Genomic DNA, 72,089 nt, shown 5'->3' with positions numbered 1-72,089 from the left:
GATGCCAGTGCATGTAATGAAAAAGGGGCCGGGGTGACCTGCTGACCTGCTGACCCTCCTCTGTACAGCGGGGTTGCAGAGTCTTATTTTACTATAAAATATAATGTTTATAACATAAATAATGCCGAAGATCTACATTACAAATGTTGGCTAACAGCATGCTCCTGTATCATTGTGCAACCAAGTTAACCCAACAACCTGACCCATAATCTTTCAAAGAAGAGCGCAACTGTGCACATTGTTCACTCACCAATGGGATACATTTTTTCTTATGGATATATGTTTGTTGAAGTGCTTTGGTGACAAGTACATACTTTGTCTAAGTGGTTTATTTCGTTCTTGTAACTTTTCATATTTTTTTCTTCTCTTAGTATGGACCAGATTTTTCCACGCCGCTCTGGCTATGTGAAGATCTTCTGTGTACCAGTTAAGAGTGGAAAGCTACAGCTTGAAGTAAATTTTTCTAGTGATAAGATCAAATTTGTTAAGGGAAGTGCCGCCATTGAAGTACCCTGGTTGTAGCTGGTGGATCTCTTTGGAAACAATTTGATAGATTTGATATCTTTTTTTATACCAGAAGAACATCAGGACTCACCAGTTCCCTTATATTGGAACATGCATATTCTATTTATCCTGTTTTCAAATACATGATTGGGTGATATTTTAAGCTGTGTAAAGTGTACTATTGTCATAATTTCCCCACAATATATAATTATTCCCTGGATTCCATTTTCCAGAGATGATAGTAAGGATTCCTAGCAAGGTTTTATCACTGTTTTTATACTTTTAATAGATTATTAATATTTTTTTAGCTACTTTTAAAATATACAGTTTTGTTTGACAAAGAACAGATTAATTGTCCAAATGTGGTGACCTATAAACAATTGTTTCATTTGTCTCCTTTTGCCGCACTGACCTACACAGCGGTGTATACTGGCTTAAGCCAAGTAGGGTGATAAGCATACCTGGGAACTCCTCTGGGTCGTGGGAGCGGAGTCTTGACACGCCCCACCCTGCCCATTTTTCTTTTAAAAGGGGGTGTTTCCCGCAGCCATCATGCCCCCGGTGTCAGCGGGAACTCCTATTGACGTCAGTGGGAACTCCCACCGACATCACGGGACCGCCCGCTGACGTCAGTGGGCAGTCCTGGCCGTGTCCCGCAAGGGAAGTCTCCGGGTAGCCAGAGACCAGAAGTTCCCAGGTATGGTGATAAGACATCTTGTGCTCCACTACCCAATAGACCAGTTGGGAAGATCAGAGATCTACTTTGTAACCAGCTTCTATGGGACCTTTCCCCAACGCTGTGTAACCTTTCAAAGAGGAATGCCATGATATGATACCATATTCCAATGCTATGCAGAGAGGATGGTGGATGTAGGTCATGAGTGGAGGCTACACCACTGCCCTGGGTGAGGACCCAACACACTTTCCCAATGCTGAAAAGCCTATGTGTTTATCCAAGGAACGCAACAACCAAAATGTATGGCCAACAATAAGCACTTTTATGATTTAGATTAACAAACAGATGTGCAGAGAAAGAAAGAGACAGTAATCCATGGAGTAATCCAGAGACAGAGAAACATACAGGGAAGCAGAAGACAATGAAGAAGAGAGATTGGGATAAAAAAATGGGTAGCAGGTGAGGGTCAGCATGGTTGGACTGTCATGAGTTGTGGCCTTAAATAACTTGCAATTATTATTGCACATAAATAAAATAATTGATGCTAAATAAAGTTTTTTCTTGATTCGTGTGTAATAATTTCTGTTTTATCTCGTTACACACCACCATTCTGGAGGGTATAATTCCACACTTTTTATCATTTATTCTCTTAACACATTACCATCTAACCACACAAGTTGCTTATTTGCACATTTTCAGTCAATAATGCAGGAAAACTCACCAGTTTATTCCCATCATTCAGATAGACTATATAATAAAAAGTGGACATCCCTCCTAATTATTTAGTTTAGGTGTTTTAGGCACATCCATTCCTGTTAGGTGTATAAAATCAAGCATGTAGACAGCCATCTCCATAGACAAACATTGGCAATAACACTGGCGTATCTACAGGGGTTCTTCTTGTCTCCTCATACTGATTCAAAATAGTTTAGAAAGGGACCTTCCGATATGAACAGCACCGGTCCGGAAGGGCCCTTTCTAAACTATTTTGAACCAGCACGTGGAAACAGAAATGTATCGTCATATGACCTCGCAGTGAAACCGAGGCTGTACGCACAATGTCAGCCAGAGGGAAAGCGGCAGGAGTGTTGAAGGGTAAGCAGGGGCAAGGGGAGGTGGGAAATAAATAAATATATGCACTCACTGGCCACTTTATTAGGTACACCTGTTAAAATAGCTTGTTAACACAAATAGCCAATCACATGGCAGCAACTTAGGCATGTAGATGTAGCCAAGACAACTTGCTGAAGTTCAAACCGAGCATCAGAATGGAGATTTATGTAACTTTGAACTAACATGGTTATTGGTGCCGGACAGGCTGAGTATTTCAGAAACTGCTGATCTACTGGGATTTTCACTCAAAACTATCTCTAGGGTTTACAGGGAATGGTCCGAAAAAGAGAAAATATCCAGTGAGCAGCAGTTGTTTGATGTCAGAGGTAAATGGGCAGACTGGTCCGAGGTGACAGAAAGGCAACAGTAACTCAAATGACCACTCTTTACAACCATGGTATGTAGAATACCATCTCTGAACGCACAACACGTCGAACCTTGAAGCAGATGGGCTACAGCAGCAGAAGACCACACCGGGTACCGCACCTGTCAGCTAAGAACAGGAAACTGAGCCAACAATTCGCACAGCCTCAGCAAAATTGGACAATGGAAGACTGGAAGAAAGTTGCCTGGTCTGATGAGTCTCTATTACAGCTGTGACATTCAGACTTTGGAGTAAACAACATGAAAGCATGGATCCACCCTGCCTTGTATCAACGACATTATGGTGTGGGGGACATTTTCTTAGCACAGTTTGGGCTCCTTAGTACCAATTGAGCATCACTGTCCATCCCTTTATGAATACAGTGTTCCCGTCTTCTGATGGCTACTTCCAGCAGGTTAATTTGCCATGTCACAAAGTTCACATCATCTCAAACTGTTTTTTTTTTAACATGACAATGTGTTCGCTGTACTCTAATGGCCTTCACAGTCACCAGACCTCAATCCAATAGAGCACCTTTGGGATGTGGTGGAACAGGAGATTTGCATCATGGATGTGCAGCCAACAAATCTGCAGCAACTGCGTGATGCCATCATGTCCATATGGATCAACATTTCTGAGGAATGTTTCCAGCACCTTGTAGAAGGCATGCCATGAAGAATGAAGACCGTTCTGAAGGCAATAGGGGATCCAACCTGGTACTAATAAAGTTGTTAGTGAGTGTATGTATGTATGTACTTGTGTGTGCGTGTGTGTGAGCATGGATGTGTGTGTGTGTGTGTGTGTTTGAGTTTGGATATGTATCTGTCTCCTCCATAACTGTGTCATACAGGAAATCTCTGGAAAGAGGGGTTAGGTGAACCACTTTCTAGGAGGCACAAGGGATTCTGGGATAACTAGTTAGGGGCTGCAATAGTCAGTCCAAGAAAATAGAGTGCAGTGAACAGAAGTGTTCTGGTTCAGGAGACTCAGAATGAAGCCAAGCAAGATGGCGTCCGGGAGAAGCTTGTGCGCGGAGAGTGGTTTCCCAAGAATATGCTTAAGTATCCCTTTTGTTTTGTATTATCAACTGTTTTGTGTATGTTATATGTTTTATAACCTGTACCAGCGACCTAATTAAATTTCAATATACATTTTCTATACACTGTCACACATTCCAAAAAAGAATAACCCTGCAAGAGGGTCCTAATTTCTTACAAAATGGAGTGTGTGTTATGTTACATAGTTACATAGTTACATAGTTATATAGGCTGAAAAAAGACATGCGTCCATCAAAAAGTGTATGTGTAAGTGTGTTTACATATGCTGGAAAGGGGGACTAGGGGCAATGATGAGCCAAATCCGTTTTTATGTCCATGGTTTTGGAATAGGATATCCCAGTCACACTAAACATCAATCACCCAGCAGTTACGTAAAGCACTACCTTTAATCAAGCATTCACATCCAATTAGTTTTGTGGTCATCCATAATGAAATCGATTAAATTTGAGCTTTGTCATACTGATGACAATCACATAGGACAATTTTAACTAGGGGAGATAATGCAGTTGACTGATTATTATTGGGGCTCCTGCACAGTGTGAATTCTACCAGTGCGGGCAAATAAATCTCTAAATCTTGATTGTTAGACATATTGTTTTGGTTTCTATCGTGATTGCTCTGTCTAGAACACAAACATAGAGCTTCATAATTATAACCTTTTTTTTTTTTTTTACCCTGGACGAGTTTTGTAAACACTTAACTTCATTAAAATATTTTGTGCACGGTACACTTTATGTAAATACGTCTATGATCTGGGAGTTCTTCTTTTGTTCTCCGAATGAAATCTGGCAGAGGTGGATGTCTAGGGACACTCCCTGTGTCATCTTGTCACTTGATCAAATAATATATTTTAAAAAAAAGAAAAAAGCACTAAAAACTTTGTATTTTTTGTAATGCCTTTTTACTACTTAATCTTTTATTAACCCCTTAAGGACTGCGCTTCGTTTTTCTTTTTGTACCCTTCGTGACCAAGACCGTTTTAACAATTTTGCAATGCTTGTGTTTAGCTGTGATTTCCTTCTCCCTCATTAAGTGTACCTACACAAGTTGTATATTGGGGGGGAGGGGTTAAAACAAAAGGGCTTTCTTCAGATACCTTTTTTGATCTTATCATCTTCCTTCTGCCCCATGTCCTATTTGGGACATCTTTGAATCTGGTCTATTCAGTTAACCCCATCAAACATACATTTTTGAAAACTAGACACCCCAATGTATTCTGAATTCTAGTATTTTAACCCTTTCCATGCATAAATTCTACCACAACCCTTTGTCAAAGTTTGTGGTAGTATTTTTTTTTTTTTTACATTTTTTCACACAAATTGTACTTCGGGTATGAATTTAAAGCTCCAGGTATATACATCACTATCAAACAACACCCCACTATGTGTTCTGCAACATCTCTAGAGTACAATGATACCACCCATGTATAGGTTTGTTGGGTGATTTGGGGAGCTAACAGGACACATTTGAGAGGAATGCATTTTTCAATTTAGAATTTTACTATCTGTTCATCTTGAATGTCCTATTTGGGGTATTTTTGAACAGGCCAATTCAATTTATGTCATCAAACCATATGTTTTTGAAAACTAGACAACCCAGAGTATTTGAAATGCTAGTACTTTAACTCTTTCCGCATCAAAATAATATTTTTTTATTTTTGAAAATGTTTTATATTTTGCAGAATATTCAGGGGGTTCTGGAGTCTTGGAAACATGTTTATTTTTTTAAAGGGTGCCACCATCTTGTGAGAGGCAAAATCTCTTGGAGTGGTCTTCAGCCACAGTATGTCCTGGGGTGGGTTTTCGGTGTGTCACTGTTTAAGCTTAGGAGGCAATCGTTGATCAAAGGTATTTTGGGCTTACTACAGGTTATGTGATATGCTGATGTTTTTATGAGGGAATGTTAATAATGCTGTGACCAACGCCCTCATCGCCATTAATGGCTCATGTCTTACTTTGAGGTGAGTGGGTGAAGATCTTGGGTCTTTTCAAGGCTCCAGGGCATAAGCGTTCAGTTGGTTGATAATGTGTAGCAGCTTTTCGTCAGAACTAGCAGAGGCTAAAGGATAGGCAAGAAGCTATCCTTAATCTAAGACCAAGGACTGACACACGATAGGGATACTATAAGAGAGAAACACATATATTGATCCATTTTCAACCTCACTTCAGGCATACTATTAAAATTACACATAAAATTACATGCTGAATTATACATGAATATCAACAACTGCACCACATACACAACTCATTTTACACAAACCTTCTAATCATCACCTCCCTATTCTCTCCTTTAAATCCAGGCTGCAGTTGACCCACACACCTTCACTTCCTTAAAACGCAGACAAAACAAAATGCAAATACAGTAATTATAGGCGAAGGTTATGCCAGAAGATTTGTATGTATTATTGTATATGTTTGGTTTCCAAGAACCATATTTTTATTCTAAGAAACGTAACAATATATTATTTTAATTACTCATCATACACGTTGTAAAATAGTGTCCAGATACACACTAACACAACTGGACACACACAAACACACCCTAACATACCAAGACACATACACAGACAACCACACTAACAAACACACATGTTAACATACCTAGACACACGGTAACATACACAAACTAGCATACTCAGACACACACAGTAACACACAATAACATACCCAAATGCACACAAAAATAAGCATACACATACCCTCCCCACACCAACATACCCAGACACAAATTTTAACATATCCAAACACACACACACACTGTCACACACGCTAACACACACACGGATATGCAGACACACACAACTCACCATGATAAAGCCTAAGCCTTTCCTTACCTCACAGTGTAAGCTGCCGCACCACTGTGGGTGACTCTGCTCAACCCCACCGCCTCCTTGAAATTAGGGGTATAAATATCCTGCTGTTTTTCCCTGTGGGGGCAATTGCCCTGTTCCCCCCTGGATCCACCCTTTTCATGGTGTGAAAAAAGATGAAAAGTTGCTCCAAAACTGGGAGCGTCACAGTGGATTTTTCCTCTTCTGGTCTTGCACTCCATACGGTGATGTGCGGTCCTTTTCTTCCCTCCACAGCCAAAGCCAAAGGAGGGGCAGATCTTCTGGAACCCTCTGAACCCCAGGGCCCCTAGGTATACAGGGACTTATGGGCATGCATGCACACACATTCACAAATATATATACGTCTACTAAATCTGTGTAGCTTCACACATACACATGGTAAGACCGTCCACACTTTTAGTACAGGTTAGATGAATGTAAGGAAGTTTTACTTTAACTATAACACAAGATCTAGCACTGTCATTAATATTTCAGGGATGAAAATATTAATATAAAAAGTATTTTCATGGGATTGGCTAAAAGGAACTAATAAACAATGTAAGGAAGAAATTGCAACATAAGCATTTTAAGCATTTATGTCCATATACACAAACTGTTTTACCAGGTGTTGAGCGTCTCTTGACAGGTTAATTGTTGTTTATATGCAAACATAGAATTGTCTGCATTATTCATCACTTCCTACTCTTTAGAAATAATAGGCAAGGCAATTATAGCTTCCCTCACTTGAATTTAAAATAAAGATGATGGTTTTTCTAAGTACCATAATCCCACCCCACTTTACTAATTACTGCCTGCATATTCTCAACAAGATACTGCGATCGCGAAGAAGAGTGCAGAGGAACTGTAGGGGAAAATTCTAAAATGTTACTTAACTGTGAATGTTACTTTATTTCTCTGTAGCACTCCTTAGCCTTGGGGTCTAGTCGGTAAACTATGAGTGATTGCGAGTTGGTTAAAAATGCCATCTTCACAGTAAATTAAAAAGAAGTGCAACTCACAAGTTCACCAAAGCTAACTCCCAAAAGAATAACAACTTGCAAACACTTGACTGCAGAAGAGTCCAGTTGATTCAAATTTGCAAAATAAAAATTGTTAGGAACTAAAAGAAAAACTCAATTTTGCTCCTAAACATCTTTATTTTGCAAATTTGAATCAACTTTCTAAAGAAAGAACCCAAAACCTGAACGTATTAATCTTCATAATGTTCCATATTTTGAATGAGGTTGAATGTGTAGGCTATCTGCTGGGTTTATTATATTATCTGTCCATTATATGGATCCCACAGTGTGTGAAGGAATTGGTAATCACTACAGGATAGCCTGACACAGTTTACATTTTCCTCTACATAAAGGAAAGAGTCTAAACTACTATAATTCAAATCTATTTATACCGTTTATTGTTTTTAATTATTATTATTATTATTATTATTATTATTATATTTAGAGTTTGATTTTGATACTTATAGAGAGTAGTGGGATCCCTTGTTTCAATGTTTTACCTTTTTTGCAAATGTGCAAAAACTTAAGGGTCAGATCAGTATTTGGGCAGAGAAGTTGGGGTAAGTCAACTAAAATAAGAATACCTGGGATTTACATATTTAATAAAATATCTCTTAAAGTTTTGCCCATATAGAATTATGAGCGAAGATGTGGACTCTTGGGCATCGCTGAATGTGAAGGAAATAACTATAATAATTACCCATGTATAGGCTTACAGTAAATGTACCCAAATGAGATCAAATAAAGTCAATCTGCAAGGTCTACCCAATCCCCCTAAACAACATATTCTCTAATGAGTCTTTAGAAACTTGGCCATGCATTATAATCTAATTGTATTACGGTACTTTTCATATTCAGATATTTATACATCAATGAAATATATCAGGTTTGCAATGGATTTTATAGCTTAGATAAAAGAGATAAAGAGATCTGAATAGGAAAAATTTTAAAGAGGCAGTGAGGTTTTAAAAAGACTCAGTTTTAGGTAATGAAAACATAATGGTCGTTAAACAATCAGTTAACCAAAAACAAAACTAGATATGATTCACATTGCTTTGAAATATTGTTTTACTTGGTTATTCATACAGCTTGAACTACTAGTCCAGTCCAGGAGTGATTCAAAGCAATGCACTGTAGTCTTCACAGTATTTAAAAGCTTTGGTTTCCCCCACTTGTTTGGTGAAGGTTTCCATGATTTCAGAAGAACGTACAATTTAGAACAATGCCAATAGTGCTAAATGGGGTGTTATGAAAGCTGAAAATGTAGAACATTACACCTCTAACTAATTGGCTTTCTATCCCAGACATTATAATTATATTTATAAGAAGCTAATGACTCAAGAGGTACTGTTTCAACATTCTATAGCAGGTCACACAACAGCTACTTATGGGAAATGTAGTATTCATTTCTGTCCTATTACAGTAGTAAATTATCCACGTTATGAGGCTGTCATTGGGTTGTTTGTTGCAACTCATTCAACTGTGTTTCCTCCCTAGGCATTATCAATTTGGCTTACTTTTACCCAACAATCTTCACACACCCACTGTTAATCACTATTTTGGACTTTGTATAATTCATCTACCATCAACACAAACTGAAGAAGATCCTTGTTACTGTTAATATCTAGATAGATCATCAAAAAGTAAGGTGCATTAGTATTTGTAAATTGACAAATGATTGTCCATGCAAGCTCCATGGCAATCCCTGGAAGTTAGTCGAGTTTAGGTGGATTTAGAGTTCAATAGTATTTGTGATGACTGCAAGCAGCAAAGAGTTGGAAGGAAGGTCTTGGCATGCAAGATTTTTTGGTCCAAAGACACAAAACGTTGATGATTCCTTCATCCATATTTTGCAAAGACCTGTTTGTAGTGCAGCATGTCTCCCCGAATACTTCCTTAATCCAGGAATGTAATGTGACCTATGTACATTCTTACAATGTTTTCAGTTGCTATGTCATCATTACCTCATGATCGAATTTTTCATGTCTGACTCATACATCCATAAATAATTTTCTGCTAGATGATTGAAGTAAACTTGTCTACTCATCTCTTGGCTGTTTTTCAGCTGTTTTCCTCTTTGTCTCTTATCATGGGCACCTTCATGATAGCATGTTCTCAAGCAACCTGAGTTTGTGACTTTGTATTCCCTCCAGTTCATTCTTTGGCTTCCCAAGTCAGTATATATGGCCTCCAACCTTTATGTGAGAAAACTCTACTAGTCTGCTACTTGTCATGGAAAATATTTTAGATGAAACCCATGAATCCATAATCCTCTGAATTAGGATTTTTATTTCTGAATTTTTAAAAATGCCAAGGATAATTAAACATGAATGTAGCATACTTTATTGTAAGGGTAGGCAACTCTCTCTCCAGGTTCAACTAAGAGACAGTCTTAGTCATGTCTCCATTATATCCATTACATGGACAAAAGTATTAGGACACTGAATATTTGAATTCAGGTGTTTCAATCTGACCCATTGCTACAGGTGTATAAAGTCAAGCACCTAGCCATGCAGTCTGCATTTACAAACATTTGTTAAAAAATGGGTGGTTCTGAAGAGCTTAGTGAATTCAAGCGGGATACTGTGATAGGAAGCATTCCAAAAATCTTGCAGAAAGCCTTCCTAGAAGGTTATAGCTGCAAAGGGGGACAAACTACACATTAGTGTCAATGTATTTAGAATGTGATGTTATAAACGTCCCTGTTGGTGTAATGGTCAGGAGTCCCAATACTTTTCTCCATTTAGTGTATGTGAAGCTCTCCTACACTCCAGGACACCTCTTCTACATATAAACATTTCAAACCTATATAACTAATTTTCAGCCTCATCTATTGTTATTCAATATGGTGTGCATAATGACAAATAAAATATCAATGACAAATACTTGGCATGGAGAGAATAAAGCTCATTATTTGAAGTCATCCTAAAGATGGCAGGAATGGGTGTTGGATTTGTCCTGACACCGAATCTGAATTATCCAGAGTCACTGTATTGATTACAGACTGATGGGAAGTAGATATAAGGTGAAAATAATAATAATACCTATGTTGGCTGAATGTGTTAATGTATGGTTGATGTAGGCATGCCTTTTCATGTGGAAACATAGTGTCAGGATTCAGCCCCAGCCCTGCAAGCTGCCAGGCGTGGCCGCCCCTTTTAAGAGGTCTGCCTGGAGTTGAACTCCTCTCCACAGCTTGGTGTCTTGATTATTTCTGTATGTATTTTATGTACCTTTGCCCTCTTTCCCTTATACATCTGAGGATCTCAGGTCTTCACTCCATCCCCTGTGTTCCTTGCTTTGTTCCCTGTCCTTTGTGGCATCCTGTAACATGTATGTATTGTCTGTCAATTTATATACTCCATGTTCTATGTATTTATGTTCAGCTGTGTTTGGTTATACCGAAATCTATGCCATCACCACACCTGACCTAACCAACAGGCTTTATTACCCTGCCTCCCTCACCTGAAGCCTATGTCATTCACACCTGACCTAATGACCAGGCCTATATCTGGACATTCCCCTGTTTGTAAGGTGCCTTTGCATTGAAGTTTGTGGACCATTTTGCTTTGGCCCTGCACCTGTACCGGTAGGGTTCTTGGTTTTCTGCCCTGCCAAGTGGGCTTCCAACCTTCAGCCCTGCCCAGTGGGCTTCCTACCTGTTGTGCACTTCCTGCCGTCTGCCCTGCCAATGGGCTTCCTGCCATACGTCCATTGGTAAGAGACTGTTTAACCTGTATTTGCTTGTCCTGCCATAATATACAATACATAGCATTACCTGGAATTCTGTCTGTGGTGTATTCCTCTGTGCCTGTCTGTCTTATCCTTCAGTTACCATGCATCGCTGTGTGCAGACAGAACCCCAGGTATCCCTCGCAATGAGGCTCCTACCCAACCTGATTACCCGGGCCCTGACACATAGTCAAGTTGGACATTAACATCATTGAAATATAGGTTACAATCCAACGATTTGTGCTTGTGGCACCTAAAATAATCAGTTGAACACCTGAGTAGACAGTGTGACAAGGCGACGGAGTACTGAATGGTCAGGACAGCCCACAATGGCAGCGTTCTGTCTAATTTGAACAGTCAAGGCACAGGATTCCTTACATTACATTACATTTATTTCTATAGGGTCAGCAGATTAGGTAGTGCACAGGATATTAAAATGAGGTGTTTCATGGATGTTTTAGTGTATTGGCGCACAGTTTAAGCAACAACATGAAAAAAATGGTGGATCTCTTTCGTGTTCTCTTAATAAATAAGTAAATAAATATGGAGATAAAAATGGATGCCGATAACAGGTTGAAAATGTAGGAAGAAGGGAGAAGACAAGAAAGACTGAAAGAAGGAGTAAAATTTATACAGGTATAAAAGGTCTATAGTGGGTCTAGAAGGAAAAAAGAGGATACTGAATGAGAAAAAAGATTGTGAATAAAGAGCTTAGGATAGATATGGGGAGATGGAAGAAAATAGGAAGATAGGAGAATGGAGGGTTTTTTGGTCTTATTCAAGTATCCCAGTGTATGCAAATGCAAAATTCTCACAAAAACCATAACTTATCACATGACTTGATGTTAACATCATGAACATTTCCCTTTACTAATGAGCAACCTTTCGAGACTCCCTGGCCTCTCCCTCTTTGTCTTGTCTACTATGTCATTTAGTTTGAGGGGAGAAAAAGCAGCATAGACGCTTGAAAGAACAGTAAGGAACCACCAATAAAAGCACTGGGATCCACCCAGATCATAAGCAATTAAAACCCAAGGAGAGGCTGTGTCCTTTTAAATGCTGGCTGCAGATTAGTGAAGACATCATTGAGACCAGTCAGACGCGTGGAAGTTCCAACACAGAGTGGAGATATGGCAGGCAAGTATCCCAGGGGCAGACAAGATCATCATGGGTAACATTGATAACATTATTAAGCTTTCCAGATTATTATTTTTAAGAGAACTGGACCACTGTAGAAACATTTAATATAGCATATAATGGTTTCAGCTTGAAACTTTTTTTTATCGTATCATATTGTGTTAATAGAGTATTTTACTATTAATTTCTCTTAAAAAAAGTATATTCATTTTTCTTTGAGCAGTCATGATTTGTTTAGACTTAATGACAGTGTACATGCCTAAAAAAAAATTAAAAGACTCACAAACATAGACAATGAGTGGTAGAACCCATTTTATGGCTGCCAATCAGAGGCTTAGAAGTCGCTTCTAAGAAACCTTTAATGTAGTGACTCATTCAAGTAATGTGTGGATTTAAAACTGTAAATATTGTGCTAACTAGAAACGTCACTTGCGTTACAAACCTTAGCGAATAATCGTGAATACACATATGAGTCAGGAATAATGTTACCTGGAAAGCATTGTTATAATTGTTTTCTAGAAAGAGAGTTTATCTCCAAAACTCATCCAGTCCCCCTCAAAAGCGCAGATCCTCTGTTCTTCTTCATGTGGGTACAGGTGGCTCTTTCTTACAGGTCTGACGGCCTAACAGTGGTTGACTGACCTGTCCGCATCTGAGAAGATCTTTAAACATAGGGCTCTTGTGGGCCAAGATTAAGAAACAATAATATAGACAATAGTTCTTACTTTCTATGTAGTAATAATATATGGGAAACAAGCACAATCAGTATACTAAATGGTGTATTAATGGGGTTTTTTATCGGCTAGCAATCTGGCTATCATATCTGTGTTTGGACAATGGCTGATTGTACTCTGTTCAAGCATTGGGTGAAATACCGCAGCATTAATCAATTATGTCTTAAGCTGATTTATAAATTATATGTTATATAATATTAGAGACCATTAGTGGACAGAAAATGGAAATGGGGCTACCAGTCCCACCACCCATTGAACAGGTCATTTCAACATACCCTTCTTTATGCTGTGGGTAATCTTGATCCTCATCTACCACCTATTTGCTTTTTTATGTACAATAATAACGCAGGTTACAAGACTTTAAATGTAGATATGAGGAGCAGTATACAGGATCACTCATCATAGTAAAACATTGCTCCATGTTTCTTAGGCTCTGTTAATATGTTTTACGAAAAAAGTCTGTTATGTCACTCGTTGGCCCAGTAGCCAATGTGTACTTTGCACCCACTCCAGATTTCCTCCAAGAGCACTCAACTGGAAGCAATGGTTTCATTATTTGATGATTGGACATGATATATTCAATGTGCAGCTGCCTTCAAGGATGCCCCCAATCTCCTAAATGGTCTTAAGTTTTGACACCAGCAAATAAACTGTACAATTATACAGTTTATTGTGGATATTTGTCTCTGATGAGCATCATTTCAATATAATAGACTTCATATTACCAGTTGTAAACAACCCTAGGATTAGTCTTGTGGTGGAGAGGCAGTAGGACCCAGTCACCAGATCAGAGCCAGGAGTCTTGTATGACTTTCTAATAAACTCTTTTTTCTCACAGCTCTTCAGGTTATAAATTTTGACCTTCAAATTAGTGACAATAGAGGCGCACACCATACCGATTCCTATCTCAACGGAGGTCTAATTGTGAGAAGGGGTAATCCATTTAACATGTCTCTGGTGTTCAACCGGCAAGTCACAGCTCAGGACAGGATGCAGTTCACTGCCAGGCTTGTAACATCGGATACAGGTAAACGCAACTTGACATAGAAAGCTGAACTATGGCTTCACCTGACCAAGTATTCCATACATTGCACCAACCTCAACAGACTGCCCTGTCCTACAAAATATTAAGCTGTTCCTCAAAGCATAATGATACCTGCTGCGATACAAAATTTTGTCTCACCCAAGTTATACCTCATTCTTGCACATCTTACTTAATCCATAACTATTCCATGTCTCATAAAAAATACCATTTCTTATATTGTCCTTTTTCCACCTCAAACACAATCCTGGCTCCCCATAATCCACAAAATAGCTGTGCGGGGCTGTATAATCAGTAGTTTCTAGAACACACTAACAGACATTACCAATCCGACACTAACATAGCCTACTGCTCTACCTTGACACAGCGGTGCAGACCCTATGCCCAACTCACATGATTATAGACACAGTTCTGTATCTGATAAACTTCACGGACTAGCACAACTCCTATCCTGGCCTTACCTTATAAATATCACCCATCTCTTATCATCATCTTAAAACCTGTTATTTCAACACACCTAAATTATACACGGTTCCTAAACCTACTTATTCCCACTGATTTATAAACACGCCCAATGGTGATGTCAAATTCATAAAAGTTTATAGCTCTAAAGATTAAAACTTTATGCAATGTTTTTGTTAACCCCAAATAATCTGTCTGTCCCGGATCATGTTCTGTGTCGCCAGGTAACTCTTTACTGGAGAACACCTTCTCAGATTCTTCTTCGCCCCAAACAAACAGCTGGGGAGCCCAACGAGGGGCAAGTGGTTCTGACTCCATGAAAATGACCTTCTTCACTCCATCCAATGCTGTAATCGGACGATATGCTCTTCAGGTGCAGACAAATGGAGGCATCACAAAGATAGGAGAATTTATACTTCTTTTCAATACCTGGAACTCAGGTAATTCTAACCTGTGTGGTTATCCTGACAATTGGTATCTAAAAACCACAGTGTATGAAAACTGAGAATCAATCAAATGTACATATAGCACCAGCGTAGAATTCATGCATGCACACACAGTATGGATCTCCTGTTATTCCAGCTAAGTGTGTAGGTACAAGGATCTTAAATTGTCCCAAAGACACCTGGATATGTAACGACCAAAAAGTGAAATGTGAGAAATAGGAAGAAAAGAGAAAATATATAAGTAAGGGTAAAGAAGATGTAAATGTCATACAGTCGTGTGCAAATATATTTGAAGACTTACAGTATCACCACAAGACGAAATCTATTTCAGTTTATGTGGCCGAACAATTCCAAGACCCCAGAGGATGTGTCATAGGATTAAGAATTTCATTATCAGTACATTAGGAACAATGTTGGAAAAATCAGGAGAACATTTATGTCCAAGGTAGATTTGGGAGCATCTCTAAATTTTTATCCAACTTTCTCCAATTGTTAATATGTTGTATTACTGATTGATCCAGAAGTCTGGTGGCATTAATCATGGTAAAGGTCCCAAAGTAAGCTAAATATAAATGTGCCCTTACTAAGGAGTGCAGGGAAATGATGTTACTAGACTGTACTGATAACAGACAGTTCTGTTTGGATTTCAGGTGATACCGTGTATCTGGCAGATCAGTCAGAGAGAGAAGAATATGTTTTGTCAGAATTTGGACTCATTTATATGGGGGAACCAGCGAGCCCAATACCTGTGCCTTGGAACTATGGACAGGTAAAAAAAAAGATTGAAATGGGTCGGTATTGTATGGCACAAGATGTGGCTATTCTCTAGAACACTGTTATTCATCCCAGACGCCATGAAAAGATGAGGTCCTTTGAATAGCTTTGTCCTGTCTAAAGAAAGGTTGCATTGCATTTATGGGTTCCACTTTGACCAAACTGTACCAAAAAATGGCCAAACATTTTTCTAAGAAATATGACATACCTAATTACTTGAAGTCCATAAGTTAATGGTATATTACACAGGATATCTGTTCTAAATGCACAATTAATGTTTTTTTTCTTCTTCTTCTTCTTCTTCTTAATACAGTTTCAAGACAACATACTTAACATTGCCCTTGCCCTGATGGACTCAACGCTGACTTACCGGCGTAACCCATCAGAGGATGTACGGAGGCGAAATGACCCTTTATACCTATGCAGAACGCTAAGTGCTATTGTGAGTGTCTACTGGTAATTTATCAGTGGTAAAGTATTGTTGTTGAATAAGATGAATATATGGTAAATCTATATATAAAATACATAATCTCACGCCAAATTTGGTTAGATGAAAATTGAGGAATTTAAAGTTTAAAAATAGCTGTATTTTGGAGGCAACACTTCATACATCAAACCAAAAACTTCCAAAATCAGTTTAAGTATTAATTACATTCAATTTGAATACTTATTTCCTCTTTTGGTATTTTGAGTGTATATAATGGGGTCAACATAATCGTTTTCCACAATGGGTGCTAAGTAACCAATGTTTTTACTGGTTCTGTGAAAAAGTCCATTGCCCAATCACTACTCAACACAGGTAGATACCATGGAGACTATTCTTATATGGTAAAAGACAACAATACAAATGAAATTGATCAAGGTGTGATAAAAGGCATTTTTTGTTAGCTTCTGCTATGTCACTAAACATTAAGCTTTATGAAGCTACGTTTGGGGAAAGGAAGGGCCCTTTCTAAACTATTTTGAACCGGGACAGGGAGACAGGAGCGTATCAGGAGTGTGTGTTAGAATGAATGTGTATGTGTGTGTTAGCGAGTATGAGTACGTTTGTGTAATTTGTGTAAGTGTGTTTACATATGTGTGCCAGAGTATATGTTGGAAGGGGGGGAGGGGGTACACGCAAGTTGTGAGGTTGTGGGGCCCCGGAGCAATTTTCGCACCAGGGCCCTGTGGTTTCCATTTACGCCTCTGACCTGAACCTTATGGATCAGTGATAAGACAGAATTATTATTATTTTTGTCTATATGACAGGGAAAGTCATCTGACCATGTGGCCATGTGCCACAAATATTGGACATTGCTGAAAAAAACTCATCACCTGGTAGTATGGGAATAAGTGTTTTATCACCACAGTCACTATTCCACTGTTACTATAATTTATAATGAGTACTAATAAGGGAACCAAGTAAAATCATTTGCCTATAAATACATGCAGGGCCGGCGCCAGCATTGCAAAATAACTAATTAATAAGGTGCTTGTAGTTGAAATTGCTACTATGAAGAGATGTGTTTCGACATGTTGCACTCTTTCAGCATCATACGAGGATGTTAATGATTAAATGAGAAGTCCCAGCAACATCTAATATGCAATATTTATACCCAATACCCATAGATTTATATTTTAAAGGAGAATATGTCCTGTTCTGAACTATTATTTGATAATATTGGTCCACTTGGTAAGTCAGAATTTTTAACTGGAGTGAGTTGGCACCATTCCAAACCATGGATGATAGCAAATAGTAATTATTCTGGCATATTCACTGATAGTTTCTTGGTCACCGTGGGCACTTAGTTGAACCAGATCCTACTCGAGTTTGGACAATGGTGAAACCATTCAGGCATTGATGATTTTCTGTTGTTGCTAAATCTAATGAAAAATGTATCCGATGTCTTTGGGCTTTTGGGTAAAGTACACCTTGATACACCTTGAAATCAAGTTGGCTGCCAAAGAGTTAGCTGAGCAATCCATCTCAAGGGGTTTAAAAACATGGCGCTTATGATTAACGGCAATGTCACAACTCAAGCTAAAATTATTTCTGTGTATATAGTGTTTATGGAAGCGATCGAGAGAGGGAGAATATCATATAAGTTAAAATATGATTAAGGTTGCTCAACAACAACAGTGCTTCCAGTTCTGACATGGCATCTTTTTATAGCTGAGCATATTGTGCAAATTAGTACACAATGGGGGTTATGCATAAAAAAGTAATGGTCATCAGGTGCAGATTTTGAAGAGCGGTCTTCTCAATTTAGCAGCCAGTGGAATGTTGCTGCTGAGTTGACATTTCATTGGTTTCTATGGTGATAAAATCATGCCCCCTAAAGTATGTTTTTTTGTTTTTACATTTAATGTTTTTATTTCTATATATATATATATATATATATATATATATATATATATATATATATATATATATATATATATATATATATATATATATATATATAGCTTTGTGTCAATCTTTGTCACCATTCAGGTTAACAGCAGAGATGATAATGGTGTAGTAATGGGGAATTGGAGTGGAGAGTATTCTGAAGGCACCAGCCCAAGCTCTTGGACTGGGAGCACCCAAATCCTCCGGAAGTGGTACCAAGAACACCAACCAGTTAAATATGGGCAGTGCTGGGTCTTTGCTGGTGTTTTGTGTACAGGTAATTATGTTCCTATGTGGCTCTGGCTGTCGTAACAAATAATAATAATATCTAAAGCACTTTGAGTTCCACTGGGAAAACGGCTCTATAATTACTAGCTGTTTTTAATATTACCGGTATTATTATTGGCCAAGCAGATTGTAGATTAGATAATGTCTCTTGATGATAGAATATTTCTAGTTCGCTCTGCCTAATAATGCATTTTGCTGTCTATCCTTAAAGTATTTCTATCCAACTTGCTGTAACTTTCTGTGCACCATGATTTTCCAAAAGGCATTCTTCGCCTTATAGCTCCTCGTTGTACTAGCCATTATCTACCAGTCCATCCATGCCTCACCTGTGCCATATTTACCTGTTTTTTAATCATATTTATTCAGTAGGCTAGAAGTGCCTATAATAAGCTGTGGGTCCGTCTATGTGTTATTGTTTTGGGGTTTTTTTTAGATTGATTTGCGACCAAATAAACATAAAACAAATGAAAAATAAATGCCTATGAGGCAATATAAATATAAAAGGCCAGATGGCTTCTTTTTGTCATTACAATCTGTATATCATCAATATATCTGCATTACCCATACTTAGTGGAAGTGTTCTTTTTTTACTTAAGTTAGCAGAGCCCTGGGTTTACCCTGTCGTGTGATTACCAACTACTCTTCTGCACATGATTCCAATAGCAACCTGAGTGTTGAAAGCTACTATAGTGTCTCAGGAGATCCTATAGACAAAGGAGGTGATAGTATCTGGTAAGTAACAGGACCTTTTTTCATCTAACCTGTTGTCAGCCTACTTAACTCTGTCAGTTGTATCCAACTACATTATCGTGCTTATTCACCTGTACTAATTAGGCATAGAAAAAAGGTATTCCTAAATATCTATTTTTTGTGTAAAAACAATATAAAAAGCCACAGTAATCGGCCAGGACTTGAATCAAAAGTAAATGTTCTAACCTTTCACTTAGGGATAGTACTTTTTGCAAGATATGCTATCTTATTTAATTATTATTACGTACCATAATTTATTATTATTATTTACAGACTGGACTAGCATACATTAAGACTAGTTGTGTGGATTTCTTGGCAACTGGGAGGCGTTACCATAGAAATAACATTGCTACATGAGACAACTCCATCACATTATTCCAGGCCTCATATCATTGTTTTCAATGACACTGTTTAAAGACATTGTGTGCCAGCCCTCAATGGTGTGTTTATGAAGATAGCTGGCCTAACCAGATTCCCTTCAGGACTTACCTTATGTTGCATGTCCTATTTTCTGAGTGCTGTGACATGACTCCATGTCCTGGAGGACCACCTCTGAAATGGCAGAGTAGATACATACAAACATAAAATTTGACAACAGATAAGAACCATTTGGCGCACCTAGTCTGCCCATTTGTTCCTGCCTCAAATATTATCCGCCCATTGGTCTTGTTTTATATTCTGGATAGCCTTATGTATATACCATACACGATTAAATACAGTTTTCATAAGTACTAAACTTATATTGCGTTGTTCAATTCAGGAACTTCCATTGCTGGAATGAAAGCTGGTTTCAGAGGAATGATCTTGGAACCACCTATAGTGGATGGCAGATCTGGGATTCAACTCCCCAGGAGATGAGTGACGGTAACAATTAAAACATACCTTGAAAGAATTGTAAATTAGATAAATGTCTGGTCCCATCCAGGCTGCGGAGCTGCATGTCTTTTGTTTCCCTGTCTTGCTGTGGTCCATTTCTGGATTTCCGTATGTTCTGTCCTGAACCTCTGATTCCTTGATTCCAGTCTTGCTCTTTGCTTCAGCTCTGTTTCCTTTATAAGGTGTGCCCCACCCGTTATGTTTGTCTCAGTCTGCAGTCTAAAGGTATGTCCTTCTTGGTTTTGTGTATAGATTCAATGTTCAGTTTATTAGTACTTCCATAGGCAGGGTTTAGCATTAGGACCCACTGAATATTGGAGTACTTTGGCGTAGTGGTGGGCTAAGCATACTGTGGCCATAAGATGTGACGGAATCTCCAATTGTTATCTTGTAGTCCTAGGCTAGTTCCTGTATTTATGTGTGTCAGTTTGTGATGTCCTGTATCCCCGGTAGAGGGGTGTCCTGTCCTAAAACCCTGGTAGAGGGGTGTCCTGTCCTATTCACGTCAGATCTTGAGTATTCCTTGTCTTGTTCCCTGTTGTGCCCTGTATTATGTATGTCCTGTCTGGGTATGCTTCTTGTTTAGTCTCCCTGTCCACTGCTCCTTGCTCTCCCCGTCCCTTGCTTGCTATGTTTCTGGTGTACCCTGCTTAGCTTCCCTGCTCCCAGCCTGCAGCATCCTGCACATGATTCTAGTGCTATGTTTCATGCCTGCTCCAGGGTGCCTGCAGGATATCTCCAAGTTCTGGTTAACATCAGCTGCTATGTCAGGGCGCTGGTATGTGGCTGCACAACCCTAGATGCCCACTCTGCACCAGGCCCTGTCCTACTCCGCTACTGCGCAATAACTCCTGAACTCGTCTGTATGGACCCAGTTCCTGACAGTAAAATATTTATAACGCACATGTAATAGGTGCTCTGTGCATCGCAATCTCAAACATCCAAACAATCAATTGTGCTTGTGACATAATAACCAATATTGGCAAGTATCTCTAGTGAAGCAATTGATAATTGATATATTTAATTGATACCTTTACAAAATGTTTTAATCCAGATAAAGGTCTGGGCAATTAATGGTGCCGATGCCTCTACCAGACTCATAAAGCCATTTAAGCATAATCATTGATCAATGTGTGTTTAATATGTATAATGCAAATCATCTAGCATTCGTAGTGTCTCTGCACTTATGGTAGGAAGGAAGCTGGGTGATGGGCCCCGTAAACTACTTTCACATGAAGTCCACGCTGTTGACACCTTTTAAAGTAGATAATGTGAGAGAAGAGGTAAATTTATGTAGAATTCAGGACAAAGTTCACAGACTACAGCAATGGCACTCACGCCAGTTTTTGAGCTACACTAATGGCCCATGATCAAGGAATTAAATGATTTCCAACAGAGATATTAATAAAACGTGATTCTTTAGTGATCCTTCAGATATAAGAACCTTGGTCTACAAGAGCTTGAAGAGCCTTCCACATAAAGTCAAAGTAGCAGGTGGAAAAGATGGTTCAAGAAGTGATAAAATTCCTGTGTGTACCTCATTTGGAAACAATTTAGGAAATAATTATAATTGGTCAACAAATTTATAGGTTAAGTTGTGTAAATTATTTACATATTTTACATACTTTCATCCACCTAACATGTATGTAATCTTTAGGTATCTTTCAGTTAGGACCTGCTTCTCAACGTGCTGTAAAAGAAGGAGATGTGGATAAATCATATGACACACGTTTCGTATATTCGGAGGTCAATGCTGATGTCAATGTATTAATCGAACACAATGATGGTAAAGTCACAAAAGCAAATACCTATACTGCGTCGGTTGGCCTACTTATCTGCACAAAAGCTGTCGGCAGAAATTCTTTGAACAATATTACACAAGATTACAAGTATGGAGAAGGTAAAGATATACCAGTAGACCGTTTCACTGATGAGCCCTTAAAATGCTTATCTATACATTAATATTTGATTATTATTCCTTTAGGTACAGCCCAGGAGAGAGAGGTTAATAACAAGGCTCTGCGCTTAACAAATGTAGCTCCAGGATTTATACCTTTGTCAGCTGCTGGATCGTCAGCTATAGCTCCGAGCAGTGAGCCTGAGGTGTCTGGGGAAATAAACATCAAAGGGACTCCCATTGTTGGTGATGATATTAATGCTATCCTGACTCTCAAGAACTTGACCTCTGAAAGCAAAAACATCACTGCTAATCTTAATGCCACTGCCATTGTGTACAACAGACTTGTACGAAGACCTGTCCTCTCAAACTCTGTGGTTATTCAGCTAGGTCCTAATGAAGGTATTGGAGCTCACCTAAAAGTAAAAGCTTGATTAAAAAAACATATTCCTTTATCCAGGGGGGTTCAGTCTTGTATAGACATTCATCTTTATATATGTTCTCAGTAACCTGCTCCATAGCGCTGTCGAAGCTTCAGAGAAACCCTTACAATATAGAATGGTGATATAACAATCTAACAACACATTAACACATACAAGATCCATCCAAGGAAAAGAAAACACCAGACTTTGACTTCCGAAACAAGTCTACTGTTAGTAAAGGGGTAAAGATCCCAGCATAATTTGGTCAAGACCTTGAATTCCCCTAATTTAAGAAAACTGAAAGCTGGTGGCTAATGTTCTTTTATCAAAGACACCTTCATTTAAGACAATGATACCTAAACTCTATCCATATGTACCAAGGGAAAGAGGTATAGTTAATTTTGCTGTCCAAGTGTCTGAATACCTGTTGTGGGTCTAGTTATATTTGTTCAGTTCTATTATGTTTTGTTTCATGTTTGTATAATATTCTGATAAGCAGCTTAAACTGCTCTTATGGAGGCATCACCCAAGAATCACTGCTAGGCTATGGCTATATGTGATGCTCATCTGTATTCCACATGGGCGACAGACAAGCAATATGATTACATATTAATGTTTGGTCAACGTAATCATTTGGTTTTTAATAGTTTTTACATTTTTTTCTTTGTTTTAGAGCAAACAGTTACGCTGCAGATTCTTTATTCTCATTATGAAAAGGCATTGACAACTGACAATATGATCTACGTGAGCAGCGTGTGTCAAGTTGAAGGCTGGGGGGAGCTGTTTGTGGAAGCCACCGTCATACTACAGAATCCACCTCTATATATAAAGGTTACAACATCACAAACCCATTTTATACTCTCGCATTTTTTAATGCTGCAGGATCAATTAGCGGGGACATCATAGATCCCCTGACCTGTCCTGTTTTATGGTTGCACCATGGTTGCGCTTAGGGTATAGGACACCAGAAACGCCAAGGGGATGGTCTTGATCGTAACATATAGCTTCATGTTGCATGTATAGTCTTGCCCACTTTGGAACGAAATCTACTTATTTAATAATTATTATAATTTTTTATGTTTTTTTTAAGTTATTTAGTCGTTATGTATATGTATGGTTTAATATGGTATTATTATATGAATGCATGTTGTATAATGTCAGATATTTTAGGCAATAATTTATAATGAACATTTAATAAAGTGTGACAAGTTGCCTTACCTCTGTACATTTAAATGTTTATTTTTTTTAATTTGTTTTAATAAAATTATTTATGTTTGGGCTGTAGGTATACCATTTTTTGTGTTTGTTTTTATATCTTAGGCTCTTGGACCAGCTGTGGTAGGTCATCCATTACCTGTGGAGGTCACATTCACCAACCCTTTGTCTGTTCCTGTTACTGACTGCGTGCTGACAGCAGAGGGCAGTGGTTTAACACAAGAAATGCTGGTGAAAAAGTGAGTTGAATGTCAATGGCACATAAACCAGGCAGTGTTGCTGTTTTCCTGTGTGTTTTTAATGTGATATTTAGTTCCACGTAAGTGGAAAAACATCTTTAAGGTTACAGAAAACATGGTTGATTAAAATGGAAGATTTGATTGTGAAATGCACTAATCATAAATCAGTCCATATGAAACACAGAGAGGTATTAAAGAAGTTAATTACTTCGCCATCTTAGCCTATGCAATCTGGAATGTCATAACACTCAACAGATAATTTTGCTTTATTTTTTCACAGCATTGGAGTTCTGGAGCCCAAAAAGGAGACTGTTGTTGGTTTGGACTTAACACCATTTGTGCCAGGAACAAAGCAGCTGTTGGTCAATCTCACCTGTGAAAGGTTTCATGATGTCAAAGGGTTTATTGACATCAATGTAGAGAAGAGCTCCTAGTTCCAGCTAGTTCCATGCAATACTTTTATGTAGTGGGGGTGTGGAGGTTTTATTTCTCCACTAGAGGGGGCAATTGTTTCAAAGAGTACTGCTGTAATAAAGTTACTTTCTTTGGAACCCATTGCGCTATTATCCTTGTTGACAAGTTTATGATCACCCTAAACCAGGGAGTCACAAGCACTGGTAAGTCGGGGGGGTGGGGGTGGGTATATGGGGGGGCATAAGGCTTTTCTGGAGGCAAAGTGACCCATGATATGCCTTTTACCCCCTATATGCCACTGTGCATGGGGGCAGATGTGCATAACTGGGGGGGGGGGTTGGCAAATAAAAGGAAATTAAAACAATTTTTTTTTCTCAATCATAGCTTTTATTAAATATGAAAAAATAGTTTACATGAAATAATATTTAAATATTTACTAGTAAAACCTTTTTTTCCTATAGGGTCATCTTATATTCAGGCTTTTTCTTTTTTTTCCTAAATTAATATTCAGATTTTGGGGGGTCATCTTATAATCGAGCAAACACGGTACTTAAATAACTCACTGTAGAAAAGTATCTAGCAGCTAAATTAGAGCGTTATAAGATTGCAATTTACTGACTCTAACATTAGGCCTATTGCAGATTACTGTGTTATACAACGTTCTCTACAGCCCAAAAGGAGAGATAGTGAGGCAGGGAGGCAGTCTGCCCCGGGTGCCCAGTGGGCCAGGGGCCGAGCAGATGTCACTTTTTCTGCCCATGTTCCTGCTTCCAATGGGCGGAAAAGAGAGTTTCCTCACACAATGTGCGGGTGCCACAGCAGTAACCTGCAGGTCATTCGCACGGCCCTTTAAACCCTGACAGCGAGCTTACAGATTTCCGCTTCCGTCAACCGCTGCGATGGAGCGTAGATAAGGTAGGCTAGATGGGGAAGGGACATGGGAGATTAGTAGACACTTTGTGTTGTGTGTCTTCGTCTTTGTCTACGTTTTGCCGCCATGTTTGTATGTTCGGTATTCGGGCTGAACAACAAATGCACAAGTCTAGTATTTATGTGTATATGGGCAGGTACACTACATGGACAGAAGTATTGGGACACCTGACCATTACACCAACAGGGACTTTTATGCCATCACTGAGTGTATGGGGCAGAGCACCTGGCTCAGCTGCCCTTCCATTAGAAATACATATGCTCCACCTTATTCCTTCTTGACTGCCATGTAAGATAATGGGGGATGTATGGAAATATTGTTGTCTGGGGTGCCACTTGATATTCTTTAGTGCCAAAAGAACAGCAATTGAACAGAAAAGAAAATATATGGTTTCTCTAGGTGGCAGTGTTGCATTAAAAACAAAAATATTAACATAACTCTCTCTAAAAGGATATAATACGCTATTATCTTAATTCAGCTATCTGGGTTTGCACACTGCATTATCTAAATAACGTCAGATAGAGCTGTCAGCAACTCAGTTTCACAGCATACTAGCCTCGCAATTTTTTTATGCTCACGTAGCGTGGTGCCAGACGTAGCCAGCCAGTGGCTACACACTGCAGCATTTGATCAGATGGATCAGATTCATCTGGGTAGTGGACAAATTTAATAAAAGCACTTTAACGGCCAAATGTTACCACAACAGCTGGGCTGAGAAACTACCAAGTGTCCTACTTTGGTTCTCAGCCTTTATGTTCCTTTTTTACTTCATTCTAATTAACATCTTTTTGGAATGCTAAAATACACAGCACAGCATTAACTGTCCATTTGGATTTCTACAAATTGTGAATGTACTGATCTTTGGCAAACTCTGCGATTTGTAGGAAGCCACGAAAACAAGGTCAGACCCCCCTCCAAAAAAGCGGATGAAAACAAAGCAAAACACTCCCACACTCATTCTCATTCTCACTTTCCCTCACACTTTCTTAATGTTTCCCTACCTTCTCTGCCAGTCATTTTAGCTTCTGCTTCCACATCTTCATGTTCTTCATATTCTCTCTTGTATATTCTCTCATCTACATTATATCTTTGTCCAATCAGGGGATAGGACAGCACCGAACGCACCGCCATTTTGTCAGAAATTCAACATAGGGCAAAATGGTGACATTCTCCCCCTCGATTGCCCAATTTAGGGAGAGGACACCACTGAAAGCACAGCTTAGGGAAAAAATGGCGGTGCTTCTGATGACACCCTCTCCCGAGATCTTCCAAGTGTCACCAAAAGCACCACCATTTTGCTCGATGGTGGACTTCTACCAAAATGACAATGCTTTCGGTGACGTCCTCTTTCTCCCGATCGGAGGATCAGAGGAAGGGATGTCACCAGAAGCGCTACCATTTGCCCTAAGATGAACTTCTGCCAAAATGGCACCAGGTTATGTCTGCAGACGAAGATAGAAGATAAGGGAGAGAAGTTGACAGAGAGAATGTATGCTATTTGTGCTATATATGTTAAGATCCTCTTGCCCCCTTAATGACAATGTTGACAATAATGTTTTTTTTTACTTGTAATATACTTTGGGATAAAGGAGGTTTTAACATTTTTGAGGTGTTGCTGTTTAGCTATAAGTTTCTTCTTTCTCATTTGGTGTACCCATGCACATTATATATTGTTTTTTTCAGGTCAAGTAGGGCTTTTTTATCATATAATCTAATTTATATAACAAAATATAAAATATGGTGATTTGTTTTTTAATGACAAAAGCCGCTAGATTCTAATATTTGTCCTGAGTTTATAAATACCCAATGTTTTTATGTTTCTTTTTGCTTTTTTTTCCACACAGATTTTACTTCAGGTATGAATTTACAGCTCCTGGTATATCCGCAATTCAGTTTCTGAACTTGGAATTTTACCATTTTGAAAATTCTGCCTCATGTCCTATTTGGGACATCTTTGACGCCGGCCACTTCAATTTACCCCGTAAAACCATATATGTTTGAAAACTAGACACCCTAGGGTAATTCAAATGCTAATATTTTAAGTCTTTCCATGCACCAATTCTACCACCAGCCTTTGTCACACTTTATGGTGGTCATTTCGTGCGTCTTTTTCCACACACATTTTAATTTAGGTATGAATTTACAGCTTCTGGTATGTCACTGCGGTTCAGCAACATCTCCTGAGAACAGTGATAACCCCCATGCATGGATTTGTTCTGTTGCTTTCAGGATAATAGGCCACATTTGGGAAGTGTGCATGTTTGTTGATCAGTTCGGTAGCGGCCATTTTTGGGGGGGGGGCACAAACATACCGACACAAACTGTTTTGGTTAAAAATTGGCCACAGATTTACAGATGTATGGGAAACTAAACACAAATACCATTAATTATTAACACAATAAAGTAATTGTCAGAATTGCCACCAAAAGTAATACAGTGCATACATTCCCCCCATTGTTATTCAATCATCCCCCTGACAATGACACCCCCCCTTCCCATAAATGTAACAATACCATTAACCACACCAATAAAACCAAACGGGAAAGAGGATACCGAGATGCACCTTTCCTACACACTGAGCCACAGACCAGCTCGAAACCACCAACACCAACCAAACCAGAAACACACTATTTCCTATTAACCAACCATTGTTCAGCCCCCACCTTACACTGACCAGACCCGCCACTGTGACACTGACGAGAAGAACCTTGTCACCCTACTAATAACAGGGACAGATGGTGGGAGATTCAGGTAAGAACAACTGATTTAAAGTGACAGTTACAAAATGGAGGGACCTATTCATACAGTCCCTTAACCAATGTCCCTTAACCCCATTGTCCTAAGCCCACCTCCTCACCCAGTCAAGGTCCCTTTCAGTTAGCTACACCGTTCCGTTGGCTAGATGACTGAGGAATCTTCAATTTCGTGCGCCCGGATTTCAAATACAATAACCCAAAACCGTAGCTGTCCTACCAAGTGTGCTGCTTGGTCCCACTGACTCCACCCAGTCCTCTGCAACTTGTCTCTCCAACCTGTAAGAAGAGGACATCCTAGGCAGACTCACCTGTACTTTTACATCCAGATCGCCCCTCTGCATCTCCCACTGGGTTCTACCAGCTGTCTCCCTTCTGGCCTCCGGACTTGATGAGCTGTGACTCCCACTCCTGCTACTCCTGCCTTATACCCCCATATATGCCATTCTGCCTCCCTAATAAGCCCCTTTGCCTCCCAGATATGCCTTATACACCCAGATATGCCCATGCTCATATTTTTGTTGGCCTGTGTTCCAGACTCCCTGGTGTCTAGTGGGGCAGCCGGTGGAGGTCTTTGCGATGCAGACCTCCGCTGCTGGTGGCCAATACTTCCGTTGGGGCTTCTATGACTAAGCGCCGGCATCACATGACCTTCCAGTGCTCCACCATAGAAGCCCTCAGAGGAAGTGCCGGCAGCAGCAGAGGCTGCCAGAGAGAGAGATCCGGGTCCCCTGCAGCACTGCAGGGGTCTGGATCTTAGTCTTATAATCAGACCTCTATTTGAGACAAGGGGCATTTTTCAGAGCATTTTATAATCGAGCACATACGTTAAATCTCCCTGCTGTTCCCATCTTTGTCCAGCAGGGGTCGCCCGGTTCCTCCACGTGCCGATCAACACTGCCACGTGTAATGGAGTACCTACTTCCAGCAGTGGCAGCTGTGCGACTTTCCTCCACTGCCTCCCTGCTACCACGTGCTCCTCCATCTCGGTGGTCCTCCACCATGATGGCTGGACTGCTGCCTGCTCCCGCCCTGACAGTGCCTTTTGTGACGACAAAGACCTGCTATTGACACCTCCTCACCGGCTTCCTGTCCTCCTGCTGCCACCTCCACCACCACTGATGGGCTCCTCTGCCATCCCCTGCTTTTCTTCCGTCCTCCCACTGGCTCCGTCTGTGGGCCCACACTGCGGACTCTGGGCTCAACCTCTGCGGTGGCCTGGTCCACCTTACCGGTCTTCAGGTAAGAAAAACTGATAAAAAGTGACAGTTACAAAAAGTCCCTTGACCAATGTCCCTTAACTCCGTTATCCTAAGCCCACCTCCTCACCCTTTCACTTAGCTACAAAACTCCAAGGTCTCACCAGTGCTCTCCACAATGGCACAAGACCTTCTGCTTTCTACTTCTAATGCCTCTCCCTATAAAAACACGCATTATTCTAGCATTTCCTGGTGCTTTATTGCATTGTCTACCTACCTTTAAGGCCTCTGAAATAATTACCCCTGAATCCCTTTCCTCAAATGTTAAGGTTAGGACAGCATCAAATATTTATACTCTTCCCTTGGGTTTTTATGCCCCAGGTTGCCACAGTTCCGACCATAGTTCATTGTGGACATTTCTAAAGCTACTGAGCTCAATCAATCAATTAAAAACAATGCTAAAATATTTCCCCTGGGTTAAAATGTATTCGATTTAATCATTCTATTCCCTTTAGGCCCAAAATATCAATGTTCTCAGCATCAATTAAAGGTGTACATCACAAGGGTACCCTACAAGAACAGAATAAACACTGCCTTCATTTTGGCCAGTTAGAAGATCACCGATCTCCTTTTACCTGCCCTGCTCCTTTGGACGTAAGCATCCAGGTGACAGACACCACAAATTGTGGTGAAGGACCCCAGTGTCCCTTGCTATAAAACAGTCTACCTTGCTATAAAACAGCTTCTATAGCGCTATTACAATGAGGGACAATACAAAATTAGCAATATATTGAAATAAACATGGACAAGAAGACATATAAGACATGATCTAAGTGGCCAGAAAGAGAAGAGGGTCCTGGTTTTGCAAGCTTAAACCTCGAGGGGGAATCGGATAGCGGAGGGAAGGTTTTTATAGAGACAGTCTGATGCCCCTGACACCCACTATAAAGAAGAATGGACGCGAGTACTTTAATATAAAATCTTCCAAAAAAGAAAAATATAATAAACCATTTACTTAACACCGAAGTGGCTGCGCCGCAGTAACATCTGTCCTCCTTCTACATGGTGCGATTATTCTTGTCACTGATTGGCTGCTTGAAGCAGAAGTCACCGGCAGAAACGTTTTTCCACTGAACTATTTTGGGAAGTGATGAGAATGCTTTAATACGTGGATGCTCTAATAAAGGAGCAGCAAAATCTGGTGCTGCTACATAGACAGGGTGTTATGCTGTTGTGAGTTTTGTGCTTGTCTTGTCCTCTTCTTTGCGACTAAATGTGTCCTATGACTCTAGCCTCACTTTGTTTCCTAACACAAATTACATTTTCAATGGCAAAGGAGTAGTACAAAGTACCTTTTTTTAAGGGTGTGGTTAATAGGTGACTGGGGGCGGAGTTTACTAAGACTTTTGCATGTGACTTTGTGACATATTGAGTATTATTTATGAAACTAAGTAAGGTTTTTTTTTTTAAAGAATGTTCTTATTTATGACGATTTAATGTATGAACACGTTCTGTTGCTTATACACCTTACTGTGTCTTCCAACACTGAGAAAAGTTTTAAAGAAGGACTGTCTATACTAAGTAGGGAAGGTTATTCATCTCTATGACTATTGTGGAACTTAGGTAAGGCGAATCCATCTGCCATTTCTCATTACTACTAGATAGTGAAAGACCCTGTAGCAGGGTTACCAGTTGTTATAGGGTTAAAACCTGAGTGTAACCACACAGTGGCGCAACAAATAATGGTGGGGACCCCCTGCAAGACTTACTGTAGGCCGCAAGCCTTTTCTACACACAAAGTACAATATTTACACACACAGTAACATACTAACATACTTACACAAACACCCACACACAAAAAAACTTACACACAGATGCTAACATACATTTTAATATTAGAAATACACAGTAACATTTTCAGATTCCACAATGATCCATAGGCTAGAAAAACCTCCAAAGAAAAAACCTTGTTTAATACGGTCACTTTAAGAATCTCTGACCTCACGTCGTTATGAAAGGGTGCTCCACCTGTGCCTCAGGGTGCGATTATTGTGTGTAGTGACTGACACACGCCTGAATCTGGTCCTGTGTAACCTGAACTTATATCCTCTGTTCGGAGACCTCTGAAAAGGTAATGTCACTATTATCTTAACTCCTGCCTGATTTGGGTTAGATCTGTGAATTATCTGAGCTCCTGTCTGATCTGAATTTGTCCTGTGGATAGAAATTTCCATTTTGGATCAAGCCCCATCGATGCAACTCTGGATACCAAGCTGTACCCTTTCACAAGTTCTATGGACTTTCTGCTATCTTCTCTGTAATGAGATTCTGAACTTACCCTGCCATTTCGGATCATTTGGAGATAATCAAATCAGCGCTTCTTCTGTTATTTCATTTGACTTTACCTACCTGCCATATTAATCTGAACCTGTGTGCTCTGAGAGACTGCCTTATATTTCAAACCTGTTTTTCACCGCTGACAATAAATACGAAAGGATTCATTCTTCTCATTATAGTGTTTTGGTGAATTTTATTTCCATCCAATATGGCTAACTAACCTGACGGTCAGCACACACATGACAAACATACTAATACACTTACTTACACACAAACAGGCCCAGAGGTATGCATGGTACAGGGTGGGAAGGGGTTTCTCACAATATGAAGGCCTCTGTTATGCCATGTTAACCATGTTCATTTGATAAGCTGTAGCAGCTGCTCATTACCCAACTATAGCTGCCAGTGGAGTCAGTAGTACATGGATGTAGCATGTGGACAACCAGAAGGTTGTAAAAATTCTTGAACTGCATAAGAATCTGTATTTGTTTTTGGCTGAATAAAAGTCTGTCTTCTTTATTATCCAGGGTTCCAGTTTCCTCTGCTGGTGATGGAGCAGGTGAAACATGGAAGGAGAGTAGGTGTGGGCAAAAGAAGACGAAAATAGAAAACTGACAGAGCTTCACGCAGGGACTCCAGGACAGAACCAGAAAGTTCCCAGGTATCGTCCAGCTACCACCAACCATAATAGGTCTCTGCGATGGAGGCCAGCATTTACATGTGAACCCCATAGAAAACATGGGGAGTTCCTATATTTTCTTCGTTTGATATTAGAAATACACTGTAACATACTTACACATTGATACATTTACTTACACACAGTAATATTACGTAGATAAAGTTAAATACTGACTTACGCACACAGTAGCAGGATTGATGCTTTTTTAAAACAATGCTGATAGGAATAACTTTTACTTTAATGCTAGACCGTCACACCTATATATTTATAGTGTATGATATCAAGCAAAAGTAATACCATGTGTTTGGTTTATAATGTATAGCTTTAGTGCGCATGTTGCAAATAGCTGCTAAAATGCTTTCATTCGCTTATGGTTCCGGCCCATCCCTGGTTTTGACAAATCACAATGAACGGGTTAAAGTCATTATGCATCTTTATTTAAGGACATCATTTCAGTACAACTGATCCACAGTTAGACATTGTGAGCAGGTAGGGAGTAACCTATTCTGGTTACTGTTCTTTGCTGATAATGTACAGTCACCAGTATTAGGTGCTGATTGGTCAATGAGTGGTGTATAGTGATTTTTTTTCTTTGTGGTTTGGGGTAAATTTTCAAATATAGTCTCTGCTGAGCTTATGAATGAAAGAAGGAGAAGATGTTGTTGATATAAGGGAATGTTCAGGTGACTCCTTTGGCGCTTTAGTTAAGTTACTTCTACAGGATTTCTACTACCTAAAAGTTGATGGAAAGGTCTACCCCTGTTCTTTCATGGTACATAAAGACCTTCAATAGAATAATTGTTAGTCATGATAAACATATAATTTAAATGTCATTGTGTCAAGGTCTGAAACATGAATTAATCATTCTAGAAGTGGTAGCAGCTTGCGGCCGGTGCCTCTGTTATCAGTGAGAACCTATCACCATAACTTTCTGAGATGCTTTGACGTTCTGTATTTTGTCAGAGTTGAAAGTCAATTGCAATGTTCTTAAACCAGATTTGAAAGGGGTAACTATAAAGTGTGTCGTGTATTTCTTCCCAGGCTTCAAGGGTGGCAATCTAAAAAACAAAAAAAAAAGGAATGTATAATGTTATACAGAGACACAGTGTTTGTCAATTTCATAATATGCCAAGGGCTCAAAGTAATATAGTATTACAGAAAAAAATATATTCTGTTAAGCTTTAAAAGTTTACTTATTTCCAGAATCAATTACATTCTTGAAAAGAAATATTGATATAACCGTATTGGTCCAAGGGAAAACGAAACCTTAGTCGAAGTTGATACTCTTTATTTAGTCAATATAGAAAAAAGCGTTCAGAGACCTCAGAGAAGGAATTCTTTCAGAAGAGGAGACCTCTAAGGCCCCTTTATGAAAGGTTTCATGTTTTTCATTTTTTGGGGCTCAATAAAAAGGTATCGCGTTCAATTATTGACTGTCCCCCGCTTTTTGAAACAACTCTATATATCGCTAGTAAAGCATTTTGTTAATTTTAAATTATTTTCTCTGGCTTTGATGAAGACCATATGTGGTCAAAATAGTGGGATCTACTCAATAAGTGTCTAATGCTTCTTAATTAATGCTTGTGAGTTGGCCTAAAATGAGGGATGAGGAGTCTAGTTGAGGCCTATTTCACCTCATCCCCTTTTTCTTTTTTATTATTAATGTAGTTACATTAAAAGAAAAAATCATTCCAAGGCATACAGAAATATGCATAGGGAGCCCTACACTTAGACCTTTTACTATGGGTACTATGTGCGCAACATATTATGAATGATTCACGCTCCTACACTCAGTGTTTTGAGCATTAATGCATATTAACACATTTTTGGACACGCATCATTAGGATTTCTTTGAAACCTTTTACACGGTGACATTTATTCAACAAAAAAACTGGTTTTGATTGAGACAAAGTTGAATGTGTGATCCCAGGCAAATCCTTTGTATGACGCTACAAATCCGTGCAATCATTTAGTCACATGAAACTCTTGCAATTGCTCTATAAAATGTGTGATTCTTTACCATCACCAAAAATCCATTTAATTTGACAAAATCCACAATATGTGATTCATTCCTAATAAAATGGTTAACAAAATGAACTGCATGGACGACAACATGTCAGATTATTTTATTGTATGGGAAAACAAAGTTTTCCAAGAGCTGTGTTATAAATCATAGGGATTAAAGTAGGCTAGAACACTGCATTCATAGGTGTGGTGCCACTTAGTGGGCCTTTTTAAAATGACTGGGCCTTTCTAGTATGACTGGTCCTTGAGATTTTTCCACAAACACTAATATGAAGTGTTTATGCCTAGACGTGACTAGACCTATCATATAAGCATTCTAGATGGCTGCCTAGGCCTTGTTGGCCTGGGTCAGGATATGACCCTAGTGGACTTTGAAGTGAGGACCTTTCCTGCAGGTGCATGCAGAAGTGGGGTGCTAGAGACATAGTTCTCTTAGGATGCTCTAATATCAGCCATTTGCTTAGGGGCAAGAGGTTGTACATTATTCCCGGAAAATAATGGTTACATAACTTATGTCTAACATGCTCTTACTGTACACCATTTCTCCCCAGATATTTAAAGTTAGGTAAACTATATTTTTTTGACCAGACTTACTTGTGCTGAAATTGTCCGCTAACTAGTCCACTTCCTTCCAATGTCAATACGCATGAATTCAGTGTCTCAGAAAATGTGTTGGAGAGCTCAACCTCTGCGTAGAAAGTCGTGTATATAACAGCCTGCGTAGGCATCTATGAAAAAAATGATTAAAAAGGAAGTAATAAACTTTATGTTGTATAGAGAGACCAAGGTCTTTCATCACAAGAGTATAAAGAATGCAGGTCACCTAAGAAGTAACTATATGCTGTCAGTAATAGTACGGAAGAACGCAGAGAATGTTTCAGTGCAGGTTCCAGCATAAAATAAGACAAAGTGTCTTGTTCATGTAATGAAATAAAATATTCTTCTGTAGCTTAAATCTGAAATATTAGTGTAGTCTGACAATACATACAGCTTCTGCATATTATTATTTGTTTTATGCAGCACCATCAAATTCCGTAGTGCTGTACAATGGGTGGACATAACAAGTAGTCTGTAACATAACAAATTGATTTACAGAGACAACAGGTGAGGAGGGCCCTGCTCAAACGAGCCTACAATCTAGAGGGATTTAGGGTGTATTACACAATAGGTAAAAGTGCCGTTGTTAGGGATGGACCAGCCACACTAGTAAAAGTATTCCAGGAGAGGGACTAGGAAAGGTGAGTTGAAGGAATAAAGGCACGGAGAAAGGCCGGGGGAGATCATTCCAGAAGATAGTGACAGCCCTTGAGAAATCTTGTAAGCGTGCATGAGAGCTAGAAATCAGAGGAGAGGACAGAAGGAGATTGTTGGATGAGCGGAGAGACCGGTTAGGAGTGTATTTAGAGATGAGTGATGAGATGTAGGTAGGGGAACCACTGTGAAGGGCTTTGAAAGTAAGAGTAAGGATTTTGAAATTAATCCTGAAGTGCACAGGCAGCCAGTGAAGCGATGTGAGTGGAAGATAATTCATGGTGGATTGTAGAGGGGTGAGACTGTTAAGAGGGAGACCAGCTAGGACAGAGTTACAATAATAAAGACATGGAAGAGAGCCTTAGTGGCATTCTGTGTTAGGAAGGGAGGGATGCGGGCAATGTTTTTAAGATGGAGACGGCAGTTTTTAGAGACAGACTGAATGTGGGAGTGAACAAAATGTCTGAGTCAAGATTGACACCAAGACAGCGGGCAGAGAGGAAGAGAGATCAGCAGACAATAGATAGATCTGGGTGTCATACAGGTGAAAGCCAAAGGATGTGATTAGTTTGGCAAGTGAGGAAGCCTTGGGGTACCCCCACTGAGAGGGGGAGGGGAAGTGTTACCGGAGACAGACGCTGAAGGTATGATCAGAGAGGTAGGAAGTGAACCAGGAGAGAGCAGTGCCATGGAGACCAAGAGCATGAAGAGTTTGAAGGAGAAGAGGGTGACCCACAGTGTCAAAAGCAGCAGAAAGGTCCAGTAGGATTAGCTTGGGGTAGTGGCCCTTGGATTTGGCAGTGAGTCATTAGTAACTTTAGTAAGGGCGGTCTCGGTAGAGTAAAAAGCAGAAATTAGAGTAGGTGAGCTGTGAAACAATAAAGAAAAAAATGGTGGTTCAAAGACTTCTTCTTAGCTCATTTATATGAAAGAATAAGAAAACCACAAAGCGCAACCTATAAATGCAAAAAAATATGATGGAGTGGATGGCGTGATATTTAACTCACACTTTTAAAGAGCACTAAAAAAGTGCTATATGTGTATCTCAAACGAAGAGTAAAACTCAAGAATGCATAATAGATTAATCTTCATAGAACGATTTAGTAGCGACAGATAAGTACAATGTGAATATTCTTACAAGACAGCAGGCATCAAAGTCCCAAAAGAAAGAGTAACACTAGACTGGGTTTCACAGGATTTTGTGAGAGAATAACTCAACATTTTGCACAAGGATACATTGACAACCATTTGAATTAAAAAATATATATATATATCTTACATTTAAAATTAAATAAATAAACATCTAGGGCAGAGAATGTTCACTTACAAATTTTAGCTATGGATTGTAAAGTTTGTGCATGGAGAGGTTTAGAAAGCTGTAAGATCTAAGTCTTTTTTATTTTTTTTTATTTTAAGTTGCACTACTACAGTTTAAAAACTAACTACATTTCAGTAACCTGGTCACGATACAGTGGCAATGCTCTTCCTACCTTCATACTTAGAGGCAGCTTTACCAAAGTAACATCTTTCTCCACCAAGATTCTTTCTTCAGAGCCTTCAACCTCACACAAGGCTGTCATACGGATCACGTTGTCTTCCTTCACGCATTTTCCATACTGGGTATACGTTAGCGGTATGGAAATGTTTATTTCTTGTGGATAAAACAGATCAATCAAACTTTATTTTGTTTTCCCCTCGAATAATTAATCAATTAATAACATTGTGTGCTAAGAGCACTTACCTTGCTGAGGACCCAGTTGAACGGATTTTGCTTCAGTCCAGATCTCGTGTTTAGGCCGTCCAGTATACAAAATACAGGAAGCAGTCATGTTTACAACAATGCTAATGGTATCAGCTTTCAGGTTTTTTAGAGTAAGCATGACCTCTATATCCTGTCCAACTGTGGGAACTTTTTCCACTTTAAAACGTCCAAACAGTATCTCGCCTTGCATTGTCCTATCGCCACCTCTTCTACGTAAACCAAGTAAGTTCCTCTCAAGTTCCTCAATGGGACCTTCATGTAACTTATGAACAGCCTTTTCAAATACCTCTCTCTCCTCTTTGGAACCTGTTGTAAAGAGAAATAATTCAAATATTCTATCAAGGAATTAAGCTTTTTTTTTTTTTTTTCCAGGGAAGATGACCACATTTTATTTTGTCCATTCAGGGGGACACTATGAAGCAGATAAGATTACACACACAGGTATATATATATATATGATTCATATATATACACACCATCACATACAGATAAAAATGCATTTTATATTATTATTATTATTATTATTATTATTATTATTAGGAAGCCCTGGGAACCACATTGATTTTAGATGTAATGATATATTTATATCATACATACAATCATTACAAACATGAACTGTTTCAGATACTTTCTCAATTAGCAGACATAAACAGATTGAGAGAATTAACCCCTCTATAACCAGACATGAGCAAATTTAGAGAATTATCCCCACTATTACAAGGCATTACAACACAGTCACACAGACGGACAAACCGTCGCGTAAACACATACCTGGTTTTGGCTGCAGCTTCCACTGAGATCGGTGTGGAGGAAAGACTCTCAGCCAATCAGGAGAATTGAGGGGTCTCTCCTGATTGGTTGAGACCAATTCTCATTCTGGGACAATGCGTTGGCTGCACAGGACCCATTGCGGGACTGTGCTGGGCAATCCAGGACATGTGGTCACCCTAGTTTCAGGTCTTCACAAACATGAGCAGTATAAAATATATCATATGAGACAAATAAGACGGTGATAGGATTACAAGGCACTAGAATAGCAAATGATTTGGCTCATCCTGTATTTTGGGGTCTCTGGTATTAAAATGTAACTGGGGTAGTAGCTCTGAGGCTTGAAGTAGGGCTATCCGAAATGCATTGCTTTTAAAGCAGCACCTCTGTTCTTTTGTGTTTTCCAGACCAGGTACACCATTATACCGATAATGTATTTGTATAAAGGTACATACATTTTTATTTTCTAATCTTATTTTCTTGTTTTTTTAAGTATATATTCTTTTTTTATATCTAGAAACATTTCCTGAAGTGATGGGGTTTTTTTTTTGGCACGTATACTTATTCAAGTGTTTTCTACTTGAATATACCTAACATATGTTTTTCTTTTTATTATCTCATTATGTTTAATTTTGTTTTTATAATTTTCTTAATCTAGTATTTGTATTTTTCACTTTATATTCTTGTTTCTGCACATATATATTTTAACGCTGACCACTTTTGTTGACAAGCAGAACCATACCGTTGATCGCTATGGTGACGGGATAACTATAGAAACTTGCACAAAAATCACATTTTATACATAGCCTCCAGAGGGTGAGAACCCAAATCATAACGATTACATATATTTTCATTCTTTGTTACTCAACACTATCCAATGTACCCTATAGGCACTTGTATCCTATTCATACATAGCAAGAAAATTAGTCCCTTTTAATCAACTATTGCAACACCTTTTTTAACGACCTTAATAAAAAGCCATATATGTTGTATACGGTACTTGCTCAATTATAAAATTTGGTTTCATTGCCAGAAAAAATCATCTAAAAAAAAAAAAAAAAAACAAAAACAAAAAACATGACTTCATCTTATAATCAAGGTCGTCTTGTGAGACCTCAGATCAGTGCTGATCATCTCTCAGCCACTGACTGATAGGCAGATGAATATACAAGATTTTGTACGGATGAGATATGGAGTAAATCACCACCTCACATTACTACCCCCAGCCCTACCAGATTTTAATAGTGCATATGAGTGGAATAGTGGAAGTAAGTGTGGAAATGAGTGAGTGCAGGTAATCTGTTAGGTGTTCAAATGATAAAACACTGTTTCGATGAAATCCAGAATTTGGAAGGGGTCAGCTTACTATCAGGATAGTCTTATAATCGAGCAAATTTATAAAATATAGAAGTATTTCCCAATGTCTTGACTTCTGTACATGACTCCTCCATAAATTATCACAGGGTGATAAATCAATGTCTGTAATCTATACTATGCATTTATTATTATGTGCCATGTTGAATAACCCTATTTGAACCAGTAAAAATAAAATCTATAATTATCAATGTAATCAACATTATTAAATGTGTGCTATGAATAATGCTAATAACAGGAAGATGGTAATACCTTCTGAATGTTTATATGTGTGTGTAACATCCACTCGATCATCTGTCCCAACAGCTTTTGTGCTAATGTATTTGCCGATTGCTCTTGTATCATTTGTAGTCCTTTTCTTGGTCCCATCACTGTACTGGATCCAGGAAGCAACATCGGCGTTTACAGAGGCAAACATGAATCCTACATCATAGTTCAGATCAGTATCTCCTTCTTTAATTGCATGAAGTGGTGCAGGACCACAACGATATATTCCTGGGGAACCCAACAAAAGGCTGTGAGTTAGAGGTGCTGTTCTGCCTACTCTACTGAACTTGGTTTGGGCCATGAGATCTAAGATTGTGGAGCTGCCATACCTTTACTGGTCTCCAGTGGAGTTGAATCCATTACTTGCCAGCCATTGTAGGGTGCGCCAATGTCACTGCGCCTAAACCAAGCTTCATTCCAGACGTGGAAATTCCTGAAAACAATAGTACAATGACACCATGGCATGCTTACCAGGTCATTGCAAATACTCCCAATCATTTATGCACAGTCAAAACAAATGCATCCCATTTAATATTAACCTCAATGCTCTTTTAGTGCAGCTGCCCTGTCCATGACTCTTAGAAATACCAGAATAATATTTCTGGAGCGTGTGCTGGAAATACCATTTGTCTCATTTGTATTCATTTATACAGTACTTACTAATCTGCATTTCTGCCTAACTGACGTTTAGCTAGAAGATACCCTTTTTTCTATATTTGAATAGTATTTGCATAAGATTGGGCCCATCCTTACTCACCATATTAGATCTTGTTCAGCCTGTTGACTGCTTGCATGGCTATCATAGTATAAATCTATACACAGGTTTCCATTCTTGTCCTGGGCCGAGTTGAAGTTTGTAATGACGCGATTTGGAATCCCCAGGCATCTGAGCACTGGAATGAAAAATCAAATTGAGATTGTTCTAGTTTGATTTTTATATTGCCTCATTCTAAAGTCATGTAAGACAGCAGTTCCATTTTACATATTTACTCGCACTCCTGAGTAGAAAAAATACATCCTGGGACGGGGCAGCAGGAGGACAAAGGAGCAGGGGCATCTGTACAATGGGCTGATCGATTTGATGAGTTTGGGCCACCAGTCACCATTTAACTTTTGGCTTAATAGACAACCCTCAATTAATTGCAATCGTGTCTTGTGTAGGTATCTGTAACCTGACCTTAATTCTTCATGGATACCGTTGGCGAGTCATATTGTGTCTGACCAAGGTGTACAGATTTATATTGTGGTATTTTGACTAGAAAATGTACCTGGAATATTAAGCTACTAATATAATAAGATAATAGAATACTGGCATTGTGTAATGTCTAATGTCTTTATGGCCTGTTACCTGTGCAGAGGACACCTCCGTACACCCAGCACTGTCCATATTTCACAGGTCTAAATCCCTTATAGTACCATTGTTTCAAGATAGGAGTACTTCCATTCCAGCTCGTTGGGCTAACGCCATCATCATAATCCCCACTCCAGTTCTCCACAAGAACACCATTTTCATCTTTACTATTTACCTGGCAGACAAAAATAGGTAATTGCTACTATATCTTAACTTAAATAAGTCTATAAATATTGCTGTTACTCATACTCGGTATGTAAAATCAATGCTCTAATGTCAAAATTGTATTATGATGACCTGAGTCTACCATATATTTAAATGTTGGAAATCACTATTTCACAATAAAAACATTAGCTAGTTGGTCTATGTGCATTTATAAATCACTCAAATATATATATTGACACCAACCCACAGAGCTTGGATATTGTGGTCTGTGCCACCAGAGGGTTGTTATTGACAGAACGGCAGGACGCGCTGAGGCAGGTCCACGCCGCTCCAGCCCAAAAGACAGAACCGGTTGGGTGGATAAGAGATTTCCCTCCAACAGCTCACAAAGTAGCCATGTTTAATAAAGATATTATATATATATATATAATATTTATTTATATCGTATGTGCACTGGGGTCCCACAAGACCCCCTGCAACGTTTGTGTTGGAAAGCACTGCAGCTGGCTGGCATTCATATACACCGGCAAGGCTGAATGCATCTTCTGCAAGGCAATGATCTATAGGGGTCTGCTGAATTCCTTCATATGTTAGCAAGGAGAAAAACTGTTATGTGCATTAAATGGTATATGATAGCTGAAGTATCAATTCACAAATATCACAAATAGATAACTGTAGTCAGTATATGACAAATTGCTTCACAAACAATGACCTATATAATAACGATCATTAATAAGAAGCAAATTTAATTGTAGATATCCATATTAATCAGTGACTGCTATATTCTCTTAACAAATGCCAAAGCCGAGTGACTTGCCTTGTTTAATTATAGTTCCCAGTAGCCTGTCACTCTACAAACCAATATTTAATTATATTGCAATTTTATTTGAATTGTATTGCGATTATATTTTTGCATAAGCATGATCGCAACTGTTACCTTTCAATACATTCAAGAGACTGTTTGTTTTTTCCTTTTGAAACTTGCTTTTTTAAGATATATTTAATGTATTATTACAACTCTAAAAGGTCAGCTAGGACAATCCTGTTTCTGTGTAGATCAGCACTTTTCACTGAAAAAAGTACAATATGGATCTAAAATATTTTTATAGTAGGCAATTTGGACAGTACTTAAAAGTTAATTAAAATAATATACACTTAATATAATGATATGTTGTGTATATTGGAATGATCTGCGTAAGATATAGACTGCAGTGAAAATTGAAGGTTAGCAGATGCTTGAACCATTGCATCTGACTCCATCAATCATACCATGGTCAAAACCAGACAAAGAGTCTTGACAGTTCTTAAATATATACCAGTGTCAAAACCACTTAGACGGCCACGTGTCTTGGCCATGTACGTGTTCTTCATATATTTCCAGCCAAATAATTTGCTTGTTGGCTACTTGAGTTAGAAAATGGTATACCTAATACTGCTGCCAGGGGTCCTATAGGACAACAGGAGCCATAACAAGAGGTTTATATGGTCCCACAACCTATGGTTATCTTTAATTTCATATTTAAGTGGTAAAGTGAGAAAAACACCGACAGTAATATGGAATATGCGATACGTCACTCACCGTGGCATTAAGGACTCTGCACACATAGAGTGGATCACTCCGTTGTGAGACGTCAGATGCTGGGTCTTTTTGATAATTAATGCTGTGATCCAAGATGGCAAAGCAGATGTCCAGAATATTTGCATCAAACTAAAGGCAAACAGATAAAACAAAGCACTTTGATAAAACATTCCACATTTTCCAGCACGGACACATTAATAGAAGCTTAATGAACTATGGTGGTCTTGTAATTATTATTGATTGATTTATAGAGTGCCATCATATTCTTTAGTTCTGTTCAATCTGCAGAAAACATAACATAATAATTTGCACCTACAGAAACAAAATGCTAGGAAGGACAACTTACAATTTAGAAAATTGCAGAATTTTGCAATATGTAGCCTTGTGTTAACCACAATGCGAAAAGTAACATTTTAGCTACTACACTAACACTAGTAATAAAAGCATCTTACTTTTTCAAGTAGCTATTATGTGTATATATGTGTGTGTGTGTGTGTGTATATGTGTGTATAGATATATATCTCTTATATCATGACAAACGCAAAGATAAAATATTGCGTTCTAATTAATTCTAAAGTAATGCTGCTCCAAGTCCCTTTTTTATTATAAAATCCTCACCCAACTGTCTCATTATACTGTTCTGCCATGTTTATTGTAATTTCTATTCATTCATTGGTTATATATATTGGTTTTTATTATGAGAGTTGAGAGAGCTGAGGCACAAGCACCATCTTGGTTCTGTCTAGCACTTCTTCACGTTTCATGAGCTATGGCAGTAGTAATTGTAGGTGAAGATCAAGTTCTATCATTTTACCTTATATCACCTTTTCCTAGAATCTAACCTGATGTAAATGTGAGGATTTCCCAACTTCTGATGCAGCCCTACCTTCTAAAGACGCGTATGGTAATGTAAAAGCTGGAAGTTTCACTTCTGAATTAGATTTTCTGAACTGGAATAGTTTAAACGCAGGTGTAACTTTGGTCGAATATGACGATGCTTAACAATCGGTTCATAAGAACAATTACTTTTCGTCAACTTCATATGAGCCATTGCATGATGTCATTTGGGTGTGCACGGCTTGATCATCAATTCATGGCTTATTCAGATGATTTACGTTATGTGCTGGTATGGCAGCGGTAAAAACTGTAGTATCTCATGTTAAGGCTATTTGATAAAAGCCATTTCAGGCTGTTTTGTGTCCGTTATGGTCGTCATCTTGTTTGTCTCACACAACATGATCTTATACCCTTACCGAGGGTTTTAATCTACTTAAAGTGATATTATGATCCTAAGCCGACTGTTCTATCTTTCTCAAAGTATTCCAAAATCACTAAAAGCACGTATGCATTTTATAGTTTAGTTATAATTACAATTAAGACTGGTATCAATACTGTATTTACAGATCTCTGAATCTATAACAGAGCAAGGATATAACTTTAGTCCTAGGATCTGTAACAATGGCATTTTACTATTCATTGAAGAATTCTTTACATGCAAATAAATGGCGACAACAAGTAATGGGTGGGGGAGAAAAACTAGATGATTAGATGTTTCATCTATACATTTATTTCCTCCAGGGTACATTATGCAATCACATGTCATCTCTTTGATGTATAAAGATAGCGCATTACCATGCAATGACTCCATGTTACATCTATTTGGAAACGCTTATCCAAATGCTACTTAAAGGAAAGCTGGCACTTTACCTTTTTAATTAAGTATTACAGATGAAATCTGCCTGAGATTTTTTTTGTTTGTTTCCGTATCAGTATAATTGTTTTGAAAATATTTAGTTTAGTTTAAAACTTTATATCGTTATAGCTGAGATTGATGGCAGCCTTTAGAAGAGCAGGGGTTAGCCTGCATAAAAACAATGAGCAACAGTAGTGGATGGATAGCTAAACGTGGATGAATTTTTTGGTAGAATCTGCTTCTTAGCATTCACCTGCCGTACTCTTATAGAAGCCTCAGAGGTTGACTATCGCCATCACTGTTAATAGATTAAAAACTGGGAATAAAATGCAACATAGCTCACCTGATTATACTCCCAGTTCCTAGACGTGATGTCATCGTAGCTTCCCACAAATATGACACCATATTCATTTAAAACGTATTCCTGTCTTTCATCCTCCTCAGACAGGAAAACATCATCCTCTGTAATAAAACAGCAAAAACACAATGCAATAAATGACACTGATGCTCAACATGACATTTCATGAGAAAATAAACAACCGGCCATTTAGGATTTAATTTAGGATTATAATTAAATTAGGATTATAATTTCTCAGTAAACTGGGTAATACTCAACATATTCATTATAAATGGCCACCGACAGTAAGCTTCTGACAGCCCTGCATAATACTGAATCAATGTAAAGAGCGTTCTCTAGTTACTTATATTATAAGTAATGTGCTGTGCAGAACCAACTCATCTCATATTGCCAGAAAAATTAATTAATACGCAATGACATGAGGCAACTAAAATATTTAGCACCAAGTCTAGAATTCCCTGAAGATGGCCTAGCTCAATCCATAAGCAGAATCCTGGTTTAGTGAATACAGCTCAACTTTGCACTCATTGTCTTGGCCAGGAGTAGGGTTAGGCACTGTTGGAGAATAGTCGATGACAGGTGTAGCCCAAGAGGTTGTCTTAGTGTCTTTTACACCATAAAAATCTATTGATGACTTTGAAGACTGTACCTTGGACCCATGGATTAAAGATTAGATAGAGTCCACCAATCTTCTGAGGAGCCCCCTGGTCAGAGCGGTTGGAAAGGACCGATACGCTCAGAATATAACGTCCAATCACAGAATTGGAGGGGCTGTTTATGGTCACAGTCAGGGACTTCGCAGAGCTGGATGTAAGGACTGCACTCCATGTCTCCGTCTCCTGAGCTCTAAACAATGGGAAGGACACTTTTGTTTTGGTTTCCTCTGAAGGAGATGGACCTGGAACAATGAACACAAAGAAAACAATATAACAAAGATAGTACAAATTCTTTGTCTCTGACAAATGTACAATGTTGCTGTACTCGGCTAGTATGAAAGTTACTTTAGTGTAACTGTCAATTTTCTGTTTTACTTACCTTACTTCTCTTTAAATAGTTAAACAATGGTACATGAACATATAACTAAAATATGATTTATGTTCATTTGACCTACTTCCCCACCTGGAGATTATTGTTCTCTTATCAATGGAAGAGGATTCTATATTTTGTGTGTCTATATGCCAAATATGTGCCTGAAAGATAAACAGTCACACCTAGCTGACAAGATCTAGAAGAGGTTGAAGCACCGTGGTTCTCTAACGCACAGGGAATTTGCTTGACATTTCTGTCCTTGACTGATCCTTTGGGTGGGAACCGTGTGATTCTAAGGGTTGTATTTCTGGTTGTATGCTGAACCTCCTACCTGTCTCACAGGTGAATTGAATGTTTTCTCCTGGCTCGGGAGCTCGGCTGAAATTCAGGGTGATCACAAAAGGTTGCCCCCTCCTTAGGATGAGATCAGTGCTGTCAAAGACATTGGTGTGGTGGGCTTTTTTGTTAGCAGAGAGATGCCAATCGCAGCTTATGACCTGTAAACCTGTGAGGTTGAATACGAACAACAAAAAATTACTTGCAAAGAAAACATTCATAACCAGTAAAATTCTGTATATAAATTGCTATAGATAGATTATGCATCATATAATAATCTACACTAGCGAATAGGTCATGTTATTTCCGAGATGTTATAGTGCGTAAATGCACCCTTATGATGCCGATGTTCTATCTAGTTTTATCTTTAAGTGCTAATAAATATGGTAGCATAACAAACGCTATATTTGTCCTTTAACAATCAATATCATTTGTGTGGGAAAAGGGAATTGTGGTTGGCAAAATATGTTGAAAATAGCAAAAAATAAAAAGCACTAGTACAAAAACACTCCTGGTTTTGGAAGAGTTAATATTCTATTTCGGTCTCTTTCACTGTGTTCTCCATCTGAAACTAGTTTTATTTCAAGAGATCATGGTTACCTCCTAGTATGAAATTGTTTTTAGAACCATCCTTATTAAAACATTTTGGTTGCTAACGTTACAATACAATCTTTGTGATGGGCCATTAAAGAGTTAATAATTCAAGATCCTCGTGGTCAGCTCAATGCACGCATTCCCAGGTATGATTATGAACGGTAAGCTGGTGTTGCCGGTTTCTTGATTATGGAAAATAAGCTGCTATACACATAAATGAAAGGTTCGTTCATCTCTGAATTTATATGACCAAGTAAATATGCTCAGCAAAATTATGCCTCATGAAATACATGATTTACAAAACTAAAATTCCTTATGTAACTGTAATAATGATATTCTGTATGTAACCACATAAACGTAAAACTTCAACTGAACCTTGCTCAGAGGAGCTTACTATCTATTCTGCGAACGCGCTGAACCCAAACACGGATCCTATACACCTATCTGTTCCCATTCAGGCAGGATACAGAAGCATGTTAACACTGGGTATCTCATCTTTTTAATTAAGGCACTGCCCATATATTAGGTGCATTGATTCATTAAATTAATAACTAGTTGTTCTCCTCGGTGGATATTGATTTGTCATCATGTTCGGCAAACTTCAAACGCCTTGACTGATACAAGTAAGTAGTTCAAGAATTGCAAGGGCATGATTTCGGAATGCGGTTATACTTCATCAATCTAGAGTTAAGTTAATTAGAACGGACAGTCTTACCTATTGATTAAAATAAACATGTGGGTACACTATGGCCTAGTTTTGATCGTCAAGCCCTACAGTCAAGGGACCGTGGATCAGCCCAGATGGGAAGGCTGGCATCTTCTGACCTAAGTTAACCTGAGTGCCCCCCAGCACCTACCCCCTCCTTAATTAACACATATACTCACTTTAACACACACTTAATTACACTCTAACATACACTCACGTGCACACACTCATACTATCAAACACACTTGCTTTAACACACACTTCCCTTGTCTGAATCTTATGTTTAGAGGTACTTGCACACTCTGTGAGCAAGCTGTGCTATTACTACAGGCTCATATAACATACGTGACTCTACTAGGTTTCTGCCTTTCCAGGAACTAGGCCACATTGGGAGATGGCTTTTTGAAGCTATTGATCACCAGCGCCCCTGGGCTTGCCCGTGTCTGCCAAGCAATATAGCTTAAATTTTAATGGTAAATTTTGCGTGTGTTACTGTTATTTTATGTTTTTTATATTTTAATTCATGTTGTTGATAATCTTCCCTCTCCACTATTGCAGTATCATTTCTCTAAATGAAATGTAATATAATATAATGATTGCTCATTTTGAAACAACTCAACTTATTTCAGAGATTCACAACTGCAGCATCCCTTTTACCGTTCAGACGTGATGAAAGCATTCCCTTTAGATGATACCGTTCAATGCGATAACGGTAATATTGTGGTGTGGGTGATAGTGGGAAAGAGGACAAGGTAAATGAAATCTAAAATCTTAAGGATTGAATACATTTCAGTATATACATAAAATGGTATAACAATATGGGTAATCCTATAAAAATCAATATCTTTGTTAGTTCATACAGCAATTAATATTGATGAAACTGGATGTTGTGCACTTTATGAACAAACAACGATATTTGTTGGGTTTTGCCCATGTTTTTATGATTTTGTTCAAAATACTGAAATTATTCAATTCTTATGATTTTATATTTGTATGACCCTGTGCTGTTTCTCACTCTAGCGCCCACAATGTTAGCATTATTGCTCTGTATCTTCTGTTATGCGTTGGGGACACACTTGTTGGTGTTATATAAAGCTTCTTAACCTTTTATTCTACTATCCTACTGTTTCTCTACTCAGACTCACACCACACATTAAACTGTACAATGCACTGTATGTGCTTTCAGCTGCTCATATGCCTCATTGAATATTATATGCACAGTCATTTCTAAAAGACACTTGGGAATCAGATCTTAAGTCAGAAACCTAATTTATACAATATTATATTAATTTTATATCCAACCATACTACCTGGCTCTACGCAGTTTGCACCTTTAAAGGAACCTTTATAAACTTGGTAAAAGCCATTAATCCCATATCCTACATTTGTTATTTACAGCTCCTTTACACATTTAGCTGTGTAGCCTTCCGGAATAGGCACCTGCAGAGGTTTGGTAAAGCCAGAACCATGCAGGTAGATCATTGTAATCGCCCACTATTCATTCATTGAACCCTATATAATTCAAAATAACCCACGTACACTCTTCATTTCAGCCCCAGTCATTTTTTAATATTCCTCCCTAACTATGCCTCTTATGTCTCCTCTGGGACCTCAAAAGTCGTGCTTTCCTGTAAAATAATAGAGAGGCTTCCTATGATTTTGGAGGAGATCCCACACTCTACCGACAATAAATACCAAATCACAGGGTGCAATATTCACAACTTAATGAATTCATAGTGATATGCATATAATACAAAAAGAGAAAATAACCAAACAGGTAGTCATAGGCATCATTGGAGTTTGAGGTTCCCCATCTGCAGGCAGTCCTTCTCCTTTTATAAAAATTGCTACACAGCAGATCCCAAGTCCCATGAGCTCACCTGGCATAACCCCATTTACACATATCGTACAATACACCGACAATGCCCTGCATTAACCCCAATACCTAGAACTCAACTTCCAGTGCACTCACCAGCCATTGCCTCTTCTCGTATCCTCTTAGTGATTCAGATTCAACATATTAACCTAATGACAGTAACATATAGCCCAGCTGTGTTACGTTCCTCCAATTAAAACCTGGGTGCGGCTTTTAGAAACGCCTCCAACATTACCCTGTACACAATAATGTATTAATTAATAAAAAGCTCAAATGTTGCTTAAAATGTATAAACCTCGATTTATCCCCGGAATTTAACCTTTACAAAATCCCATGGGTATCTTTTAATACTAACAGTATTTGCTGTTAAATAACACTCCCAGTGGAAACATGTGGGCATGAGCTGGCCCCTGAAATTAGAGAGATTATAAATCAGGCAAAGGAAGACAGATTGCTGTCACAAGAAGTAGAGAATAATAAATATTCAAAAAGCTCTCAATGAGAGAGACGGGGGAAACAGAGGAGTAGGTACTCACTGGATACAAATGTATCGCCCTCAATCATGAGTATGAAGAAAGCAGAAAAGGGCGTTTTTCATTAAACAGTCATATTATGTGTAGGCAAATGTAATTATTGCATTTAGGTTTTCTTGTACTTAGTGCTGCAGGTATGTTCATGGCCAACACTCCTTGATTATCTGTTGTCAAACACAACATGGTTTGGAAATTTCTCCTGTTGAATTTATATTTATGGCACATTGCTTGATGGCATTTAAACTAATTTAATAACGTGATTTTCAAGGGGTGAGGGAGAATTGTCTGTGACTTTACCTTCTGCTGATTCAAATCAGATCTTGTGCACAATGTAAAAGGAGAAGAGATGGGGCAGAACATGGGCAGAAAAACCCCTGACACCACCACCACTCATAAGACTTTTTATGACACTACCATTTGAAACATCAAAAATATAAATTTTAATTTGGAAAACTATGTATCCTGTTTTGATCATACAACCAGCAAATATTCATGTTGAAAGAATTTTGACCTAATTTGTTTACATTAAGATATGACTCAAAGACAATAAATAATATAAAACATGTTATTTCTCAAAGTTTCTCGAAGTTTTAACTAATCCCAATCTATGCTTTTAATTGCATGATAGATATGATGTAATCAAAGTAATTATCCATCAGTAAAAATACAGTCATCAGTTCTGAGCATTATAGTAAGGCTATCGCAACCTAAAAGGCTGGATGAAAAGAGTGAATATAATGAAAAACAATATAAGTACTGTTTTGTGGTATTATATAAACTTTCTTTGAAAGGGCCAAAAGTAGTAATTTATTTCTTCTTTTTTGATTGAAGCCTACTTGTGCTTGTCTGTTAGTTGTGTGATAGAATTGCATAAGTGCACTAAAAGGTACTCCCACAGTGAAAACCGGATTCCCAGTCTTCCTTCTCTGGGGCCACGCTCCCAAAAAGGAGGATATGTGGCCCATTCCTTGCCTCCCAGGCCAAAGCTAAAGGAGAGCCAAACCTTCTAGGGTCACTGCAGAAAAGAGGACTCACTGAAGTCTTCAAGGAAGGTCATGGCCAAAAGGCACAGCCCACCCCTCCACTAAAAAAGCTGATTCTGCAGTGACCTGCCCCCACTGTGGCATTTTCAGAGAATCAACTGACCGTTTTGAGAGATAACGCGTGCAATGTGATATATGAACAAACAAAATGCTGTATCCAACCCTAGCTCATGGCTGATGTTATTAAAAAAAACCCTCACCACTATGGTGCCTTAACGCCAAATGACCAAGCTTTCCCTGTCTCACAGGAACTCACTTGATCTTGGCTAGTAAGTCAAGAAGCCATTTACTGAACAGAATGCAGGATTTCTTTAGATTTTAGTCTTTACACATACTGTACATGAAGCAAAGAAGTCTGTTATGCTTATGGTGAGTCCTCCACTCTATAGAGCAAAGCAGCAATATCAAATATTTGTAGTAGAGACTTAAATACACAACTAACTCCTTTGAGTAGGTGCATTAACTGGTTTGTTTTAAAACACTCAATATTATCTGATTCATTTTTTAAAAATGATGGTTGGTAGTGGCCATTTGCACAGCAGCCAACTAGAAGGTATCAGAGAAACTTTGTCTTAAATTGATTATATGTCCATCTTACAATTCAGGGTATAATCATTGGAGGCCATAATGAATAATCCACATTAAGGTTTATTAATATAATCGTCTTTTGTTTTATCAGAGAGCAGTTTTATTTCCAAAGAAGTATAAGTCTTGCTTTCCCTGGAGATAAATACAGATGTTTAAGTGTATGCACCTTACAGTCCAAATTAAAACAAATCTATTTTTAGTTTTTTTTCTTACACTATTTTGTTTTTTCAATATACGTAATAGGTTTACTTTTCACAGCCATGTGTTATATTAGGATTTAGACAGAAATAACTCTACTCGAATTCACAGTCAGAGCCCTGCAGTATTTAACCTGATTATGATAGTTTAATTATATACCAGCAAACCACATCAAAGATTGTAATTGAAGGGAGTGAAATCATATCTCAAGATGTTCTCTTTATTAAAACATTGTATAATGTTATGATTCTCATAAACAGGCATGCGGTAAAAAGAATATCTCTAGCTAAATCCCTTTATCTTCTTGTGATCAGCAGATGATAACATCTTACTTAAGGAAAGAATTAATAAAAATAGCAGGAGGGTGGATGACATAAAGGAAATAAAAAAATAAGATGAGCGAGCGAGGGAGGGTGGAGACAAATTAAATTACAAGACTTACAAGAGGAAACGCAAACCAAAATGGTAAAGACTGAAAAGGAGACAAAGGGAAGAACCAGAAGAGGATTGGTGGGTTTAACTGGGATTTTATCAACAAGAATGGGGGCCCTATGAAAGCCTCCATAAATGGAGCCCCCAGTGACGATTTCATATGCCGGTTATGATGCTTTTGCCAATATTTTAAATATATCTTATCAGGCTGAGTTAAGGTGATTGAGAAGATGATTCCGTCTTCTGTCTATGCTTTAACTGAGGGCCTATATTTTTGATTTGTGGTTTTATATGATTGCTGCCTGGCAGGTTCGGATTCAACATAGAGCAAACTAGGCCTAAACACAGATGGGACCATCTCAAAGGTATCTTTACGTTCTTGTGCCTATGCCATGATTTTCCAACTTTGGACATATTGGGCTAATTTTAAGCAGTTGTCCCTGATAAAACACTAGGTTATATTTATATTTCATTTATATTTCTTTATTATAGATTTATTTTGTCTCGTGAAATACAGTACATACATCCTGTTCCTTCACCCTGTAAAAATGGTTAAATCATCTAAAAAGGGCTTTGATGCGAGTCTAAAGATTCCTCTTGCATGAAGAAAATAGTGATCCACCATCAGGTTGTGTTGGATTTTCCAGTTTTAATAATTTTCCAGCAAAGGATTAAGTGGCCACACAACTTGTGCTATACAGATTGTAGGTGGGGTTAATACACCTTTTATAGGAAAATTATATTTTTTACAGTCATAATTGCATTTAGTATTTTGAAACAATAAATGCATAAATATGATCATTAGCTTTTGTTTCATAAATTTATAGGATAGAAGGTCTATAAAAACTGTTAAAAACCTGTTAAAATACTAGTACAATTAGTATGTTCGTGAAAAAATTTGTTAGTAATAATGCTTGTTAACGATGATAAAAATGTCAACGAAGTAAAATTTTAATCCATATTTGTGATTTATGTTGACATTAGTTTATGACAGTTTGGTAGAAAAGCAGCTTCCCCTGGACCCTATGAACATATATGCAGGGGCATACCTAAAGTATTTGGCACCCGGGGCAGATCCTGTATATAGCGCCCCCCGCAAAAAATTGTTTGCAAGAATATTTCTTTCTCAAATTTGTAAACTTAGAAATTTGCAACACTAAATAATTATAAATTAAATATTTTTTAATTAATAACATTTACTGAACAGATACTACACAGTGTAACTCCCATCACTTTATACTGAGCCAGACATTGATGGTGGTACAGCGTAACCCCTTTCACTATACACTAAGCCAGGGCCTCTGCCCCTAAAACAGCCTGACTGTGCCACTACTGCTCCTTTAGCAACCTGTCTGTGCCACCACTTCCCCTAAAACAGCCTGTCTGTGCCACCACTGCCCCTAAAACAGCCTGTCTGTGCCACCACTGCCCCTCAAAAAGCCTACCTGTGCCAACTGTGACCCTGAAACAGCCTACCTATGCCAACTCTGCTTGGGGTGTCTAGTTTAAAAGTTACTTGAATTAGCTGGCTTCAAAAATGGCCCAATTAGGACATAGGGGAAGAAGGACCTAAATTGCGCATGTCCCAAATGTGGCCTTTTAGCCCCCAAATACTTGACAAACCCATGCATGGGTAGTATCACTGTACTCAGGAGCAGGGCCGTATTAACGTAGGGGTTGATGGAAATCAAGAGACTTTCCCGGTTGGCTGGCCGGTTCGGGGGGCGGTTGAAAGCCGGAGCTGCGTGATTCAATGGGGCCGATTCGACGGCCACCTAAAATTAAAGCATTTGGCTTGTAAATGCCATGACACTTAATGCTTCAATGAGGCTCTTTGTCCCGCCCCCTCAGAGATGTGACGTAACGCTGGACCACACGGAGTTCAACGGAGTTCCTCGTGTGGCAGTCAGTCCCGTGGAGGAGAGCAAAGAGCAGGCAGGAAAGTCCGGAATAAAGTAAAGTAACCAAAACAACGATGTTGATAATGACATGATACTAAAGGGGGGGCTGGGTGGCATAAGTATACAAGGTAGTAGAGGCAACAATACACAAGAGGGGGCTGGCTGGGGCATCGCATAAGTCAATACTAGGGGGTGGTGGCTGAGGGTATAAATACACATTGTGGGGCTAACTGGAGGGCACATATATATACGTAGGGGCTAGTGGCATCAATACACAATGGGGAAAGCTGGCACCATCTCATCTCATAAATCAGGCAAGTTGGGGGGCATAAATACACATAGTGCTGAGTGTGTTGAAAATATATATATTTTTTTTATTGTTGTAGCTTAGCCTGTCCGGATGTGGGTGGCAGAGCCTGTCCTGGTGTGTGTATTTGGGTGTCGGTGTGGCAGACCCTGTCCTGGTGTGTGTGTGTGTGGGTATGGCAGAGCCTGTCCTAGTATGCGTATGTCTGGTTTTCAGTGTGGCAGAGCATGTCCTGGTGTATGTGTTTGGGTGTCAGTATGGCAGAACCTGTCCTGGTGTGCGTTTGGATGTTGGTGTGCAAAGCCTGTCCTGCTGTGTGTTGGTGCAGCAGAGCTTGTCCTGGTGTGTTTGGGTGTCGGTGTGGCAGAGCCTGTCCTGGCGTGTGTGTTTGGGTGTCGGTGTGGCAGAGCCTGTCCTGGCGTGTGTGTGAGTCTGGGTGTCGGTGTGGCAGAGCCTGTCCTGGTGTGTGTGTCTGGGTGTCGGCGTGGCAGAGCCTGTCCTGGCGTGTGTGTGTCTGGGTGTTGGTGTGGGAGAGCCTGTCCTGGTGTGTGTGTGTTTGGGTGTCGGTGCGGCACAGCCTGTCCTGGTGTGTGTTTGGGTGTCGATGTGGCAGAGCCTGTCCTGGTGTGTTTGGGTGTCGGTGCGGAACAGCCTGTCCATGTGTGTGTGTCTGTGTGGCAGAGCCTGTCCTGGTGTGTGTGTGTGTGTTTGGGTGTCGGTGTGGCAGAGCCTGTCCTGGTGTGTATTTGGTCATCTGTTTCCTGGCACTTTACTTACTGTAGGAATAAATTTAACTATTTATTTCCATAAAAAGCTCCACCCAAAACCTCAGCACCAGGCCCATGATGATCTTAGTATGGCCCTGCTCAGGAGATGTTGCTGAACACATACTAATGTGTTGTTTGGCAGTGACATATACCATGGGCAGTAAATTCATACTTAAATTACAATTTCTGTGATAAGAGACCCCAAAAAAATTACTACCACAAACTTTGACAAAGGCTTGTGGTAAAATGTGTGCATTTGAAATACCCTGGTGTCTAGTTGTTAAAAATATATGGTTTAACACACATATTAAAGTATTTGCAAATGAAAGGCTGTCAGGGACACTAAATCGTCCCTTTAATGTGTAGGCATACACCATAAGCAAATTACAATACAGCTACATACCACAACGAACAATACAGCAAAAAGAAAATGGAAAGCACAACACGTGTGGGATCCTCCAATATTTTGTTACCGGACTATTACCTTTCATCTTTTCATTTTGTAAACAACAATTTTGCAGCAACTAAATTATTACCCTTCGGCAAGATGAGTGCTTTCAGTTATTGAGAGTTCATGAAGTATTACGTGTAATTAGGTCGCTCAGAAATTATAAATGGGGCTGGGCACATGAGCTTTGATTGACATAAGGCAGGTACGCCCTCACATAAATTATGTTCATTTTATTCCATTAATTAATCTATGTGAATACAAAGTTGGAAGCATAACATTGTCCAAAATGTCTTGGTATATGCTGAAGGGGATATACCAAGACATTTTGGACAATGCAATGCTTTCAACCTGGTGGGAATAGTTTGGGGAAGGCCATTTTCTATTCCAGCATGACAATACCTGGGAACTCTCCGGTTCTCTAGCTATCCAAGTCAACACCCGAATGCTCCGGGTTACTTGAGCGGGTCTTGAGACGCCCCACTCCATACCCATTTCGCCTTTAAGTGTGGGTGTTTCCTGCAATGTCAGTGGGTGTTCCTGGCCGCATCCCGCAAGGGTAGGCTCCAGGTCGTCGAGCCCAGAAGTTGCCAGGATATGTGCATGACTGTGCCCCAGTGCACAAAGCAAGGTCCATAAAGACATGGTTGGATGAGTTTGGTGTGGAAGAACTTGACCAGCCCGCATAGAGCCCTGACCTCAAACCCATCAAACACTTTTGGGATGAACTGGAATGGAGATTGCGATGCAGGCTTTCTCATCTATCAGTGCCTGACCTCACACATGCACACACATGAGGTTAGAACTTTTAGGGATTGGCAAACAAGATCATCATGAAGACAGCATCAACAAAATAGCGAGGGCTTTATACAAAAGAGAATAGTCAGCATAAGTTTGTCATAGCAGCATAAGACGTGGCTTAGTTTTATGGTTACTGTAACTAAGGGCTATAACAGATCAAACATATAGAAAATCACACCCAGGTCTCGGAAAAAATGTTAAACAAGCTTTACAAAAGAGATAATGTGCCTTTAAATGGAAAAGGCACTTCCTCTCATCACCTCACACACTGTAGCATATGGTATAAGTACACTAGTAATCCCATGCTACTACTTACTGCAGTAACCGTACAGTGGGCTCAACTGGGGAGGTGAGGTAGGTATGCCTATGGTTGCATTTTAAAGAAATAAGCACAGCATTTCCCAACCTATTATGGGTTTTTTTGTAACCCAAAGAAAAAACTGACATCATATATATTTTGCTCAGTATGTTAGTGTGATGGCACATTATGATTTCTGTGTCTAATGTGCAGCTACTTTTCACCCCAATAGATAAATTGGTTTACTAGTCACTGCTTAACCCATTTATATGGTGTTCATTCCTACCAGACTCAACACACTAGTTACAGCTCTGGTGTGTTGAGTCTGGTGTGTTCATTCCTACCAGACTCAACACACCAGAGCTGTAACTAGGTCTTTTTGGGCTTTGGGCAGAGACAGAGGCCCCATCGTGTGTTTCTGTCAGATCTGCTTCTGAAAGCGGAGGGGGCACGAGCAATGCAACCGGCCAGTTGAAGCACTTTGCACTGGGAATCTGCCCATCTTCCTTCATGGAAGTTTTCGCCCTGCCACACACTCTCCCATTAACTCCTCCAGGGCATTTAAACAATAGACAAAGGGACGGGGCCAAAACATTTTGTGGGGCCCAAATTATTAAAATAAAAAAAAGTTTCCACTGCTTAGCTCTGGGTGCTGTTGGACACTCTTTCTTACCTGTTTTTAGAATGATCACGTGGAATCTTGGCTTTAACTGTTCTGGCATACCTTCCACATTAGTAGGGATAGGCTGTACATTTCCTAAGGTACAAAGCCTGTGATTAATGATTCTGGAATAAATCAGGTAGCAAGTTGAATTCAATTCGCATACATCAAAGGGAGTTCACTTCTCTTGCCTCTCACTTCTCTTGCCTCTTGCAGAGTCCTTAGCTTCAGTGCAGTTCACACACTGTGCAACCTGATGCACTACTACTGCAGAGTCGCGTGTCACACGTTACGTGAGCCTGGGTGACATCCACCTGACTTAGCCCCAAATGCCCCCCCCCGTATGGTTGAGGCATAGATTCTGCAGAATCCTCCCATGCTTTTAAAGGGACCACTTAGCATTTATATGCATTAAAGTATATGTGATGGCTGAAGTGTCCTTTTAAGAGAACCCCCACTTTAAATACTTAGCAATGCTCACTTCCTCCAGCATGCCTTCTCATTTTCCAGCTCCAATAACTAAAGAAAGCCAGCAAAATGGACCACTATGTGCATTGAGTGATTGTTTGAAGGATTGAAAACAAGGGTTAGTTAGATTGAAAACAACAGATGGAAAGTATGTAGAAGAGGATAAAGGTCTAGTTGATGGCCTCAATTAATATTTTTATTTCCTTTTTACAGATAAAAATGTAGGAACGGGACCTGAGTTAGGAAAAAAGACCAAATAGCCGTTTGATACACATGAGTTTAGTCTTACATCAGTAGTGGGGAAATAAATAGAAACTGCTAAAGTACAAGATTGTCGAATATCTAAAATCACATGGATTTTAAAATATCGAGATGGGAATGCATCGTCACCTGACCCCGTACGTCATGTGACCCCACAGAGAAACCAAGGCTGCTCACACAGAGAGGGAGTATGTGTGTGTAATTGTGTGTGTAATTGTGTGTATGTATGTATAATTGTGTGAGCATGGATGTGCAAGTGGGGTGAGATGGTATGTGTTTTAGTGAGTATGAGTAAGTGTGTGTACATATGTTGGAAGGGGGGCAAGGGGCAAAGAAGGCACAGACAAGTTGTCTGGGGGCTGCGATGACACAGACCTGCTGTTAAAGTTGGGGGACCACGGGGCAATTTTCACACACGGGCCCTGTTTCTAGTTAGACTTATTTTCCTTACAACAGCAGCGTTTATGAAAGATTGTATGGGTGCAAGACTGGTATGAGGGTATGAGGGATGTTAGGAAGCGGTAAACACTGGCTATGTTTTTAAGATGCATGTGTCAGTCTTTACTACAGAGTGTATATAAGGGGTAACTAATAGATCAGAGTCAAGGTTGACGCCAAGGCAGTATGGGGGATAAAAAAAATGATTGCACCTTTTGATATTGGAACTGTTGAAGGGATGTTATTGTTGGAAGGAGGGAAGATACATTCAGTTCAGTTTTCGACAGATTGAGTTTTAGGAATTATGCAGACATCCGGTTAGAAACGGGTAGAAGGTAGTTAGTAACATTTCATTCAGTCTGGTGTAGAGACATTTGCCTTTCTCTTTTATTCAGCTTTTGATGTTCATTCTGCATTTTACTGCCTCCTTCACACCCTTCCTGTTACACATTAATTTTACACATCCTCGTATTTCTTTTAGTGTCATTATTTTTCCCATACTCTTCTTTCTCAGACAGTAATATTCCCCATCTCCACCCTACTTGTGTCCTTCTTTCATCCTATAGCAGTAGCATGGTACAACACACTTCGTTTAATTCTAGTGTGAAGTGCATTGTTTTTTTTTATTTCCTACAACTACAGAGTCTTTTACCTACTACAACACAGAACCACTCTGCAGTTTATGCAAATATTAGCTATGAGCGTTAAACTTATTGATTCAACTTTGGTAATGGAACATAGGAAACTGTTCAAAAAACATGTCTTATAGTTCTTAATGTTTGTGTAACACTTTAGGTTTTCCATATTGTTGTATAGTACAACTGGTCTTTGCTTATATTACAGAGGGTATGTATATAAATTTTACATATTCAGCCTTGTAGAATTGTCTATTACAACAATATGTTCCTAACCAACGCTCAGTTCATTACAAATATTTCGTATCTTATATATGTATCTTTTTTTTTTTTTTTTATAAACTTCTATAAAATATCTTAAAACAAAAAAAACATGTCTTATAGTTCTTAATGTTTGTGTAACAGTTTAGGTTTTTACTGAAAAACATTCTTAGAAAAAAAAATGTATTACCATATTGTGCACTGGCAGGCTATATATATATATATATATATATATATATATATATATATATATATATATATATATATAATACACTGTGTCTTAGTTGCTAACATCCCTTTCAGAATATTTATATGAACAATATGTAGCTAATTATGGGAGTGATGCCATATTGACTCATTGACAGGTTGCTTAATTGTGATAAAACCTGTCTATAAAGGTTATAATGTACTAACGTGACATTTTGAGATAGCTTCAGTTATCATTATGTGCTGACAGGAGCTCCATTCAGCCAGAGAACCAGTGTGACGTCAAACTATAAATATATATCTTTTAAGTATGCTGAGGAACATCTCATAGGCATGTGGCCAAGCCCTACAATTTTCTGAAATTAAAAATCTCCGAAGCCCTTATTTAAAAGCCTACAGTGTATAAAGGTCAATGGTAGAGCGCTATCATATCAAACAGAATGGGAAAAAAAACCCTTGTTATGTTCAGAAATTGATGTCACTAAATGTCTAGTAGGACCAGACCAAGGCAAAGAACAGCAAAACCTATTCTACCTAACCTCAACATCCTCAAAAATATCACATCAATGAGGTGGAAACCAAATGTGATAACATTCTTATTTTTATATAATATTTATATTTTTTGGTACACTGCCACACACAGAGACCCCCAGAATAAATTAAATATCCAAGACAGGACTAAGAATGGAGCAGTGAGTTGGTTTCTGAAGCATCCTGCTTCTGTTGGCTATAACAAGGTTCCCAGCATCCCAGGCACCTCTAAAAAAGATGGAAATTGAGATCTAGAATCCACATCTCTTTAAATTTAACCTATAACAACAATGCCGAATCATTGGGATGTTAACTGATTGGAAGGGAATGATGGCCCATCTTACTTTAAGGAGGCAAGTTCAAGAAATGAGGGGGCTTCAAAATGAGATCAACGGGAGGTTGATCTATCTTCCTTCTCTGTCTCAATGTACTTTTAAAATGTTTGCCCTTCCCAATATTTACTGTTAGCTTTTTTATTCTACACATACTTTGGTGTTTGCTATACTTTTGGTTTTACGGTAAGGTATTAAGGATTTATAAGTTCTGTATTTTTACAGCTGGGTTTTTCTAAGTATTTTTTATGATGTGGCTTTTCCCTTGAAGTGATTATGCTCTACATTATAAAACCCATTGGTCACATTTATTACAGTTCCATCCAGGGGGGGTAACTAGAAACCTCAGGGCCCCGGTGCGAGAATCTGTTAAGGGCCCCCCCAACCCATCTATCCCTTTCTCACTATCTCCCCTCTCCCTCCCTACCCCCTTCTCACGATCTCCCTCCCTACCCCCCTTCTCACAATCTACCCTCTCCCTCCCTACCCCCTTCTCACGATCTACCCACTCCCTCCCTACCCCCCCTTTGTAGGTCACTTACCGTCAACTCCTGTGTTGGGAGCGTGAGGCGTTTGTCTCGGGTGCTGGCGCTTCACTGCTGAGCGCCGGCATATGACGTCATATGCCGGCGTTCAGCGTGAAGCGCTGGCACCCGAGACAAACGCCTCACGCTCCCAACACTGCACTCGGCGGCGGCGGCGGCAGCAGCAGAGGCGACGGCGGCAGCGGTAGGGAGCAGAGGCATCCTGGATTTCTGTCAGTCAGGGGGGCCCAAGAGTTGCCGAGCGGTCGTTTTCAGCAACCGCTCGGCACCCCTTGGGCCCCCCTGACTGGCAGAACTCCAGGTCGCAGTCGCGACCCCGGTAGTTCCGCCACTGGTTCCATCCATCCAACTATTCCTCTACTATTCTGCAGCCTTCTGCATTTTCTCTGTTCTAATTTATAATATTTTTTTAGTAGAGAGAAGATGTCCACATATACTAGAATTCAGCTTTTGGAGAGATCTCATATTAATAGGTCATTAAGGTGCAATAATTGTCACTCATTCAATGGCCAGTATTTATAGTGTAGTAAAGCAATAGCATACAACTACGCACACAGGAATGTAGTTAATCAACCACGTGATTAAGTATATGTAGAAGACAGGAAAACAGAAGGTAAGTATAAAAATTATCTTAAATAATAAAATCAAATGTCTTGTCTAATTTTCAGGGGAGATGATTCAAATAAGGACAATCCTATAAAAAAGATTAAAGGTTTTAGGAGACGTGGATGTTGTTTAACGTGCAGAACCACTATGGGGAGTAATAAAACCTCTACAAATCATACACTACAGATAAAAACTACACGATCACCTGTTAATCTAAAAATACCATACGCATGTTAAGATGCCTCTGCGGATTCCAAATATGTAGAACGGATTACTAAAGCCCTACGTGTTAAGATAGAAGAACATCTCAGAAACATAAAAAAGAGTTATGATAAACATACAGTGTCTCTTCATTTTTCCACACATCGTAAAAGTAGTCCCTGGTTATTTGGAATTCACAGGGATAGATTTGGCAGAACGCTAGAGATGAAATTGATTTTTAATTTGAAAACTCTTTTGCCTGATGGATTAAAGAATGATTTTGAACTATACCATTTTTTCTCATTTATTTTTATTGATTTTAAAATGGTGCTGTGTCCTTTTTAAAACTAGATGGCTTCTCTATATCCCCCCTCCCATTTGTGTTAAGTAAGGATTTCCTTTTTTTGTTTTAAATTGGTCATTATCTTATTTTTGTTATTGTGTATTTTTGGTCTGGTAATGAAAATATATATAGTTAACCCCTTCACGGCAATGCCTGTACATGTACGGGCTGCTGTTAAATACCTACATCGCAGAACTGATCATCAAAGATGGCAGCAGTGGCCAGCTGAAACAGAGCTTAGGAAGCAATCAGCAATCGCTTCCTAAACATAATCAGTGTTGCTGACATGCCTTATTATCGAGGCATTCAACAACACAACCCCCTACCCCATTGGGAACTCACGAGCTCCCCCTGCAGGTTGAAAACAGGTACTGCATTCAATCATGCAGGTCAATGGAGCCCAGATCACTAATCACAATGTAATTGGTAAAATAAAATTAAAAAAATTATATATACATTTTTTTTTATTAAAAAAAAAATGGTAACATGTAAAAAAAAATTCCCACTGTATTCCTGTCTCCCCGTGCCGGTTCAAAATAATATAGAAAAGGCCCTTCAAACCTGGACCGGTTTAGGTAGGAAGGGCCCTTTCTGAAAAATGTTGAACCATTACAAGGAGACAGGAACAAGTGGTCACAGACGTTGCCCCAGGCCCCCTGTAGAGAAACGGACCCCTGTAGTTATGCCACTGAATGTGTCTGAAAGTCACAAAGTCTCATTAATAAATTATGGTAAAGCCCAGCCCGCTAACCACTACTCCATCAAGTGGTTTACGCTGTACATCATGACATATTTAACCCCTGAACTGAAACGATTGTTTGAGCTGAAAGTTCCACTTAGACAACACATTCATTGTACTCTTGAATAAAAACAGCCTTTGCAGATATTTAATTTTCTACATTGCTCTGAAGGAACGCATAACAATAAAACTGAAACTCTTAAGGAGCTGTTTCAGTTCCTATGGTGACAACCTGTCCATGTTTGCTTGTGCCAAATGAGAAAAGTTCTCAGAAAAATTCTGAATGGTTTGGGAATTCATCAGTACAAATTATGTTTCTAAAACTGCAATTAACATACATGCTCAATTCAGCAGAGTAGGTGGGACAGCACCTTTAATCCCATATTGGTTATGGGATTATATGTTTAATTTTTTATCATCATTTCTATTTTTGATGAGAGGATACATTTTTCTGTATGGGACCGAGCATTTGTTACAGATCAAGTTTTTATTGTTCTTATAGTTTATATACTATAAAAACATTTTTTTATAATAAAATAATGTGATACTTGTTTTTATTTTGTGAGTTTTGTGCCCTGTCTGCTTTCTACACACATTTATTTTATAAAATGTATAGCTTAAAAATATACAGTATATTTACTTTGTATTCTATTTAAATGTTGTGTTGTCTTTATCTTTTTTACATAATTCTGGTTGTGATTTTCCCTCTCCCCCTGTTATAATAGGGTTATAAACTCTGCTGGCACTACAAGTTAATGCAATGCATATGGCTTAATACATGTAGTAAAGGAAGTTATGTCGATTCGGTCATTTAAATGTCACATACTTTGTATATCATCATCCATATTTGGTTTTACGTACAGTTTAAAAGTCATACATCTGTAAAGAAGGTATTAGAGCTCCATCCTGGGTCAGAAGATGTGTATTAACTTCCGTAGCTCTGCCTTGGGTAATTTCAGGGTGTAACCAAAAACCTGGTTACATCGTTGCTTGTGTTTCTGACCTCCATTAACTTGAATTCTTCATCATTACATTGGTAGGTCGTGGCAATTACCTGTCCATCCAGAGATAAGGAGGTCTTACATTGATTTGAAAGTTTCCATAAGGCACACTGTGTACGCTTGAACTTTTCTAGACTTACTACATTTATGTCTGCATCACAAACCTATGTACATGTTTGTATAGTTAAACAGCGCTAACATATATACCTAGAGCTTTTCAGTATAATGAAGGGGAGACACTATAAATGCAGTCATATGGTAAGTACAGTAGTCTTAAGGCATTATGGTGGGGGTATAACGGGTATGAGTACACTCGAAAAGGAGGGCCCTTTCTTGCAGAGATTAACACCTAAGAAATGTTCCCGACAAACTGTCCACTACATTTTAGAGTCTTGGGGAGCCCCTCTGTGTTAAAAGAAGGGCTGGCATAAGGGCAGAGGGATACTTGCCCTCAGGGCTGCCCTTCCTTGAACATTTTGGGCACTGACAGAGATTTTTGTTTTGCTTATAATTCAACACATACATACCAGGGGAACTAACTTAAAAATATTTAGTCAGTAGTCTGACAGAAGGTGTAGAGAAAATGGAGGCCTCGCATGATGCATTACAAAGATCTCAATCCGATCTCAGGCCAACTCTTGATAGATATGAAATTTTGCTACAAGAGACAAGGCCTCTTTGCCAGAAATATCGTTTATTGTTTTAAAATAGATTCAGAGTGACTCGTTGGGTAGATACATATTTGTAAAAGGTATCATTTGCAATATTTATTATACATTGCGTCTCTTTCCTGGATGTTGAGGGATCTGGTGGCATTTCAAGAAGGGATATGGGAGCTAGGGGATTTCAATGTTTCTTTGGAACCTGGGGTTGACGCCTCATCAGCCACAGCGTGCACACCATTGCCTGTCCTTTGGTGGAGCACATATCTGCTACATCCTTTCTTCCCAGTTGGTGGAATGCTGGCGGGCGTTACATTATAATATAATTAAACTATATCCATTTTTCTCCCCCCTTAACCTTTACACTAAGATAGAACATCTATATTTTCCACAATTAAGCTCTTGAAGCTAAAATTAGGATTGCTACATGGTCATATTCTGCACCGGTTGTTATCAATGTCTCTTCCCCCTTGTTAACTGGAGCTTAAACACTTCTCTACTTTCAGCAGAGATTGAAGTGTCTGCTCCAGTAGCATGGGAGGACCACAAGCATGCTGTCCGAGGCTACATCATCTGGCATGGAACTGGTTAAAAACAGCAGCAGAAACATGAGGTGGTGGAAATCCTCCAACACTTTGGTACCTTAGAATCTAGCCATAAGCACTCGCTGGATAGGATGAGACCTACAACCAAAGTACTGCATTGAGTGCATTTGAGCCATCAGAGGTCCCTTCTGCTCACAAGGAGACAATTCTATGAATTTGGAAATAAAAGTGGCTGTCTGCTTGCTTGTCCTTCTATACAGAAGAGGTAGTCGACTTACATCCAAAAGAATTAAGAATCCTCATGGCACACTAGCCTAAATGACCACAGAAAACATTTCATGCTTAATACTCTTCACTCTATAATGCTAGGTTGGACTGAGTATATCTTCATGAGGTGTTTTCAGCAATTGGTCTTGTAAAGCAAATGTTAACTTGGATACTGCTAGAGTTAGAATTAATGGTGCTCTTCCTGAACCAACGATACGAGACAATGCTGCCTTCTGTTTCCTAACATGTTTGTTTCCGAATGCTGTGAGAGTTAACCCTGGATAACTGAGAGCATAAACTAACTGCCTTTGCAGATGATTCGTTTCAATTCAAATTAAACAAAATTAAACATGTATTACTCTAAATCTCCGATTTTGAACATTAATGTGCAGCTGGGCATTATAGATTCTTATAAACTTCACTTTAAGTGGTGCAGTAGGGTTTAGAAATATTTGGGTACTTTTTCTTGAATAACATTGATAGCATCTCAGGATAATTTTAGCCCACTGCATCCTATCCTGACTAGAGACTTAGCCTCCTGGGATAAATCACTTGGTTTGGGGTATTAGTGTGTTGAAGATGAATGTGCTTCCTAGAATCGCGTACCTTTTACAAGCCCTTCCGATAACTATTCCTTTTTTAGAGATGTACGTAAGCTTTTATTAGATATGGTTAGGAACCCAAGAGGCCTTGTTTCTGCAGATGTATTCTATGCGTTTCCCAGACAATCTGGGGGATTGGGCCTACAAGAACTGCGAAAATACCATCAGGTGACTCTACTGGAGCAAGAAGCCTCTGTGCTGCCCCCGGGGGTCTTACTATGCCAGAGAACAATGGAACCAACATCTGGAGATAGGTGAGGGATTCAACAAGTTACTTCCCTTCTCCTCTCTTGTCTCTTTCAGGGAAGATGAATTCCCCTGAACCTAACATGTTGGCTTGTGATCAGGTCTCTTCTTGGGTGCTCAACCATAGATTGGATTTTTCATTGGGAGCTTCTTTTCTTTGTTTGCTGGAGAGATCCTTAACTCTTTGATCAACAGGTAAGAAATGTCATTTTGATTATGCACCTGTTTGTCATTCATTTTGGGAAAACATTCAGAAGAGCTCACCATAAAGTTCTGAACATTAGAAAGAGGATGTCTAGCGTGATCCTCAACTGCTCTTGTACAAAAAATGTTTTAGGTATCCATGAAACAGACAAGGAAAACAAAATATCACTGTATTGAAAGCTATAATAATATGGGTATGAGATTTCATACCACTGTGTTTAAGTGACGATGTATGCGGATTAGTAAAACATAAATAATATTTAATTTGACATTACTTAGTAATTAAATATAACTGTATATTAGTTATTCGTGCATAACCGCAACACGCTCGCAACCACCAGATATATCCACGTGACTTGAACATGTTGTAAAATTCCAAAGTGATGATGCCACCCGTTCTTTCATTCATGCAATGTTCCAGCAACACATTGTGTTTCTTTCTTTTCCTCATCCCAAAGACTTTCTGATCCAAACAAAAATACTGAAAACTTAAAAACAGGATAGCAAAAATTTTATAGGGAGGCATAATCACACAGGTCCTGACGGCAGGAAGCAGGGCCGGCCCGACAATGGAGCCGAGTGGGACACTTTGCTGCCCCAAGCCCTTTTTTTTTTCTTTCTCTTTTTTTTTTTTCAAAGCAAAAGAGAAAGGGGCGCCGAGTGGTTTTCGCTTACCAAGCTGTCAGTACCCGCTCGTCGCCCCTCTCTCTCTCCTCTGCGGCGAGCAGATGTGTCACATTTATTGTCATCTTTTATATATAACCATTCCTCAAGAGGGTGTCATGTTCTGTCATTCTGCATACTATGACTTAACTAAAAAGGACAAATTGTTGCACGTCGGCATGTTTGTAAGGATGTAATTAGTATGCACTTCAAGACACTATATATTAACGTGTCATAGTTAATGCCTGGAAACGTGCTCTTTTAATGTGTATTAACAATACTGTATAACCCAGTTCTATCAAAAATATCTATCAAAATTATCTGCATTTTTCAGTTTAAGTTGCCCTCTTCTACACTGCATAGTCTCGGTCAGTCGGGAGGCCTCGTGTAGTGCAAAGACACAAACAGAAACAGATCATCTGAATAGGGGCCACTCTCCATAGACTGCTGCAGGGAAGCTTGGGATTCTCATTCTGAGTCTTTAAAATTGTATTACAAGTAATGAAGGCACAAACAATTGACAAGAAAAGGACTTCGGGTGCAAAACGGGTATAAGGGGGGGATGGTATAAGAAGAATAATGGGGGCAAAACGCGGAGGCTTTGGGAGCGGGAGTTGTCCTTCCCTGGCACATTTCACTACAGGAGGGTGCATAGTTCAATCAATAGGGTCACTTGTTTCTATGTTTTATGTTTCTATGTTTAAAAGACAGGGAGCTAAAACTGAAACTCGCCTGTTAATGTTAACTACCTTCTTAGTGGATACATCCCAAAGATTAGAGGAGATATGGATGTGCAAGATGGACATTGAGGAGAGATAAGACAGGACAAGGAGGGTAAAGAAGGATGGGGTCAAAACGGACCAAAGGCACCTGGGAAGAGGTGTGACAAGACAAGGAAACGTACCGTATTTGCTCGATTATAAGACGAGGTTTTTTTCAGAGCAAATGCTCTGAAAAATACCCCTCGTCTTCTAATCGGGGTCGTCTTCTAATCAGACCTCAAATAGAGGTCTGATTAGGAGACTAAGATCGAGATCCCCCGCACCGCTGCAGGGGACCTGGATCCTCCTGTCTCACCCGACCCCCCCCATCATACACACACTTACCGGTGCTTCCTGCTGTGTTGCCGGGGCAGCGGGTTGACGTCTACGCGATCCGCGTAGACAACGTCCGCTGCAGCCGGAAGGAGGTGTGGCTAGCAGCGGGGGTTGTCTGCGTCCGTCGCATAGACCTTCCCCGACTGTCAGAGATCAGAGTTCCCCGCACCGGTGCGGGGAACTCTGATCTCTGACAGCCAGGGAAAGTATACGCGACGGACGCATACAAACCCCCGCTGCTAGCCACACCTCCTTCCGGCTGCAGCAGAAGGCGACGTCAACCCGCTGCCCCGGCTGGAAGCACCGGTAAGAGAGGGGGGAGAGCGGGGGGGAGAGACAGAGTGTGTGTGTGTGTCTGTGTGTGTGTGTGTGTGTGTTAGTTAAATGGGGGTATAGGGTGTGTGTGTGTTAAATGGGGGCATAGGGCATTTCTGGAGTGGCGTTAAGGGGGCATTTAATAGAGCACTCTGCCTCCTGAAATGCCTTATACCTGCCTATATGCCACTCTGCCCCATAATATGCCTTTTAACCCCCTAAATGGCAGAGTGGCATATAGGGGTATAAGGCATTTCTGGAGGCAGAGTGCTCTATACAATGCCTTTTAACTCCCTTAATGCCACTCTGCCTCCTGAAATGCCTTATACCTCCCTATATGCCACTCTGCCCCATAATATGCATTTTAACCCCCTAAATGCCAGAATGGGATATAAGGGTATAAGGCATTTCTGGAGGCAGAGTGGCACATAGGGGGTCAAAAGGCATACCATGGGGCACAGTGGCATTTAGAGGGTTAAAAGGCATATCATGGGCCACAGTGCCATATTGGAGTGGCAAGCCTGGGGGCAGATGTGCGTAACTGGGGGACAGGTTGGAAAATACAAGAAATAAAAACAAAAAAAATCTTTTTCTCAATCATAGCTTTTATTAAAAAAAATAGTTTACATGAATTAACATTTACTGGTAAAACTTTTTTCCTTTGGGGTCGTCTTATATTCAGGCTTTTTCTTTTTTTCCTAAGTTAATATTCAGATTTTGGGGGGTCGTCTTATAATCAGGGTCGTCTTATAATCGAGCAAATACGGTAATAAGCAAAAGAGTATAGATGGAGGGAAAACATAGAAGACCAATTGACTTTTACAGAAAAGCAAGAATGAAACAGGATGTCCAATGAAAATGTTCTGGGCACACTAGAGGGGTCGGATAGTAGTCAGTAGAGCTTGGAGGAGAGTTGTGTTTCAGCTTTTACGTTTATTTTGTGTTTAGGTTCAGATGTTAAGAATTGATACATGAGTTTCTTTGGTATTTTTCTTACTGGTTGGCATAGAAGTTATGTTTTAACCTATAGAGATTTTAATCTAAAAAAAAGGAGTAGGTCAGATATAGGGTAGGTATAATGTGGTAATTATGAAAGTGAACAGGGGATGATAGACTACAGGGGAGGGGGGAAATGGGGGGGGAACAATGGAAAATGAGAGGGGAAAAACTAGGAGATGTACTTCAAAAAAGAAAAACAATCCTCTAGACAATATACCCTATTGGGATACACCCCTAAGAGATAAAATAATGCTAATTTAGTCAACTGGTGTCTTGGCTCAATACTGAATCCATAACACCCTATCCATGTAGAATGCAAGCTTATTTGCCAACATCAGAGCAACAGGAAGGGCCAGACAGCAGATAATACATATAATACATAGAATATGAACAATGAAGAAAATATTTGATGATAAGTTGGAACTCTGCTGTTTGAACTCATTTACACTTTTTCAACTCAAACCCTTTAGTTAATATATCCAGGAAAACATGATTATCTGCTAAGCTTTATGTGTGTGCATATACGAACTTTAACTAAACAATTTAGAATTTCCTTCTCTGCAACATGCTAAAAATTATTTCAAGAGAGAAGTTGGCAATTGTCCCTAAAAACATAGTGAACAAACAAAGAAAACGAATCCCAGGACTCCAAACAGCTTCCAATCTTTCGGATACTTTATTAAGCGAGATCAAACAAAAGCTTTTGTGTTTCAAGAGGGTTTATGATGTCCCTTTTTTCCTGCTAGCACCCAGCTTTCTGGGAGTTGCGTGCAGAACCATTTTTTCTTTTTTTTTTAAACATAGTGAAGGCAGACATCAAGAGAAGGTTCAAGCCAACATACAATGTGTTAACATCTGAACTTAAAGATTTTCATCCACACATCATCCACTAGGTGGTGCTATTTGGCCTGCACAGCAGAAAAGGCAATTCATAAAATAACGATATTTATCATTGTGAACATTATCCCATATTAGTAATTAAAATCTACCACTAAGGAAACTATTCATTGTTTATGTAGCTGGTTGAAACATTTAGATGAATAATGCATTTGTGAATTTTATGGAGAAATGTAGGGTTAGTCTTATCATGTTGGGAACCCAAATGAATGCACACAATTTCAGTTGATTTAGTCTTTCACTGCTGTAAAGACAAACTACCTAGTTCTTAATGCTTACAATTCTTTATATGATTTTGCTAGAAGAGGGAGGTATGGTTTAGAACCAGGGTCTAGGAAACATTTAATATTCCACAATATATCAATGTCTTCCAACTTTAAAACTTGTGCAACAGCATAAGATGTGACAGCGGAGTTTGTGCTAGAGTTGCCATATCAGACATTGTTTCCTGGACATCTATTTTTTATTTGTTGCTGACCACTAGCAGCCTCTATTCGGAGGCATTTTTTATTCAGAAACTACCGTATTTGCTCGATTATAAGACGACCCCCCAAAATCTGAATATTAACTTAGGAAAAAAAGAAAAAGCCTGAATATAAGACGACCCCAAAGGAAAAAAGTTTTACCAGTAAATGTTAATTCATGTAAACTCTTTTTTTAAATAAAAGCTATGATTGAGAAAAAGATTTCTTTTGTTTTTATTTCTTGTATTTTCCAAACTGTCCCCCAGTTACGCACATCTGCCCCCAGGCTTGCCACTCCAATATGGCACTGTGGCCCATGATATGCCTCTTAACCCTCTATATGCCACTGTGCCCCATGGTATGCCTTTTGACCCCCTATGTGCCACTCTGCCTCCAGAAATGCCTTATACCCCTATATCCCATTCTGGCATTTAGGGGGTTAAAATGCATATTATGGGGCAGAGTGGCACATAGGGAGGTATAAGGCATTTCAGGAGGCAGAGTGGCATTAAGGGAGTTAAAAGGCATTGTATAGAGCACTCTGCCTCCAGAAATGCCTTATACCCCTATATGCCACTCTGCCATTTAGGGGGTTAAAAGGCATATTATGGGGCAGAGTGGCATATAGGGAGGTATAAGGCATTTCAGGAGGCAGAGTGCTCTATTAAATGCCCCCTTAACGCCACTCCAGAAATGCCCTATGCCCCCATTTAACACTCACACCCTATACCCCCATTTAACTCTCTCAATCTCTCAATCTCTCAATCTCTCTCTCTCTCTCTCTCTCTCTCTCTCTCTCTCTCTCTCTCTCTCTCTCTCTCTCCTCTCTCCTCTCTCTCTCCCCCCCTCTCTCTCTCACCCCCTCTCTCTCTCACCCCCCTTCCCCCGCTCTCCCCCCTCTCTTACCGGTGCTTCCAGCCGGGGCAGCGGGTTGACGTCGCCTTCTGCTGCAGCCGGAAGGAGGTGTGGCTAGCAGCGGGGGTTTGTATGCGTCCGTCGCGTATACTTTCCCCGACTCTGACAGTCGGGGAAGGTCTATGCGACGGACGCAGACAACCCCCGCTGCTAGCCACACCTCCTTCCGGCTGCAGCGGACGTTGTCTACGCGCATCGCGTAGACGTCAACCCGCTGCCCCGGCAACAAAGCAGGAAGCACCGGTAAGTGTGTGTATGGGGGGGGGGGT

The 72,089-nt window shown here is 39.3% G+C and overlaps 3 protein-coding genes across 3 annotated transcripts in view; 2 read left to right on the top strand and 1 right to left on the bottom strand.

Annotated features, from left to right (window-relative positions):
• LOC128471909 (protein-glutamine gamma-glutamyltransferase 5-like) overlaps positions 1–613 on the top strand; it is a 12,773-nt gene extending 12,160 nt beyond the window's left edge. Inside the window, exon 13 of the mRNA XM_053453908.1 lies at positions 372–613. Within this exon, the coding sequence (XP_053309883.1) occupies positions 372–522 (151 nt within the window). The 3' untranslated portion in view covers positions 523–613. The remainder of the gene's footprint in view (positions 1–371) is intronic.
• Positions 614–12,378: 11,765 nt separating this feature from the next.
• Positions 12,379–24,507, top strand: LOC128471911 (protein-glutamine gamma-glutamyltransferase E-like). The gene is made up of 13 exons (XM_053453909.1): positions 12,379–12,433; positions 14,006–14,194; positions 14,896–15,111; positions 15,768–15,886; positions 16,205–16,333; positions 18,368–18,542; positions 19,150–19,285; positions 20,064–20,167; positions 21,837–22,079; positions 22,164–22,478; positions 23,172–23,329; positions 23,819–23,952; positions 24,233–24,507. Exons 1-13 carry the CDS (start codon positions 12,427–12,429, stop codon positions 24,384–24,386), a joined length of 2,079 nt encoding a protein of 692 aa, XP_053309884.1. The 5' UTR covers positions 12,379–12,426; the 3' UTR covers positions 24,387–24,507.
• An 8,224-nt stretch (positions 24,508–32,731) lies between these two features.
• On the bottom strand, positions 32,732–49,510 carry LOC128471914 (protein-glutamine gamma-glutamyltransferase E-like). The gene is made up of 13 exons (XM_053453912.1): positions 49,496–49,510; positions 46,219–46,392; positions 45,508–45,756; positions 44,844–44,962; positions 42,808–42,936; positions 41,061–41,238; positions 40,470–40,605; positions 40,042–40,145; positions 39,698–39,940; positions 37,283–37,609; positions 37,032–37,192; positions 34,885–35,018; positions 32,732–33,323 (listed from the first exon to the last, which is right to left on the bottom strand). Exons 1-13 carry the CDS (start codon positions 49,500–49,502, stop codon positions 33,170–33,172), a joined length of 2,115 nt encoding a protein of 704 aa, XP_053309887.1. The 5' UTR covers positions 49,503–49,510; the 3' UTR covers positions 32,732–33,169.
• Between the last annotated feature and the right edge of the window lie 22,579 nt (positions 49,511–72,089).

This window comes from Spea bombifrons, chromosome 13 (genome assembly GCF_027358695.1).
Source record: "Spea bombifrons isolate aSpeBom1 chromosome 13, aSpeBom1.2.pri, whole genome shotgun sequence".
NCBI lineage: Eukaryota > Metazoa > Chordata > Amphibia > Anura > Pelobatidae > Spea > Spea bombifrons.
The sequence above is the reverse complement of the archived record's forward strand: the minus strand, read 5'-3'. Positions and strand labels throughout refer to the sequence as shown.

Coding starts and splice junctions, on each gene's coding strand:
- LOC128471914 (XM_053453912.1), bottom strand. Junction 44,963..45,507: donor CTTTAATCCATGGGTCCAAG/GTACAGTCTTCA, acceptor GTTTTATTACAG/AGGATGATGTTTTCCTGTCT. Junction 40,146..40,469: donor GCTGAACAAGATCTAATATG/GTGAGTAAGGAT, acceptor TATTGTTTTCAG/GAATTTCCACGTCTGGAATG.
- LOC128471911 (XM_053453909.1), top strand. Junction 16,334..18,367: donor GCAGAACGCTAAGTGCTATT/GTGAGTGTCTAC, acceptor GTCACCATTCAG/GTTAACAGCAGAGATGATAA. Junction 20,168..21,836: donor TCCCCAGGAGATGAGTGACG/GTAACAATTAAA, acceptor TGTAATCTTTAG/GTATCTTTCAGTTAGGACCT.